The sequence below is a fragment of the Colossoma macropomum genome, unplaced genomic scaffold (assembly GCF_904425465.1).
Source record: "Colossoma macropomum unplaced genomic scaffold, Colossoma_macropomum, whole genome shotgun sequence".
NCBI lineage: Eukaryota > Metazoa > Chordata > Actinopteri > Characiformes > Serrasalmidae > Colossoma > Colossoma macropomum.
This window is the reverse complement of record NW_023494789.1, coordinates 26,595,276-26,667,364: the sequence shown is the minus strand read 5'-3', so window position 1 is coordinate 26,667,364 and position 72,089 is coordinate 26,595,276. Positions and strand designations below refer to the sequence as shown.

At 38.1% G+C, this 72,089-nt stretch overlaps 1 protein-coding gene across 1 annotated transcript; it reads left to right on the top strand.

Moving 5' to 3' along the window:
- Positions 1-26,439: 26,439 nt before the first annotated feature.
- brinp3a.1 (bone morphogenetic protein/retinoic acid inducible neural-specific 3a, tandem duplicate 1) lies at positions 26,440-62,897 on the top strand. The gene is made up of 8 exons (XM_036570686.1): positions 26,440-27,223; positions 27,774-28,054; positions 40,586-40,773; positions 43,611-43,795; positions 54,547-54,652; positions 54,934-55,170; positions 56,978-57,200; positions 61,053-62,897. Exons 2-8 carry the CDS (start codon positions 27,825-27,827, stop codon positions 62,167-62,169), a joined length of 2,286 nt encoding a protein of 761 aa, XP_036426579.1. The 5' UTR covers positions 26,440-27,223; positions 27,774-27,824; the 3' UTR covers positions 62,170-62,897.
- The last annotated feature ends 9,192 nt before the right edge of the window (positions 62,898-72,089 follow it).

The following is a 72,089-nucleotide window of genomic DNA, read 5'->3' as shown; positions in this document are numbered from 1 at the left end:
ACAGAAAAATGTCATGTCTGTTTCCTGTAAAGGATGTGCTAACAACGAAAGGAAATATAATCAAAGGTTCATTGTTGTTTGGGAGGGGTGATTTTTTGAGATTTTCAGCTCTCTGTTGTTTTTAGCACAGGCCTAGTTCTATTAAACATCTTTTATAATATATTGTTTAACAATATATTAATGGACTGTTCTCTGAATACCTTTTAATGTTGTGGCTACAGAAGATAATCTCTCCAATCACAGTCAATTGTAAGGGTTTGGGAGGAAAACACAGGAAAGACATTTGTGTGGCACGGATTGTTTACATATTCCAGAGCCATCGCAGCTCATTAGCTGCATTCTCTCAGTGGACAGTGAATGTTAGCCTGATTGCCTCCTCATGCATATTCATGTAATCTATTTCTCAAGCACGCTACACTACAATATGTCAAAACATGTAAGTATGCCTCAAAATGGAGAGCTATGCAGGCAACATTAAATATTGAAATTCTGAAGGAGGCACTGCATTGCAAGATTAAATAGATCATACCGTGTTATTAGGTCACAAGTAACAAATGTTTTTCAGATTTACTGAGAAATGTCTTGTGTAGTCCCAACACTTATAGTAAGCAAGTGATGCAATTAGCCTTTACCTGGTCACAGTTACTAAGTTACCACGGTAATAGCCCCCAGTGATGGTAAAAACTCATTTACCGCCGGTTTAAAAATTGTTGTTTTATTGATTTATTTCATGCAAAGAGTAGCAAGACACTGAGAAACCCACATACTAACATAACAGAACTTTTAAACATGCTGCATGAATTACCCAACATTAGTATCACAGTTATTTTACCTAGTATAATATGCTACAGAGTACATTTTAGCACATCTTTAAACCACAGCGTCAGATTTCATACATCAGACAAAACAGCTTCAGGTCTTAAACATATAAGTAAAATCGTGTCTCAGCTCTCATTTATCAGGTGAAATAGCTGGTTTCAAATAACCTTCAGAGAAGAAGCCATCAGGATAAGCTAAGCAGCCTCTGACTGTAAAGTCACCATTCACAATGATGTTCTCTCTTACTAGATTAACTGCAGTTTAATTAAAGAGGACAGTATACTACAACCACAGCATTTGCTAAACTGTTCTTTTACTTCACAAAGATTAAGCGTCAACTCAGACAAGATCACTGTGTTCGCTTCAGTGGCAAGAACAGTCTCAACATTTCTGGATACAAAAGTGTTGCTATTATTACTAATGAACGCCCATTTTAACATTTACCAGGGTTTTCCAAACAGTTTCCTGAATAAGAGAACTCTGTTATCAGCACAGGCCTACATGCAATTAAGTTTATTACAAATTATGATAATACTTTATTTAGATGGTCCATGTTCTAGTAAACCTTTTTAACCTTCCTCTAATTCACAACTCTATTCTAGCCCCAAGCAGAATAGTAACAGCAGCACTACTAACAACACTAATAAATCAATTTCTCAAATAAAGTGTATTTAAATGAGACATCAAAGAACATAAAGGTTATCAAATATATATATATATATATATATATATATATATATATATATATATATATATATATATATATAATTTATTGAATAGTAACACAAAAGTGTCAACTGCCCTGGAGCTGCCCTCATAGTACATGAGGCTTAAAAGCTATCAAATGCATTGTGACATTTCTCCTTGCAAAACCACCTCAATGCAGCCCATCTGAAAGGTCATCCACTGCCTAGGTCAGTTTTACCTTATCAATGGGTCAAAGAAACATACTTGTGATCCGAGAGAGAGAGAGAGAGAGAGAGAGAGAGAGAGAGAGAGAGAGAGAGAGAAAGACAGGGAGAGATTGTGATTCAGTCCAAGCTTTTAATAAAGCCCAGATTGCTCCAAACGTCTTCTGGCTGAATTATTATTAGTAATAACAGACACAGAGGTATTCTGGGATGGGGGTAATAAAAGTAATAATAGAGAGGGGGAAGGAATGAAGAAAAAAATCCTAAGCTGGTCATTCTTTTAATGGAGTTTACTCCGGTTACATCTTCCTGCACAATAAGCAATTCTGTGCAGTCGATAAAAGCTCCTGCTAAATTGTTTACTTCCCTTGCAGGTAAATCATCTCAAAATTGGCTAGATATTACAGTTTTCTCCCTGAGCGCATGTACACTGGTCCTCAATGATTATGAAGCAGAATGCTACAAAGCTACGACTCAATGTGGCCACTCGAGTAATTACCCTCACTTTCCCACAGGAGAGTGAATAATGTCCAGGTGTAATGCTGTATGTAAAACGGCCTGATGAAATCAATATATTTTGTATGGCTACACGGCAAGAGACTAGACTCCACTGTATCAAATGAATAAGAGACCACACTGCTTCTCAGAAACGCGGCTTATGATAACGTCTGAAACTAAATTTGTGCGGCTTGTGTCTTGAAAGGGGTGGAATAAGTTCAGGCTGACCCCATGAACATGACTTTGTTTGTTTGTTTTTGTTGTTCCCTGCACAATTGCAATTGTGACATGCTATTGAAGAACAAAGTCAAAATCTAGGCCTTAAAAGTGTACCCAACTGACCGAACATGGATTGATTTCTACTGTTGGAAAAGCAATCTCTGACATTTGTAAGTGCTAAAATAACCAACCAACCAAAAATAAATAAAATTTAAGCAGTTCTATTAAAAAAGTCAAAAGGTTTTAAGGGTAATAGCATTTACTTTAGGAATATACAGACTATACAAAGGTTATCCTTCATCATGGGAGATAATGCCCTACAGCAAAACCAGATACAAGCCAAATATTTGTACGCCATGATACAGCTGGTGGTACAGCTCGAGGAACCACAAAGGCCTCACTTCCCACAAATAGTCTCTTTACTGTGCAGCCAACATTGTCTTATGATTGCAAATTTGCAACTGCACTGTCCAACTGAAAGAGCCAAACGAACATTAACCTTCAGAAGTCTGTAGTTGTTATTGCAGGTTTGCTACTATGTCAATTACATAATTAATTAATAGTTAATTACATAATTAAGTAGTTTTATAATGAATTGCAATTATATTCTGTATAGACAGGTCTCAGTCCACATATCCAACATTGTTTTGATTGTTCTGTTTGTCAAATCAAAAATGTACTATTCTGTCTTTCTGCAAAACAAGACTCTATATGCAATAATAACTTTTTCTTAGATTCAAATCATAACAAATTCAAATCTTCTAGACTTAGAAATGCAATTACACCCTTTGTCCAGCCTATTCTAGCCTATTTATTATGTAAAGTTGACAACAAAAACATTCTGTCACCATCTGGTTTTTGGTTTGGCTCTGAAAACCCCCAGCCTTTGGATTAAATGACTGTAAACCCTTCCCTTATCCAGTCACAGAACTGCAAAGATTTAATGCTGTATCAGTATATGTAATGTAATGAACATTGAATCTGTCCATCTCTCTCTAGCCTCAGCTTGCAGAAGGGAAACAGACACATAAACAAACATGAACAAATCTTGTTTATTTGGTCCAACAGCTACAGCCCAGTAAACAGAAAGTAAGCACCACTGGGGCTGCAACATGGAGGAGCCAGAGGCGCTTGGATGTATGCGCATAGACTGTTTGTTTGGGATTTGTCGATAATCATCATCTTCAAAACCAAAAGCAGTGGTCTGAAAACAGTCAGGGTAAAAGGAGGGTAATCCACAATCAGCTGGAAAACAAGAAGACTAAGGGTAAAATCTGGAATATTCTACAACACATAACAACCTGAAACTTTGAACAGAGCTACAGAAAGAACAAACAAAACTCTAGGGTCTAGAGTATTAGATAGTAACAGACTACATATAATCTGGATTAGATTAAAAAATCTAGTTACAAAAATAAAGTACTTGTGATGAGAATGAACACCTTTAAAAATGTAAATAATCAGGTTATTTTTTGCAGTTATTTTTAGGTTTACATTTTTAATGGATTGCTAAAGCAATAGTCTGTTAAGTCTATTAAATGTCCATTTTGCGAGTGCTTTCACTTGACTTGGGCTGGGGGGTCCCAGACTTCCCAGGAGAATAATGTGCCTCACTCGGTGAGCGCGCTCTGTAACTTTACATGGTCTGCCACTTCATGGCTGAGTTGCTGTGGTTACTAAATGCTTCCAGTTTTCAATAATACCACTCACAGTTGATCACAGAATGTCTAGAAGGGACGAAATTTCACCAACTGACCTGTTGCATTGGTGGCATTATATTACAGATCCACACTTAAATTGAATGAGCTGTTTAGAACAACCCATTCTTTCACAAATTTTTGTAAAGGCAGACTGCAAGGCTAGGTGCTTGATTTTATACACCTGTGGCAATGAGACTGAACGAAACACCTGAATTCAATGATTAAGAGGTCCCAATACTTTTGTCCCTATAGCGTATATTGTGAAAAAAAATGTAATCATCAATATATGAGTCACCTCATAGCCAGACTTTCCACCAGGGACCCCCTAAGACCTCTGCCACAATATGAACCCTGGCTACATGTGGTCTTGAGAGAAAATGAACTGTATCTTTGGATGGTTTGCACAACAAATAGCAAAGATGGAAAAGTTAATATTTGATCATTGGATGTACAGAAACAACTATACCTTGAATGAAGCACAGGGTAAAAGTCAACCAAAACAGATTAGATTACATCTAAAGTCATCTAAAAGATTATGTTCGAGCTCCATATAAACATGGTAAGCACTTAAGTTTGAAGTCCAAATTTACCATGTTTTCCAAGTTGTATAAAATGCATAGAAATTGCAAATTCACCATGTTTTATTAATGAATTCTCTAATTTTAGAATGAAATGTAAACCTAGCACATGCAAAGCATGTAGTGTATTAGCCCCTTAACATTCATGGTTTTGCTGGCAGGTCCAGAACTCCATTCCTCACCCTTATAACTTATTAATGACTCAATTATTTTGCATTGTTTGCCCTTGTAATTACTAAATAATATCTCTTATGATGTGGACGTCCATGATGTTTAAGAGGTTAAGAGCTTGGAAGTTATTATGCAAATATGAAGCAAGATCATGGGGCTCCTTAATCATCTACCTTCAATGTTCCTATTCTGTGAATTATTGTACATGGTGTGATCAGTTTCAGAACTGCATCTGGATGATTTGCCTCTATAATCCGAGAAAACAAACAACCACCCAACACAGACACATTGATAATGTGTGCAAAATGGCATGTTCATGGAAAATTCAAACGCCAGAGGCATACATGTTCTAATGGATATGCCAAGGCTCAGCTGAAATTATGGTGACACCTCATTCATCAGCAAGGAACCATGTGCCAAAATTAATCTTAGACATCTGATAATTATTTAATCAGCAAACCTTGTTTTATCATCCATCTTTAATGTATTTCCCCCTTCCATTTAATACAGTGGTCGACTCGTGAAATGCTCAGAGCTAAATTGGCTCATCAGGGCTGATTGGTCCAAACATGAATGAAAAACACAACTTACCTTGAGGCTAATTACATATCAGCACTGTTTGCTCTCTCTATACAGCAGGCATACTTCTTTCCTTGGGTGCATAAAGAGATGGGAAGGTGCAGGGAAGTGAAAGATGGAAAGTCTGAGTTCAGGGAATGGCCAGTGGCAAGTGTGCACGCAGAGTCATTCACTGTGGCTTAAACTTCGCCCTCCTGCAGACTGTGGAGGAGAACCACCTAGCAGGGTCTTGACCTCGGAATCATTTCAGGAGGCACACTGTTCACTTTAATCAGGGTCTCTTCTCACATCTAGCAAAGCCTTGCACTGATGTCAGGCATTACAGAATTATTATTTGTAGTTACACTGTTCAATTAGCACAGTATTTTAGACAATTGTTTTATTCTATGTTCCTACATCTATGTGTTGTGGGTGTTAAGGTGAGAGCATTGGTCTATACTATTCCAATTTTGAAATTCTTGTGATTATTATCCATAAAATCAGTGGTTAGACAGTAAAAGAATACATGATGATGGCAGGGATTCAGAAGGTTTATCCAAGGCAACATCCAAGGTAACATAAAGTTAAATTATGTATAATGGACAATTCAGGTACAATTTCATATCAATATTAGTCAAAAGTAAATGGATAGGAAGAATGGCATTTTAACAAGGTGCTTTTTCTCCATGATTTTTAGACTCCCCTGTTCAGTATGCAAATCTGTAACATTAACCACTACACTATCTAACTGTTACTAGTCTCAGAGTTGTTTTTTATTATTTTAGAAACTTGGTTTAGAAACTGATTCTCGCCAATTTCTGCTGTTTGTTTGGTTGTTGTTCAAAATGATCACATTACACATTGTAACGCTTCATTGTGACATGCATCCCTGTCAGGTCAGAGTTACTGAGGTGAAATCTCCACAGACAGAGGTACTGCACCAGAAGGAGCACCCCAGAGCAATGAAGTTAATGGAATCTGAGCCGATCCACTAGCTCTATTCCTAGAACGAGGCTGAGCTGAGAACCTCTGATAAGAGAGTACTTGTACAGTCTGAGGGCAGAGCAACAGTGGGTCAAGCACCCTCTGGGGTCTATCTGTACATGTGCTTAGGTAATACTTTACAGTGAGTGTGAATGAAGTGGTAGTAGTTAACACACTGAAGACAGTATATATACATATAGGAACCAATCACACACCAATTGAAAGAGGGGGTCATAGAGTTTCTGACTGTCAATATGGCAGTGAACCACCAACAGCTATGAGCATTCGTCGTTGGTACCAACAGTTCCAAGAAAAAGGTCACCAGCATCACCAGATCTCACGCCGTGTGACTTTTTTTGTGGGGGTACGTTAAGACTTCTGTTTATGTGCCACCACTCCCAACCACACTGGATGGAGATCATCCAGTGTGGTTGGGAGTGGTGGCACATAAACAGTTTCACATTGAAAGAGCTGTGAGTGCAGTGACACCGGACAAGCTTAATCGAGTATGGGATGAATTTGACTATCGCGTTGATGTTGTCTGTACAGCTGGAGGAGGTCATATTGAGCACTTTTGCAAAATTACATAATAAACTTTATGCTCACTTAAACCACTTACAATTTACTGCATTGTTCTGTAATGATTTACAAGTGAAATAAATCATTTTGAAATCGGATGAACCTTTTTGAATCACCCTATATATATATATATATAAATATATATATATATATATATATATATATATATATATATAAATAATATATATACTATATATATTAAAAAAAACAGTATATATACACACACATAACAGATCTTTTATTGTGTGCTTGATCATATACCACACAACAACAAAAACAATAATACTAATTGATTATCATTGTTGTTGTTTTTTGAATTTGGAACAGCGCTGTCAGCTTCACTGAGGCATTGGTCGGTACCTAAGGAATATTGGATGGGGAAACGAAATAAAACAAAAGGGGAAAAAACATTTTAGGCAGAGATACTCTAAAAACTGCTGACAATTTCCCTTTTATAAGGCTCCTCGAGGCAATCCAGGATTTGTCACAAGTTTGAAATTTTATTTCGGTCGCTAAATACATACAGATAATAAAACTGTAAATCATTTCACATTTCAGCAAGAATCGAGGTCATAACACTGTGGTATCAACAATAGTTTATTACATCTCCACGGTGAAAAACAAGCTATCATTGGAAATTCAGCCCAATATAATACTGCCAGGCCTCAGCACAATAACAGTTCTGTTCAATATTGCTGTTCCGCTGCCACAGCACCCTAAAAGAAACACAGGCTCGTTGAAACTAACTGAGAGACTGGCTTGCTGAAACAGAAGACTAGAGTCTAGTGGCCTATCCATTTTCGGTACACAGTGTATGATCATTGAATTAGCAGAGGATCAGATAGCAGGTGTTTGGGAGATTTACTTGTGAATGCCAAGAGATAAACAAGCACCTTTGTGGATGGTGAAGAGGAAAGTCATTCCAACATTATCGGAGGCATTTAAAGAGCTCACTTTGCAGTTGAAATGCAAATACAGTTTAAAAGCCTCCTTTACATAAAATACCATTGTGACGTTATATTCAGATCATCTCAAACGCAGGATTATGATAATTTGTGGTCTTGAGTGGAGCTATAATTATTAGTGATATGGAGCATGCTCACAGCTCATTCTGCTCTTCAACATATCATTAGAGTAAAGAACATACCGCTGCTCTATATATATGTATAACAGGTTGTGTGGATGCGCATGTCCCTAATGAGATGACGAGATACCATGTGTTTGTATTTATATGCATCCAGACATGGTTAAACTGATGTGGCTTAACAATGCTACAGTGCTCTCCACAGATGACATTGAAAAAATCTGAAAAAAAAAAATATTCTTTATTGCTTATCCTTTTGATCTTTCATTCAAAATATTAACCAAAATCTAACCTTTGTTTGAAGCACAATGCTTAAAAGAAAAAAAACTAAATCTTATTATTCATATATCATATGTTTTATAGCTCAGTTGAGTGATTAGGAACACTTAAATTGTCAGCCATCCTATTTTACTAGGGTATAAACATGAGGTGGCACACAGGCCAAATTCCTTTATTCATCCATAACTATGAGAAAGACCAGAGAATACAGCAATGATGTGTGACAGAAGATTGTTGCACAAATCAGTAAATGGTATGGTGATGGATCAGTGATGTTGTAGAGCTGTTTTTCCTCCAAAGGCCCTGGACGACTTGGTATCAGGGACTACATCAAGTCTCAGCAGATATTAAATAAAATTCTGATTGTCTAAGCCAGCAAGCTTAAACTGGGCCTTGTGGTTGGACCTTCTATGGACACTGATCCATAGCAAAAAACTGTACATTTCCAAGAGCTAGCGAGAGGGAATTACAATGACCATAGTATAGAGTCACTTAGCAAGCCCGAAAAGAATCCTTAGCTGCAGGGGAAAGTCTTACTCCATACAGGCCACCCAGGCAGCCAGCCCGAGAGGCCTCCTAGCTGTGGCATAACGCTGCTCACGCAGCCAAACACTACCAGCTCAGGCAGCCCCACAGCTGCAGTGCAGCATCATCCAAGCAGCCTGTCCAGCAGCCACATATCTGCCATGTAGTGTCGATCAGGTCCCCAGTCCAGGCAGCCTCGTAGCTGCAATACAGCATCACTCAAGCAGTCCAGGCCGCATCACAGCCATGATGTATCGTTACCCAAATGGCCAGCCCAAGAAGCCTCTGAGCCACAGGTAGAAAATCACTCTCGGCTGCTATCTCAGTAGAGTGATGACAAATTCCTCAGCCAGCAGGGAAACATCAAAGCCTACACACAAACAATACAAAACAAAAATGAAAAACTGATGTAAAGCGCAGCCATATTGCGCCAGCGTACTTACAACGGAACGAACATACACACAAAACGTACAAAAAAAAAAAGGAAATGATGAAGGTTTTGCCATGGCCGTCTCAGTCCCCTGACCTAAACCCCGTTTTGTTTATAGTATTTGTGGACTGCACTGTACATGATAAATGCAGTAGTAGACCATATGAGCATCATGGGAGACATACTGTGGCCTTTGTCCTAACCCAATAGGGATACAGTTGTTTATTACAGCTATAAAACACTATATAAGCTTTCGAAACTAAACTGAATGGAAACAAACATGCAGAACAAATTTTATTTGCTGAAAAAAAGTCAAATTTAGCCTCCCATGCGCCTTTGACGTTCATTCACAATTGCCTGGCACTGAGTGGAATGTTAAGACCTGATAAGGAAATGCCAAGCATGGCGAACGATAGGAAAATCACTGTCCAACATAGTTAATAATGAAGAGAACGCATGCTTAACTTCCTCTAGTGCACTTCCACCAGAAACCTCTATCAAGGATGCATCCTGCTCCAGACAGATAACTGTAGCCAAGAGCTTCGGCCTCCTCCTCGAGTTTTTAAAGAAACCTACAGAGAAAAGGAAGGGAGAGAGAGAGAGAGAGAGAGAGAGAGAGAGCAAGCTAGAGCAAGAGAGAGAGAGAGAGAGTTCTTTTCCAGCATGATTAGTTTGGGCAGCGGCTCTGAAAGCCTGTGCATAATGTTCTCATCATTTTCACACCACATGTCTCAGTAAATAACAGCAGCAGCGGCAGCCCTGGTGGCTGCTCACCCAGCGCGCTCTCTCTCTCCCTGCTCTCTACACACTAATGCACAATACCAGGATGTGATCAAAAGTTCATAGCATCAGCATAAAATGTGGTCCGTGTGTGTATATGTGCGGAAATGCAAGTGCAGAAAAGCAGAAGATCCTATAAACATTTCAATTACCATTTAAAGACAAATGCCAAGCGCCAATGTTGGCTCCCATTCAGCCCCTGCTGTCGGTCACATGCACAACATCTTTTAAATTCACTACAGCAAAGTGCTAAGTGTCCTTAAAAGGTGCCACGCCGCAACATAAAATTGCTTTTCAGAAAATACATTTCAGCATATGGGAAGAACAGCATTCATATAATGTGCTTTGTATATTGCCCATGCTATGATGGAGAAGAAAGTTGTCCACTACTCCCAGTGACAGTGAATAAATGGATTTCTGTCACTCTGGTGCAATGTATTAAAGTAGCTGTCTCTTTGCTTTAAACAGAAGTCTTCAAAGGCAAGCAGATTCTAAAGAGGAAACTCAATGAATCTCTTCCATCTAAACAACATTAGCCTTGGGCAGAGCATCTCGTCAGTCATTTAATACCACCAAGCAGAAATGACAATAACATCTCTCTTATCACTCAGAACTCGCCTAGAGAGAAAGTAAATGGTACTGAAAGGCATATTGTGACTACACCTTAAAAATGTTGATAAATGCATTAAAGATTCTATACTCGACCAAGTTTACAGTACATTCATGTCATGTTGACGCTCGATTAACAAGCAATGAACTGAAAATGCTACAAATTCAGTACACAGTGATTTCTTACAAATGGATGTTACACTGGCAAGTTTCTGTCCATCCTTCCACTGGGAGAAAACTCTACACTGTCAAAGATGTTCGTCAGTTCATCCTAAAAAAATTACTCCATGTGGTAAAAAGCAATTTAATTAGATTTCATCTAAAACAGCTTTGAATGAACAAATTCTTTAGATCGAAGTCATTTTTGTAGCTGAATTAAACTAGTTCAATTGCTTGTTACCACATGAAGTACTTTTTTAGGTTGAACTGACAAACTTTTACAGTGTACGCTGAGCTCATCTCCATTGTGAAGTATGGTGGTGGATCAGTGTTGCTGTGGACCTGTTTTTCATCCAAAGGCCCTGAACGACTTGGTATCACAGACTTCATCAAATACCTGCAGATATCAAAATCTGATTGTCTTAGCCAGGAGGCTTACACTGGGCCATGGTTGGATCTTCCAGAAGGACAATGATCCCCATCACACCTCAAAATCAACACAAAAGTGGTTCACCGACCACAGAATGAAGGTTTTACGATGGCCGTCCCAGTCCCCTGACCTAAACCCCACAGAACACCTGTGGGCTGAGCTAAAGAGGAGTGTCCACAAGCATGGACTCTAAAGGATATGGAGAGACTCTGTATGGAGGAATGGTCTCAGATCCGTTGTTATGTGTTCTCAAGTCTAATTAAGCAGTATAGCTCAATTGTTTGTTACCACAAGAAGTCATTTTCAGACTGAACAGACAAAGCTCATGAAGTGTAGCTGTCAAGTAGCTATGAGTGAAGAAAGGAAATAGAAATGGATATTCCCAGAACAATGAACTGGCCACCCCAGAGTTCAGACCTCAACATCTTTGATTATGTTTGGGATTGCTTAGAAGCAGAAAATTCAGCCAACTTCCACAACTGAACTTCTTTGGAGATGCGGAAAATTATTCCTGCAGATTAACATGAAGGTCTAGTCTCCCGAAAAGAATGGAAGCTGTAATAAAGGCAGAATGTCAACATACTTAATACTAATTTATAAAAAATAATGGTAATAAAATGAAATGTAGTTGTTGTGGCTATTAAATATATGTTTCCTGTTTTTTCCTGAGGCTGAAAAATTTTCGGATCTTTGCACCGTCCTGTAAGTACTGTTAATTATCATTAAGTGTTATGACAGAGGTCATAATGCTTAAAGTCATGATTCTTAACTAGAGTACGATTAGCAAAAAATACGACAAGCTGTCATGACACTGAACATTATGGCATCTGTCATAACAACTACCAGTAATTGTTATATTGCTGAACCAAGTCTGTTATGACAATTTCTGGCAGCATATAGCATCTGTCATGACATGTTTATGACATTATGACATATGTCAGTGTTATGTAGCAGAGTTCAAGTAAAACCACACTGACACAGTGCACTTTTGAGCAGTAACTGACCATAAATTAGATGACAAAATAGTATTTATTCAGTTACTTTAATTGTGTAAATTCAGGGTTTCATAAACCTGACCATATAACTCAATAATGTAACTCCATAAAGTTAATTTTTCATCACTGGCGCCCAGTGAGAGCAACAGTGTCTGCATGTTCTAACCAATGAGTGTGTGTACCATGTATGGATCATTCTTACTAAACTGGTTCAAAGCCAGAGATGAAAACACATTGCAGACGTTTAACTGACTTGGACTTTAGACTAAAATCCTTCTCCTTTCAGTGACCTTTTAACTGAATTGTATTTTATAAATGATTGAACATTACGTTTTGTCATCACCAATACAATTATAACTCTTCCAAAACGTTGTCACATTTCAGTATTGATAATGTTAGCTAATTTTGAACACATAACGCTGTGTGTAACTAGCAGACACAGCTTTAAACACTTGTGCATACAAAAAATCATAATTTTTCATTAAAACACAAGAAAGTTTACTTTTCAGTAGTGACAATTCTGAAGGTTACACACTGATTTTCAAAACAATGGGATCTAACTGGTCACCATGTGGCCATGAGGGACAGGGATGCAGTCTCACTTAGAAGAAAAAGAGATGCTGTGCAAAATGTGAATAAAAACAGAATGCACTAATGTGAAAACCATTAAAACCCTATATATATATATATATATATATATATATATATATATATATATATATATATATATATATATATTAGGGGTGCGGGAAAAACTCGATTCTTAGATGCATCGCGATGCGGACGTGAACGATTCTGAATCGATTCATTCAATGTCAAAAATCGATTTTCTAAATATTTAATTTATAACGTAATGTTGACGGAACGCAAAAGGCTGAACTGGAAGTGCGGAAGTGCAGCGCCCGGACAGTCTGTGGCGGCACATAACAAAAACACTACTGGAGGAGCGAGAAATTCAACCGGCTCCCTCTGCATTAAAAGCCAGGTTAGGTCAGGAGTCACAACTCAAATGATAAGAAGAGCCATTTTGTCCTTTCAACGAAGTCAAACCACCTTGGGAGCCACAACATTTAATGCCCAGTATGTCTCAGTGTGTGTTAATGTCCTAGTATGGGCTTAAAATATAAACAAGAGCGCAGATTTACTTCGCTCTGCTTTAAGCTTTAGCTTTCCTTCCATCTCCGCCAGAAAACTTTTCTTCAAAACTAGAAGAGTTTCTTGTAAAATGTCTCAGCATCCGGCTGTTTTACGAGGCTGAAGTCGCTTCTCATTCGCCAGCTTCTCGTTCTAATTTTCCCGTTCCACCTTAAATTCTGCCTTAGGCGCCGAATGTAACTGCTGCACCATTTAAGGTGGAACGGGAAAATTCGAAAGAGAAGCGAGTTCATTTTCGCAACTTTTTAGAGAAAGACAGTCTCTCAGCAGATTTAACCAACCGCGCTGCTTATAAATGTGAATAAGTCCTCCAAATGTTCGTCTTAATCTGTTTTTTCGTTCGCTACTGGCGAGGCCAGACTTCGGGGCTGTGTGACCTGCTGTCTGCTGTCTGTTCGCAGTCGTTGAGAACCAGGGCTTTCGCGTTATGCTGCACACTATGGAGCCGAGATTCAGCGTCCAGTCTCGAAAATACCCCTCTCTCTACAACGAGACCAAAAGGGTGGCTGTAACGTACTGCGTGGACACCCATTGCCTCTGGATCTTATTTCAGGGCAACAGCGCATTTTATCGCAGATGAGTGGCAGCAGCGTCTCTGAATGAGAGCCTTCTAGTTCACTTGCCACATCACTTCCATTTGATTTATTAATAAAAGATATTTTTGATAATTAAAGCCAAGTATTTGTAATGATCCGTAATGCATTTACAAGTCCTCGGACAGTAGGAAGATAGAAATCATGTTTAGAGAAAAAAGATGCATTGAGATGCATCGATAATCGTTTTATAATCGCATCGCAGCCCTCTGAATCGTAATCGAATCGAATCGTGAGGTGCCTAAAGATTCCCACCCCTAATATATATATATATATATATATATATATATATATATATATATATATATATACCGAGGTGAAGTGGAAAAATGTCCAGTGGTCTGACAAATCAAAATGTGAAATTCATTTTGGAAATTATGGATTCCGCATCCTTCAGTCTGAAGAGAAGAGGGACCATCCAGCACACAGTTCAAAAGCCAGCATCTGTGATGGTATGGGGGTGCATTAGTTCACATGACATGGGTGACTTGCACATCTGTGAAGGCACCATTAATACTTAACAATATATATACAGGTTTTATAGCAACGTATGCTGCCATTCAGATGACGTCTTTTTCAAGGCAGGCCTTGATTCAGCAAGACAATGCCAAACCACACTGCACAATTACAACAGCATGTGTTCGTGTTGCTGGCATCAAATTCAACATCGGACCATATTTTTTTCAAAATACAATAAAAGTTGTCAGTTTGTACTATTTTCAATTAAATGTAGTGTTGAAATTCTGTATTTGTTTACATGTTTTTGCACTGTGTCCCAACCTCTTTGGAAATGGGGTTGTAGATAGATTATAACATAATCTTTGTAAATGTCTAAAGTCTGACTACTTAATTGTTAAAACTGTTTTGTTTTTTTTTTACTGTGGGACTACAGTTTGAACTAATTTGCTAGAATGGTGCATATTTCATTCATACAGTCAAAAATCCCAACTCGCATAATTTGAGCACAGCAGCTTTTTTTTTTTTTGCTTTTTTTTTTGGACAGCAACAATATGGAACACATTTTGAATTATTAGTGACTCGTTAGTTCCTCAGTAATAAGCTCAATTTAAGCAAAAAAACTATGAACCTAGAGAAATCAAATGTTGCCAATTTTACATTAATATGGTGCAAGTTCAAATGATAATTCATGCTCAATCATTTGCATCACAAAGTCTAAACTAAAAATACAATTACTAGTGATTTCCATATAACAGACCTCCAATTATGTAATGTAATTTATAATGAATAAAGCTCAATACACAGCGAATAAACTATTAAAAAGTTTTAATTTAAGCTTTACTGAACAAAGATCAAGACCTTAACAAACCCAGAACATATGTTCCTTAAACTAATGATATCCCATAACAGCATTTTATACTATGCAATTTTGGAGCATTTCTATTTGTCCTTTTGTTCTGAAATGTTCACAAAGTGTAAAATGCAGCTGGCAATCTCTAAATGGTGCCAACAAACAAGCAAAAAAAAGATGAAAAGCAACAATATAATGTTTTATGCAGTACTACATTGCCAATTAGCTCAAGCAGGCAATAAATGTTCGGATGTGAGTTTGCGATGTTGTGGGCCGAGGCCCTCGGGTGGGACGCACAACCCTACACCCCGCCCTGCCTTTTTGCAGTGGCTTCTTTTTCTGGCCAGGCACAGCAGGCTCTGGTTATGTCAGGCAGGGCCTAAGAACCCTCAGTGTATCCAAGTCCCCTAAATATTTCACTCCTCCGTCAGAGCCAAACAGTGGCTGCTCTGTTTGCCGTCTTTGTGCTCTGCCTTTGCACCTGTTCCAGCTCCCGAGTCTGAGTCCCGAACTGGTGCTTCGCTCGCTTTATACGCAGAGCTCCCCCCACCCCCTTTCAGAAAACCCCCTGTCACACTAGCACTATGCTAATTCCTTTCCACAATGCTTTAGGTGAAGAAAAAAAAACATATGGCTTGTTATCCCAACAATGACTTTGCTTCCACTGTAGTGAACTCTGCAGATTCTTCTGTTGGTGTGAGTTTATTGTGGGCTGTTGTGATCTATAAAGCTACACCAACACACACACACACACACACACACACACACACACACACACACGAATGCATACAAAGAAAGGCGAGAAAGGTTATGAGGGCTAGTTCCAACTAGGCAAAGTGTGGCAAGAGGTTTTGATCCAGAAGAGAAACAAAGACAGCAGACACATGAAGTCAAGCATGGAAGGAGATGCTGCTTCTTTTTCTCCTTATTACCTCACTCTCTCTTTTTGATTCTCTCCCCAGGAGAGAGTGTGGAAGAGAAAGAGAGAGAGAGAGAGAGAGAGAGCGCAAGAGAGATGAGGTGCTAGAAAGCCACTGAAGGGTGTCAATATATTCTAAAATTGAATTAAACTGTAATTAGGGAAATCATTACCCGACACTTGAGCAGTGGGATTTGGTTAATTTACTGCACCATCCTGCACTGAATGGAGTATGTCCTATAAGACTCCACTCTTGCCAAAGGTGACGTCCGTATTAGACAAAAGCACAGTTCTAATCAGCTGCCTCAACTTTTGTCCTGCTGTTGTCTAAGGCAGTATTTCAGCTCAAACCATTGTGACTACCTCTGCCACGGTGACATGATGTGCTTCAACTAACTAATTGCTTATCTTATCTGCCCAAAAACACCACTGCAATAAAACCTAAAACAGATCATTAAAGTGACACAATGACACACATATTTCCCATGAGGTAAAGAGTAAACATCTCTGCAATTTACAAAGTACTCAGTCATTTAGGATTCTAAAAGGCTATGAACAGGCATCTTCTTTCAAATACCAACAAGTGTAACAAAACAGCCTCAGGCCAAAGCCGCAGACAACAGCAACCTAACCCATGTTCTACAATGCATCACTGACCTAACTTGTTTACAACACTGATAGTACTGCATATGGGACATTAACTGTATATTGCTGGGTTTTGTGCCAAAATGGGTTTTATCAACTTGGCTGCAGTATTATAAATCTCCAACAGAATGCATATTGCATTGCAGATTTATATCTCCAGGTCAATTTCCCAGCCATTAATGAAGCCTACTAAAACATTTTATGGAGTTTTTAATGGAGAATCATCAACACTGAAATTAGTCAGGCACTAGAGTTAATCTGTGTCTGCTGAATGTTTCCTGGCTACATAATGCAAAGTTATTGAACAGTCAAAAGCCAACTGTTTACATGAGAGTAGAACAATCATAAAATACTGCTTTAATCTTTGCAATGGCTGAGTGTGTCTACTGATAATTACAAATGCCTACAGATTTGGAAACTGCAATAGAATCTTATTCTTAAAGTTGTATCTTTCTATCTTAACGCAGGAAGGTTCATAATTTGACATCCTAGACAACATTGCAAGAAAATAAATGCATTCAGTGTATTATTTTCATCAAACATGAGAAATAGCACTGTGCAAAAGTCAGAGAACGCCCTTCATTTATTTAATTTCCAGTCAAAGTTGCCATTAAATACAAGTTATCCATTTTCATGAGATATTTAGATAGGATAATCCACTTGCATAAAGAAGGGGAAAGTCAAAGGAAAATAAGTGGTAAAAGAGTTTCCAAAAAAATTAAAAGATACAGAGAAAATGGGCCTCCTAACAACCGTGCAAGACCTGATAGACCATCACCACTGTCACCATCAGATAAACAGTGCTTAAAAGCACAATTCCACTGTGAGAAGACAACTCAACGCTATGAATCTGAAAGAATGCATAGCTATCAAAAAACCATTAATGAGAAAAGGAAACAGACAAAAAGAAACAAAATCAAGCTGCTGGTGTTCTCAGACGAATGGACTGTCCACCCCAGAGTCCAGACCTCAACATCACTGAATGCATTTGAGATTACCTGGATCGTGAGAAGCAGGAAAATGAAACCAACTTCTAAGGCTGAACTTTGGAGGTGTGGAAAAACAAATATCCATGCAGATTTCTTTGAAAAACTGGAAGCAAAGAATAAAAGCTATAATCCTACATTTAGGCCTTTTTTAAGAACCTTTATTTTTAACAGTGCTGGATAAAAGATCTAATTTACACCAACCAGGCCCAACTTGTATTTGAATATTTCCCATAACATCAAAGTGAATGGCAGAATCCAACATCTTATACCACAGAATACATAATAGGCAATAGAAGCTGCAAAGGGTACACACAGTAATTCCTGAAAAAATTACATTATATTTTGTTGTTGAGGCTTCTATGCAACATGTTTTTGGCTTTTTGCCTAACACTGTTGTACTTTATAGCTGTTTTGACTGGAAATTAAATAAAGGTAAGGGTAACATCTGACTTTTGCACAGTACTGTAAATATACTGAAGCTTAAGTTGGGTAAAAAGGCTCAAATATATCATCATGAGACTTACATTTACACAATACTTGATATGTATTATGACATTTTGTCTTTTTGAGATTTTATAAGTTGGAACTGACACAGTGACACAATGTTGCTCTCTTCTTAATAAAACATGCAGTTATTCAGTGTTCTTTGGGTAATGATAATATCCACAACATACTCAGAAAAGCATATTGTGAAATAACAGACCATGATGATAGTAAATAACATCATATTGCCCACTGTTACTGAGGCCTTAACATACAGTTTCCCATTTTTAGAATTTATGTTTGGACACAAATATTATCTAGACCGTGATAGCACACATATAGGAAATCTAAGTGAGTATATAACACAAATATCATATAATACATTTGATACACAGATGTTATGCAACACCAAGATACATGTTCAGTTCATGTATTTGAATATAAGACAGAAAACTGCATTTTTACATCTGGAGATGAGGAGGATCTTTCACATTGTGGATAACAGCTGAGACCACATGAGGTGGGTTTTACACTTTTATTCTTTCTTTTATGATGCAACCATTCACAGCGAAGCTGTAGCACATCCAGACGCCACTGCAGACATTTGGCAACATGCAGTGCCCATGTGAGAAAAAGTGCTTGCTATTTTAGCTCAGTAACTGGCTATTCCACCTTTAGCAGTAATAACTGAAAAATATTTTTCTTTAGCCATTGATCGCTCTCACATTCCTTATCACCGTGAAGGAATTTTGGCCCACTCCACTGTACAGATTTTTTTTTTTAGTTCTATGACATTCAGAAGTCCTTAAATTAAGCATGAATTGATCATTTCAAGTCCTGGCAGCGTGGTTTAATGCAGTTTAGGTCTGCACTTCACCTAGGCAAGACTAAAACTATTGTGAACTTTTACGGCCTTGGATTTTGCTGAACTTGCAGGCAGATCTTTTGGTGCAAAATGAATCGAAACTGAGTTCACATTTTCTTCAAGGATAAAGAAAATAAGTCTGTCAGGTCTTGATGTGATAAAGACTTCTCTTTCATAGCATTTCAAAGCTTGACTCTTGGTTCCACTTCTGATTCACTGAACATTGTATCAAACTCCTTGAGGATCATGTATTTGCTTTTTTGGCAGAATTTTCACAAAATCCATGGAGGCCTTCCGAGCTTTGTTTGGAAGTGTTATTTATAAGTGTCGCAAGATGCTGGATTCTGCCATTTTCACTTTGATGTTGTGAGGCAGAAAGATTCAAATACATGTTGGGCCTGGTTGGTGCAAATTGGATGTGATTGTTTATCTAACACTGTTAAAAATAAAGGTTCGTAAAAGGCTTATATGTAGGATTCCAAGAAAAATCTTCAACTGGTATAGAACCTTTACATTACATGGAGGACATTTAAACTTAAAAGGGTTTTTCACACGTTCACATCTCATCAACTATAGATCTTCAAAGGTCAACTTCAAAAATGTTTAAACTTTTTCTGCATAATTCAATTATAGCTATATAGAATAAGAGAGCTTTAGTGTGAAATGGTGCATTGTAGAGGAACTCACCGTCTAGGATTTTCTTTACAGTGGGGGTGACTGTGGGGGTCACAATGTCTCCAACTCAAATATAGCCATTTTATTTACTATTCAAAATGACTAGTTAACCTAAACTTGTGTTTATATGTAAGGGTGAAAATGGTAAAATAGTGGTAAATCTGATAAAAGTTTTCTTTGGGGACTATTTTGCCTTGCAACACCCTGCATATATCACTACACCATGAATGGATTCAAAAATACCTTGTAGGTCATAATCTTACCTCAAAACCTCTGTAAAACAATGTCTCAGGCATCAAGCAGACATGACTTTCTGTGATGGAGCTTTTAGAGGCATTAAATGCTTCAGACATCTGTTCCTATCACCACCGTTATGATCAATTCTGACCTTGTTTACATCCATACTATTTAAGTATGCAGAAATGTTGAATTTTTCAAAGAACCATCCTTTGAACAGTTATTTAGGGAACCAAATGTGGTTGACCTATGATATCATTCCAAGAACCCTTACTGACACCTTTATACTCAAGAGTGATGCTCAAGAAGATCTGATCCTTGTTCTTGTTGCTATTCTTCAGACCTGATGAGTATACATGAGCATACCAAACTAGTCTTTTTTTCAGAAGTTTTTTTTTTTTTACTATTATCACATACCACAAAATGAACTGAACGAATTCAAGGCAAAATCATGCACAAATATCAGATTTAAGGTCATGTTTGCATGGCATAGTACATAGGTAAAAAACAAAAACAAGCACAGTCCAAAGTCAGTGGCATGTTTTTTCTGTAACCTTTAGTATGTAAGAGCTCTCGTCACACCCACCCTGTGGGAAGCCTTTCGACTGTTGTCATCTTCAGATGCGCAGCCACAGACAAGGGCATGCAGGGCCACTAATGACTACAGGTCAGGGTTCTTTCCATTTTCACCAACACCCCTCAATCCACTTACATACCCTCTCACACCACACGCATACACACACACACACACACACACACACACACACACACACACACACACACACATACTCTCATATTGCAAGCTGCTATATGTCTTTTCTATTTTTTCATTTTTCAAATAAAAACATTTAGTGTACAACATAAAGCTTCTGTCTTATAGGAATATCAAAAATGCCATTATAGTGTTATAATTTTCATGTATTTCTGTCATTGTACAGTACCGAGCAAAAGTCAGAGACCACCCTTCATTTATTCCGTTTACAGTCAAGACTGCCAGTAAGCACAAGTTTTTGTTTTTCATTAGAAAAAAAGATCCTAAAATCCACTTGCATAAGGAAGGGGAAAGTCAACGCAAAATAAGTGAAAAAATAGGATTTTTTCTAAAACTGGAGTTCAAAAAGTTATTAATATATAGACCTGGTAGACCACCAAAAGTACTTACAGCATTCATCTTTGAGAGACAGGAGAAAATCAAGCTCCACTCTTGCTTCAAATCTGAAAAATACACAGGTTTTTGTCCATGCTTCTACTGTGAGAAGACAACTCAGCACTATGGGCCTGAAAAGATGTGTAGCTGTTAAGAAGCTGTTATTGAGAAAATGAAATACACAAAAAAGAAGAAAATATGAAAATCAAACAAAGAAGCTGCTGATGTTCTCAGAACAATGGACTGATCACCACAGAGTCCAGACCTTAGCATTGCTGAATGTGTTTGGGATTACTTGGATCCTGAGCAGAACAACTTCTAAGACTGAACTTTGGATGAGGTGTGGAAAATATTCCTTGGGATTTCTTTGAAAAGAATGGGATCTGTGATGAAGACAAAAGGTTGATACAATACTGAAAAAACTGAAACGATATCATTTGTTCATGTTTCTTTGTCCTTTTTTTAAAAATAAATGTTTTCTGCATTTTTTCTGACATTGAAAAATGAAAAACTTGCACAAAATGGCTGTTTTGACTGGAAATTAAACAATGAAGGGTGGTCTTTTGCACTGTACTGTAGGTGAAAAGTAAATTGCACACTTACAAAATAAACATGTTTTTACTGATATCAGTGGGCTTTGATACAGAGATCTTTACTGACAACCATGACTGAATATGTTATTAACCAGCAGGGGTGGAAGAGTGGAGAATAAACAGTTGATGCAGATAAAATGAGTGAAGTTATAAATGCAGAAAAAGGAGTGATGTTATGAATGTAGATCCTCTCTCTCTTTGGCTATCAGATCTATCATCAGCCAAAGCTGCCATGCAGGCATTCTAATGAAGTGTCATGCATAGCTTCACAGTAACAATGCATCTGCACAACGATTAAGCATCTATAGTTACTGAGGCAATTTAAGGGGCAATTTCATGATCAAAAACTAATTAAATGGATGTGATGAGCAATGTCTTTCCACTCCTGTCAGTGATTACAAATTAAGGCAGATATATGATGCTAGATTTGTAATGAACCCTTATAGGCACAGTGAAACAGTGACAAAGACATACTGAAATGTGAATATATCGCTGCTGTTGCAACAAAACCTCATATCTCCATTTTTGTAATTTTTCAGTTTTTGACATAGTTTAAAAAAATGTCTGTTGACTTTGATATTGTGTGTAAATTTTATGATGAATGGACCAAAAGAAATGTCCAAAAATTACTTGGAAAAAATTCTGGTTCCATTGCCTTACATTAAAAGTAAAGTATGTTTTTTGCTTCTCCTGTAAAAGTTACCATTTTGGATATATGAGGTTTTGTTCAGAGAGCAGCGATATTTTGACATTGTTAAAAGTAAACTCTTAATTGCAAGTTGGACATGTTGCACATTTTTGGTTCTTGGGTCACCGAAGAGTAACTTCTAAAGTGATCTAGATCATTACAGAAGAAGAACAAGACTGTCCTATTTAACATTTTATACCTATTACTGGAGCTGTATAGTGCGACAGTACTGAGAAATTAATCCAATGCAAATCTACTATTAAAAAAAGGACACAACTTTTTAACTTAAAAAAGTTACCTAGTCAACTTTAAGTGCAAATAAAAAAAATACCAAATGTGAAATAATTTTCTGTTAACTTAATATTAATATTAAAACTCAAATTTTTAAGGGAATTTGCTTTTTTAAGTTTTGAAGTTACATCATTCTTTTTACGTACTAAAAAAAGAGATCTCAGTAACATGTGTGATAGAACTTTGTGTGTATGTGTGTATACATGTCCATTCGAATGTTCTGTAAAGACCAGGCCCTCACAGAAGTGACATACTGAATAACACTGGGCCTCAATCACCAATATTTTTTAAAGTTTTTTCTTAAATGTGTTCTTGAGAATAGAAAACATCTATGTTAGATTAATGACATAGAACCGCAGAACTGTTCTCACCTTTGTTCTCTTGAGTGTGTGTAGATTCTGTTCTTACCTAAGAACAAATCCCAAATAAGAAAACACTATTGAATGTCAGAATCTTTGTGAAAACTGTGTAAGTAGATTTTAAGAAGTATTTTTTTCTTAAGAATGTTTGGTGAATGAGGCCCATTGATCTGTACCTTTAGGTAATAAACTATTTCACTTCCCATTTTAAAAATGTAGGACTTCAACCACGCATGCACTCCTGCTGGTGTGGCTTTCCTCACACTCAAAGATGCAGAAAAGAATGCTTCCTGAGCACTAATAGTGGCCCTTGTGTGGAATCAGAATTCTCAAGGAGAAAATGCGTACATTCCAGAAATTGAACATTAAAATACAAATCTGTTGGTGGCTATTTGTCCCACTTCAGATTTATACTTATTTTTTGCTCTAGAGCCACTGTACATGGTGATGGTGAAACAGAGTTACGCTAACTACTGCATTCCTGTCAGCTTTATATTTATTTATACTTATTTTCAGACAGCTAATTTTACTAGTTCCCACAAAATGATGTCATGACAGTCGCCTCAAAATGTTCTTCCGTTTGCTCTTCTACAAAGTACAGAACAGTCCTTGAAATCTTGGACAAAAATCCCAATCTCTGACCACGCTGCCATGTGTCCAAGTAGCTTTGTAGATTTTTCTGTACTGCAAAGCGCTGAGAAGCAGGATTAATGTTGCTTTATAGACATCATCATTAAACTTCTCCAGCTGTAATGTGGTACTTGCTACAGCGGAACAAAGCACATATGTCAGAGAAATTAGAAGTGGAGAGCACGGCTTGGCCTCATCTTTATTCAGGTGATTCATACAGAGGCTGAGAGAGGCTGACACGGTGTTATACGCACAGTAGCAAGCACTAAAGCCCTGCCAGCCATCAATAGCAATTAATAATCCAGAAGACTTGGCTTATGTTAAGTGGAATGCTGCGCTGATGAGAAACAATAACACTCTTTTTACGCTGTTGACTTTTAGAGAGTCGAAGACACAGTATATTATTCACACTCTTAATTGAGAAAAGTAGTGAAAGAGTGGCCGGTGGACAGTTTTTCTTATTACTGTAAATGCTCGCATAATCTCCAAAGAACATGTTTTCACGTTTTCACAGCCTGGTCTATTTTCGGGAAGCACATTGTTAACCAGAGAAGAAAAGAAGAAAAAAGAAAGAGGGAGGGAAGGAGAGAGAGAGAGAGAGGAGAGCACAAGCCAAGCTTAATGTAGGCAACCTGATATGGTCTGACTGCATAGAGATGAGAGAAGAAGAGAAAGAACACACACAAACACGTCGACAAAGCTGTCAAGGTTCTGGCTAATTAAAATATTATCTTTGCTCTCTCCCCAGATTGCTCTTCACAAAGACATCGCTTGCGTGGCATCGTGGAGCCGTCTGCATTTTAAGTGAATATTTACCTCTCATAATGACATACTGTCTGTGCATGGATAAGTGCTTCTGACTGATGATCTCACACCCGGCTTCAAACCTGATCTCCATTCTCTTTTTATCTCCCCACCATCCACGTGTGCATAGCTGCCTTTTTTACAACCCTGAAAAAATCTCCTCTGGGCTTCTGTACTTTATTTACAAGAAACTAGAACATTTTCCCAGCATTACAGGCTCTGATGTGACTTCACCTCCATGAGCGACTGAAGAAAGATGTTGATATTTGCACACAGAAACCCCCACCTTCCCAAACGTGCTCCATTTACCTCTTCCTTTTACACAGTTTATCCTAAAATTCAACTGAAAATCAGTAATTCTTTTCCCCCAAGACAGTTATCAGCACTGCCTTTCCTATGTCCTCTATCTGATGGGTAGTCACTCTTTATTTCCATTTCGAACTGGATTTTAGGCCTTCAGACACGTCTTAGATACTGTAGTTCTGAAGAGAAGCACTCCATCTTAAATCTAGGCATCAGCAAAAATAATATCTTGTTGAAAGATATATCAAAGGAAGATGGAACAGAGTAGACGTTTACTGAGTGCCTTCTATTAGACAATGTGTATGCTCTTTTATCATTAAATAGAATATCGTTTTGCTAGCCTTTGTTGTGGATGTCACAAAACCTTATATATTTCCAGCCTTTGATCATGCTTTACATGCTACCATTACATTCTACATGATGATAGCGCTCCGAGAATCTCTGTGATTCGTAAAGCTCTTATGGCTCAGGCTACATCACATTCATCTCATATTCTTCAAGACTATTTAAAAAGAACTTTGCTCTCTCTTTAGGAAACATTAATGAAACAAACCTCACAAGGCCTCCATCCAGTATTCAGAACTGTCTCTAAATTTCAACAGCCAACACAGTTTCCTTCATCCATGATAGATGTAGTGGTTAATTATATATAAGTGTATATATAAGAATATAAGTGGGTGATTAAATTAGCTTAATTAAAGGGCAATTCCACTGATTTCAAGAACTCATTCAGACTGGTCTAATGTGAAATGGTGCTTGTAGTGAAGCTTACTGATTGGTGACAGGAACCAGGTGTCGCAATGTTTATAATGCAAATATGCAAAATGTAATGTCAATAGAATAGTGGTAAAATAGTAGTAAATCAGGAAAAATAGTTTTCCACTGGGCATTATTTTGGCCGTAGTCTGTACCTCCCCACCAAAAATGCATATTAAATATATATTTAATGGCAAAAGCCTATCTGAAAAAAAATTGTAAAACAATGTCTAAGGCATCAGGCAGTGTATTCATAGCCATTTCAACATAATAACTTTCTGTGAGGAAGCTTTTAGAGGTATTAAACATTTGGATGTCCAGTTCCTATCACCACCACTGTAAACAATTCTGATCTGGTAGGTTTTTCTGAAAGTGCATTTTACTTCAAAGGCACTCTGAATGATTTTGTTCATTTCTTAACCAATTAACTATGCAGAATTGTTTTTAAAAATCAGTGGAATCACCCTTTAAGCATTAAGGTAGGCCTAGACATTTCTGTAAGCATTTAACAAGTATTTTATACACTGTAACGAAAAAATGAAAACACTGGTTTGGATGAACCATCCAAAGTATTCATTTAGACTGAATAAAACCAGTTCATTTACTTATTACAACATTAAGTCATTTTTTATTAAACGGAGGAGCCATTAGATTTACAGTGTAGCCCAGGTTGAACATTCTCCTCACTTTACAAGCCTCACAGGGATGTAGGCTACATTATCTTTATTATTTTTTCCCCACCCTTATTCCGACAAACTCTGCCTCCTGAGCTGTGATTGGCTACTAGCAGCAGCTCTTTTGTGCTACGATTGGCTAGCACCACCTCGCCTCCTGCGCTAGGATTGGCTAGTAGTTCATACTCACAAGCAATTCATCTTCATGACGAACGGCATGTGAGTGTGAACTACTAGCCAATCGTAGCGCTTGGGGGCGGGGCTTGTCGGAATACGGGTGGTCGAGAGGCCAATGAGAAGCGGAGTAGGCTCGCCTTAGAAATAAATTGGTCGTTTTGACGTCGCGGAGGAGCATCGTTTTGAGCATCCGACACACACACACTCTCGCACAGCGCCACACGGAGTGTATCACAGGAGACTTACGTCCCAAAGGCGGCTCGGACAGCGTGTGAAATGACTTCACATTACATCGACAACAACTACAAACAATACAGCACTTACTCTTCTGACCGTTTGACGGGCTCTTCATAACTTCGACTTCGTCCTCATAAGAAACCTTTCTACCTGGAGAGAGTGAGTGAGAGCGGGGGAAAGATAACGGACGTGAAAGAAACGGCAGTTTGTTTGACTAAAAAAGGGACATTTTTTCTCTCTCGTGTCCTTTTTGACCCGTGTTTGTGTCCGCTGGACTGTACTACAGATGACAGTACGACTTGTGGACGGGGTGCTCGCCGCCTTGCCTGGTGACAAGCTGTGCTCCTGATTTTCTTCGCGCCTTTTTCACTTCTCAAAACGTTCAGGTGAGCTGAGAGGAAGACTAACTCCACGGATAACGCATAAAGCGTTTAGTTTTTGTGTTTTCATACAGAAAAGTGGTTTTTTTTGTTTTTTTTTTTTAATGAGAGAAACTGAAGTAAAATTTACCTGAGGTAGACTAGTAGTTCACTGTGGAAATGAATCAGTTACATTGATATTGACCTTACAGAAGGAGCCTTGAGTTGACGTTTGTACTGTCTGTTTTATGCTAAGCTAAATGGGCTTAGCTTTCTGCATAAACCACCAGATTTTGTAACTACAACGAAAAAGGCTATAAATTAAATATTTAAATAAATATAGAAACTGTAGCCTACACTTACGACGGGTGTCATTACAACTTATATATCATTTTAGAGGTGACAAATTTTAAATTTAAGTGGTTGGAGTCTTAAAACTGTTGTTACAAATGAACCACGTTATAAACTATTAGTTAACCACATCTGTTAAGACCATATAACTACATGAGTTTGCAGTATTCCATTTTTCTACAGGCCCCAGCTGCTCTCTGACTCCTAGCCTTTGTGTCTCTTACAGTTCCAGGAGGTGAGGAAAGTCCTGAGAGAATGTCGAGTCGTGGGGTGAAGAATGAGCTGCCGGTGTATTGCTTTTAGACTGGCCTATCTGATGTGTCCATGGGAGTATATTGTGCTAAGCCTTCACTGCTGGGTTCTAGCCTCCGCTGCTGGCTCCCGTGATGCCGCTGGTACATTTGGGTGGCTCCTTTCAGACAAAGGGCCTTTTCATCACTCTCAGGAATTTGCGGAGTTCGTGGAGCGCTACCAACAGGGCTTTACCACCAAGTACAAAATTTACAGGTGAGTAGCTGGACCATTGTTTCTTGCTTGAGTTAGTGTAATCTCTTGTGCGCTGTTTTCTCTTTCTTGCAATGTTAATGCAATCTCTTGTTCAGTTTGATTTATTTTTCATAGCACAAAAAAATGGTGGGATTGGTACAGATGGAGGTGGTGCCATCATTGTTATCATTGCAGTAATTTCTATCATTGACACAGTGACACCATCTGAGCAAACATGTGCCCGGAAAACAGCATGTTCAGATCCAAAAATGCATTCGCCCACAGAATCAGTAAGCAGGAGTTTAGTGGTGTGGAATGAAACTGTATCAGATGATTACACATGACTCATGACAGGTGAGGTGTTGACAGAAGTTGAGCTGAGTTTGAGCACCGAGGATTAGATGAAGTAACAGCAGCGCGAAAAGAGAGGCTGGAAGCCAGCTGAAATGAGGCTGACTGACACGCATGTTTGGCAGGACTGGGGGCCCATGCTGCCAGGCACAGATGGAGATGGCAACACTGGGGTTAGTCAGACGCACTCTCCTCTGCATCTCGGCACATTTATGAATGCTCCACTGGCCCTTTTTCTGTCAGTGGCACAAACTCGGAGTCAAGAGGAGTGCAATTGTAGATGCCGGATCTCCCCCTGCTGGTGGGCTAGGAGGCTGGAGTGCTGGAACAGTGTGTATGTGTGCGTGCCTACGTACCAGGCAGGAGCTCTCAAAAAGACTGTATACAGTGGTAGGGCTTACATCATCTAGTGATCTGGGCTGAGGAAGAATCAGGGCTGCTTCCCAGTCTCTTCTACTGTAAAGCAGAGACAGTATCTCTTGGTATTCTGGTACATTTTAAAAAAGCAAAGCAAATTCTTTTGAGATATGACTTTTATTTTGGTTACGAGTTTGAGGAGACAGGAAGTGAGCATTTGAATTTAGTGTATGACTGTGGAGCAGCTACTTTCACGGCAGAAATTAGTGAATGCGTCTAAAAAAAATTACAATTTTCAGGGTTGCCTGAAAAAGGCTGAATTTCTACAGCATGCCAGACCTTTTTGAATGACTGCGATCCTCTTGTGGGTTATCTGAAGACAATGCCTGTGTGGAACAGATCGCTATGCTGCCCCTGAATCTCTGAACCTCTCGCAGGCAGGAGATCTAACAAATGATCACTGTCATATCAAAACCTTGCGATTCTTTTCATTTTTCTTTTTGCCTTTTTTTTGTTAGACTGTTTTTTTAAACACCCTGCCCTTTATACGGTGTGAATATTTCATGACAAATGGAGCGACATGGTCCAGAATGACTCTGAATAAAAGGTGGCGTTAAGAACATTTTCCAAGAAGACTTTGCTACGACTGTGACAAAATGAGGTCCTTTGTAGACCTATATGCTTTGCAGATGTCAAAGCTACAGCATTTATTTACCGAGCATTGATTTAAAGCCATTCTTTATTTTGTCCTTGTCACCCTTGTGGTATATGAGAAGACAGTGTTTAGAAGTTTCCTGAATTCAGTCAGTCATTATGATGTTTTTTTTAATTACTGTTTACAAACAGAGATATAAACAAAAACAGTTTGAACCTGGCACATCTGCACTGCTTTTAGCGGGTGCACCCCTGAGAATTGAGCTCTTTATTTTTTAATGAATAAATTAACGTACATTCCTGCTTCATTCCATGCAAGCAAACTCACCCTTATTATAGAGCCTGTTGACTTGTAGAGTGCATATGCTGTCTTGCACTCTCAGATAGTGTGCAAAGCATTAGCAAGACAATGTTTGCATGGGAGAATTACTGCTGATTTTCATTGTATCTAGAACAGCTCTGGCTAAGCCGACAAGTGCTGTCACCTTGCGCTTAGAGAGCTTTGCTATTAGCATGTGAGGAACAGAGCGGATTTCAAGTGAGCAGGGCTTTGCTTTAGCAAACTTCCTCACATCAGCCCAACCGCCTGTATATAACCCTCCCCCTACAGACCTGTCAGGGAGGCTGGGGATATATGTGTGAAAAAACTCTATTTCAGTCCCTTTCACGTTACATGACCTATGTACTGGAAAAGGCTTTCACGCGACACCATTTTTCTAGAACATCTATACAAAAGGCACAAGGCCGTTCTCTCTGATATTCTGCCCATCTCCTGAAGTAACATGAACATCCTTAGAAGCCCGAGAGCTCAAACCAACAATAGAATATTGGCAAAAATGATGGGGTGTGAAAGAAGTACACAGACTTCCAGGCTATGGTTCTACTCTTAAAAAAAAACTTTAGCCTGTAGGCCCTCAACTCTCTTCTTCAAAGATGCTTAAGTGAATGAACAGTTGCCTTTATAGAGGCACTAAATATTCTAAGTCAGGCTTTCTTTCTGTGAAAAAGGATGAGTTCAGGAGGAATGATGATTAGCTCATCACCCCCACCACAGAAACTGGCTTTTTAGGTTATTTATTTATATATTTAGGAGCAAGGTTTCTTGAAGGTTACATTTTGGCGTAATTACCTACATACACTTATTGAAGTAGAGGTCCGAGTACATACCTGTTTTCAAATAACTAAATTTGGCTCTTTAGGCTCATATCAAACAAAAAACAAATTAAGACCAAGTTAAGGCATTACAATAGGCCTTTTAAATTCAAAAATGTATGTATTTATGCAAAATGTGTTATTTGCACAATGTTTTGCAATCAGACCTACTTTTATTTCCCTTAACGCTCCTACTCTGTCATCTAACCTTGACAACTACTGTTTTACCAGCTTTCCAAATCATGGGGGTTTTGCCTGTGGTAGACATACTGTATCTGCTGTAGGTCATGTACCTTAAATTCTTCCTGCTAGATGCTAAACCCTTTTCAGATAAGAAAAAATGTTGAAGTTTTGAAGTTAAAGACCTTAGTAAAGATTTCTCAATTCAATCAATTTTCCTCTCTCCTTCTTTTTGTCCTGTAAATATTACAGAATGTTTTATTCACATATTATACTGAACAGTACACACACTAGTATGTGCAACAGTAGGCATGCTTTAAATAAAAAAAAACACGAACGTCTTAGCTTTGTACTGAGCCCCTAAAGTGCCACTGCAGAAAAAAATTGCAACAACATTGCATTCCCTTGCAAAATGTTTTTGTTCCCTTGCAATAGTTGTGCATTACCTCGCAAAAGTTTTGTGTAAAACGCTAATGCAAAATCATTGTGAGGAAATACAAATTATGTGTGACATAATTTTTGACAAGGAATGTAAAATTATTGACAAGGAATGCAAAATTATTGCGAGGGAACGCAATGTGATTACTTTTTTAACCACTGCCTCTTAGGGGGTGCATAGCTTTGATACTGAGTAAGGATGAAGATTGTTGTGAAACCCATATTTTTCAAATTATTTTTTTTTAACCCAGTGCTAGTCTTTGTCAGTTCCCACCCTATCTGGAAGGGGGTGTGGGAGGAGGGGCCCACACTGTACACATTTTTGGAACTGAGGCGCACCCTTCCAATTGTTTTCAATCGGAGAGAAACATTTTGCATGCTGTTTTCACCCCAGTGGGCATTTCATGCACGCTGCATCGCTGTTTCTGTGTTTTGTGTAGTGAGCTCCAGGCCCCCCAAGTTGGAAGAAGCGGTCAAGTACTCTATGTCATAAGCATTTTTTCTGCGGTGTCCAATCAGATCAAAGATAAGGCAGGGCTTCACTGATGGATATAATGGAGGAGGGATTTTTTAACAGTAGTAGTTGGGCTTTCTGCCTATACATATCAAAATGATAGCAGTGTCATGATGCTTAGCAACAAGGGGATGTGCAGTCAAAACTAATGTTCAAAGAAACCAAGTGTGAACCCTGCCGCAAAAAAAGACCATGCAGTGCACCTCGCTTTTTTCTGCCTTCAGAAAAACAGTGTATCCCCTTAACTCTCCTCTATCAAACAGTAGCTACCATAGATCCTTTCTCTGTGACACATGTATCCAGTCACAACATCTTATTGAGCTGCCACTCACACAACACTGGCAAGAGTACTAACGATACCATTAGGTATATGTGATCAAATAGATGTCCTGGATTGGCTAACATTGCTCTGTATCCATAGGGAGAAAGCAACTAAGTCATCCGCCCCACACGATGAGTGCAGCAGGGGTAATTGTGCTCTTGTGGATTTTTAGCCACAGAGATAAACGTGGCATCCTCCTTATCCAATACTGTTACTCAGGAGGCCTTAAATGGCATATTTAACATTTTCACATTTTATTTTTCTGTTTGTAAAATCAAGGGATACTCTCACATAAACTATGCATCCAAGCATCTGTAGACACTTCTAGTAGATATAGTAGATAGATGTAACAGGGAGTCTGTTCTCCCCTTTGCTGCAGTAACAGCCTCTACTCTTCTGGGAAGGCTTTACACTAGATATTGGAACATCACAGTGAGGATTTGACTGCATTTAGCTACAAGAGCAATAGTGAGTTCAGGTACTGATGTTGAATGTTTAATTCTGGATTACAAACGCCACTCAACCCATAGTTACTGGATGGAGATCCATCACTGCACGCAGTTCCACTGCTCCACTGTCCAGTGCTGGGGGCTTTATACCTCTTTAGCTGATGCTTAACCTTGAGCATGGTGACCTCATGTGTGGCTGCTCCAGAGTGTCCCATTCTATTGGCAGTGCTTTTCTAAAGAGATTACACAAGCTATGTGTGTGCAAACATCTTTTTTGACATCTATCCATTTCTGACAAAATTTGTACTCATTTTGTGTTCAACTGTAATGTTTTAGTTATTCAAAATACGCCCTCCCCAAATGAAATGTAGCAACAGAGCAGTGGTCTTGATTTGAATTGTGCACTACTGGGCTGCAGATTGGTATATATGGAGCATCCTTTGCTCTGCCTATAGTACTCCAAGCGCTATTCACCTGTGATGTGACAGTAGTCCCATGATGGTTAAAACTGCCCTTTGCTGTACTCTGTATAGAAATAACACAAAATGAAAAATATTTACAGGGCCAGAGAGAAAAGGAGTACAGGGAGACTCAGAAATGAGGGTAGTGGAGTTAGGCCCTGGTTAATTGTCTCATTATTTATATTTCAAGACATGTGTATCCCTAGAGTGTTCTTGTACTTGCATTCGTGGCACACTCAAGGACAAAACACCTACTGGTTCTTCAGCCATTGCTTTTAGATCGTTCTACTGGTTCAGTTCACAGATCACAGAGGTTGAATGATTACATTATGTGTATCTTGTGTACTGTATCAAAATTACATGGGGGATGGACCAAAACAGATGACCAGAATTACTTGGAATAAATAATTTCTCCATTAACTTCCATTTGAGGTTTCGTTTTGAGAGTGATTACATGTTTACAGCAGTGTTCTACTGATAGAATCAAGGTCTTTTAATCTCTGTGTAAAGTTGGCGTAATGTAAAGTCTGTGATCAGTTTTTAAATGGACTTTCATGGGTCAGTGAATGAATCTGAGAAAGGGTAACTGCATGACAGAGGATGAATACTAACATCATCCATGTGCTTAACTGGCAATGCAGGAATGACAGCTTTGCTGACAGGTCAGACACGGTCATCTCACCATTTTTCAGGCCTCATTGGTCAACAGAATCATATATTAGGAGGTTTACATTTACAGCATGTTTCACTAATCAATCCACATTAAAACACTGGCTGAACATTTTCTCTGCAAGAAGTCAGATTGTTCCCTGAGATGTTAAAAGGCCTTTGAGTTAACTTTTTTCAACAAACCAGACAGAACATTAAGCATAATGAATATTACTTAATGGCAGGAGGAATTAAATGCACTTTGTAACAAAAATGAAAGCTGATGGTGGACTTTCAGTGTGGAAAACGGCAGTAGGATTTTTTTTAATCATGAATAGCAGATCTCTGTTCAATTCCTGTTCATTACACAAATTAAATTTGAATTTATTAGAGGGCCTTTAACTGCAGCTATTTGTCTCATCACTGATGGTTTAGAGAGACTATTATCTCTGCTGCATGCAAACAAATTGATGTCCAGAACCCTCTTTTTTGCACCTTAAGTCAACACAGTCACTGGCATGTGGCACAAACACAATAAAATAAATCAAGATAGTTGACATTGCCATTTATAGCATGACTAGTCTCAGTTCCCAGGTGACACTAGCACTGAAATAAAATCAGCCCTCAGATTTCAAGACAGGGAGCACAATTCATCACATTTTATTTCTAGCAAATCATCTCCAGAATTGTGTCCCCAGAAGGATTTTCTGCCTTTTCCCTTTGCACATGATGCTTCTAACTGGTCTGGCTCATTTCACTTACTTTCACAAGGAAACTGTACAGAAACCAGACATTATTGCAGAACTCAGGATCATTTGAGTATCATTGAGCTGTAATGAAATTTGACCTGCACATGTGCTGAGCAGAATTTTTTCTTACCCCATCTGTGATGAACAGCAACTTGTGTGTGACGCTTCAATTTAGGTAATATAATTCGAGCTTGTGATCTGTGTTCTCACTAATCAATATTTGATGATGCAGCTTTCAGGCAAAGCCCTACATTTATCACTCGACTTATTCTACTATTGTAATTCTTTCTCCATGAAATGTGGTTCGGCACAAAATGAGAGTTATCTCTCAACCTTTCTCTCAGTGTCATTGTTTTTGTTATAGATTGCTGGAATGTATTTTAATCAAGCCTTTAGGGGGTAGCTGAATGCTTGATTTTCCAACATTTACATTTTTGGACTTTATTTAACTACTAACAGCATCTTGCATATTAACAGATTTTTCTTATTTTTTCTGGTCTTTCAACTAGAGGGAGCATTAAAGGTGTGTTGGCATTCATCAGATTTAAAATTAAGTTCAATTTAGTTCACATTCGTTAATTCAGAGACATTTATGAGTAGCATGACTTTAGACAACCTCAATAAGTGGAACTGGCAAAGTGATGTGTGTCATGTATCATGGTGGTGTTATCATATTCACAAGGAACTTGAGATGCACTGATCATGTTTTTTTGAGTTGCAACATAAATAACATTAATTGCTTTGAAATGGGCCAAACTGGCATTCTTACAAAATCGGTTGCTTATTTAAATAATATTTATATCAAATCAAGTACTATTTCAAAAGTAAACAAAATGGGTTGTGCATAATTATACTATAGGTGTCACAGCAGTGTTCAAATACAGTGCAAATACAGTTCACAATATTTACATCATAAAGTTGCACCACAGATCAGACAAAATCTAAATATTAAACTGGCCAAAGTTGCATGTTAGCAGTAAAAAATGGCCAATTCCAATCGTGTATTGTACTTTCTTTTAGTTGTACATCTAGATTTTCATTTTGCATTTTTCTACTTGAATGTTCTGCACAACAAATTCCTCCTTTAAATTTCTACTCACTTTATTGTAGGTCTATCTGAGACTGCCTGCATGCCACTAATGTTTCTTTTCTTCAGTGATTTATGGAGTGAAATGTAGGATATTGTATAATACTGACATGTCTTTTCTTGTCCAGTTCACTGACTACTGACAGAATTTGCAAAATAAAACTGATTCTGGCTCATAAAATCATTTGGAAGCAGCTCACTATGTTTGGAAACAAATTTAGAGTCAGTACCCTGGTATTTATTGCTTTCAGAACTGTGTCAATAAAGCTTAAATGCTGGAATTCTTCCTAGTTGTGCTACAAGTAAAATATATAAAAATTGTTATATTTGGAGAGAGCATTGCTTTTTCCACTGTGTTAGTATTCTTTCATCTTGGCTCTAGAGGCTTGTAAGGAACTAGAGCAAACTACCGGGCACTGGGCCGCACCTCTTCGAAAACAGTTTGCCAATAGGTGCCGAATGGCAGGCCTCCAGTGACTGCCTCCAGGGTTTCCCCTACCACTGTCTTGGAAGCATGGACCACTTCTGCAAAACCACCCCTGTTGTTACAAAACAAACACATCAGCTTTAAAGTACGTTCTCAAGGTTGGAAGTAGAATGCAAGCAAACTACAAGTGCTCCACCTAAAATGTCTTTGCTTTTGTGAAGGTTCCACTTACTATCATCTTACAGACTGCATTCCACATTACGTTGCCACGTCTGGGCAACGGACAGAATATTTAATTTTTTTTTCTGGAATGTAATTTGGCAAGATATAAGGCAACACAGTCATTTTAATATGCATCTTATGTGTGCAGCTGAGTTTCCTGAAGACCATGGCAGTTGTAACACTCTTGTGACCCCTCCTTATCTCAGAAGTATGTAAGCCTCATTATGTAAGCTAGTACATTAAAAAAAATCTTTGGGCTTCTCAGTGGCGCTACCATCTAAGCATTGGCCCTATCATCAGGAGATCCTTGGTGATGCTACAGCCATCCGTAGCCGGGAGTCCAAGAGAGCACAATTGGCCTCACTCTCTCTGGGTGGGTAGGATGGCAGTTCGAAAAGAAGTGGTAGCTGGCTTCACAGGTCTCGGAGGAAGCCTGTGTTAGCCTTCGCCCTCCTAGCGTTGATAGTATTGTGTGATTGGGGGAGTCCTAACTAGCGGGTGGAAAAATTATTTTTTCCCTGCCCATTGCTTCTACTATGTCTATAAACTAACCAAATCCTTGAGTCTTTGTGGTCACAGCAAGATGATTTGTTCACATTGGGGTAATTACTAACAGCTTTGGGTTATAATATTTTGCTTTGAGGGAAATATAACTTTAATTACCAGGATTCCATTGATTTATTTCATAGACAAACTATATGACTAATGATGCGGTGAAATCCTACATTCCTGTTGCCAACTGAACGTAAACTCATGGAAGCAGAATTTTGGTTGTGTGCCCAGCTGATATAAGTAGTTTAGTTTTCCATACTGAAATAAATGACATTCCAAACATTATTAATAATCGTTAGTGATAATAAATAGCAGTATTAATTGTTTACAGACCTATGCCGTGCCCGAAATGGTCCCCTAATCACTGTACCCTGGATCACTATATAGAACACTATTATGGGGAACAGCATTGGTGATGGTAGTAACCGATTTCAGACACTACGTCATACAAGTTTGCTTATTACTGTGCGACAGCAGATTCCGTCACAAACACTATAAATGTCATACCACCAGTCCAGTATAACCGCTGAGTCTGACTGCACACATTAGAAGAGCGTACTTACATCTGTAAGAGGTCTGAAGAGAGGCGTGTGGAGACGCTGGGCTCAGTAATCCTACTCAGAGAAGTTGTGTGTGAATCTTCACACCAAGCAACACAGTGCATTATGCGTATCACCTATCTGCTTGGGTACATCAGTTGTACACCGTTTATTGCGGCGCATTGTGGGATTGTTTGAGTGTACTGGATGTTTTCGGACACCACTACAATGGTGGAACCCTAAAATAGCGCACTGCACAGTGAACAGGGCACAGTTTCGGACATAGCTCTAGGCTTAATGCTAGCTAACTAATTTTCTGTGCTCCTATGAAGGTTGTAAAAAAATTGCTTTAACCTACTTTCTATTCTATTTTAGTCAATATGCTTTTTTTGTAGTAACAGTTTTAATGAAAATCTTTAACAAAAGTAACAGAAGTTACATATTAAATAATATGATACTGAGTAACCCAGCATCATTTGTTCATGTCAGCTGCATGCTAGTAGCATGTGTTGTGTCAGCTGTGCCCTGAGTCCAGAAGTGAAGAACTTCAATGTACGGTCGCATTCCCCCAGAGAAATTATTCATTAAATACACCCAATATGCATTATTCATTAATGTATTCACAATATTTATTTACATTATTCACAACAATAACTTTTTTGGCTCCTGGTGTCAGAGACTGGACTGTTTTACTTTGGGAGTCGTTAGGCTGTGTTATCCAATCAAACTGAATCAGGCCTACGCAGATTACCGTTACGGTCATTGAGAGCCATCATTTGTACCTTAAGCGCAATTTGTAATGTAACACAGGTATCTGATTATTACAGTATTTTTTTAAAATAGACTTTTCCCATTAACCCTTTAGTTTCACTTACACCATCCTAAAAGAACAACAATCCCTATCGTGTTTCCAGTCCAGCACCACCATCACTTGGCATGCTAGCTGTTAACTGCATGCTGAGAGATGGATTTCCAGTCTTTTGCATGATTTTTCATCTTCTGACATAGCATTTATGCCACTGGGGAAGCTCCCTTCTTTCTTTCAGACACCTGGCACATCATTTTTTAATCTCCATATGGCTGTGGTGCAAATGCAGATGGTTACCGTCATGTATGTATAAAGTTTGTATACAGTAGTAAAACATTACAGCTGTGGTATCTGGTGCTATTGATATTCACCTCACCCTGAAACTGTGCATTTCTGTGGGAAAACAAACAATTGTCAGGCTAAATGTGAACTCATGACCAGCAGAACACAGTTGCCAGCTCTGAAACTGGACTCATTGGAGATTCAGTTTGCAAGACTCTCCCAATTCCCAAGTGACGGTTTCGATTTTTTGACTCCAGGGGCACTCCGGTTAGCTAGAAATTCAGACTGCAGCAATAAAGCTGAGAGTTTAGTAAAGAGTTTGGCGAATGCTCCAGTATAATTCAGTTTTGAGTGTCTTAAAAACCTTGATCACTCCCCATTCATTGATAAGAGTGAATCAAAAGGTTGTTTTTGTTTTTATGATGGTTAAAAAGACACTTAAAAAGACATTTCCTCTGCTCTCCTTGACTGCTCACTGATATCCAAACAGAGCCCGTAACCTGTTCAGGGTTGCCAGATTTGGCCAGATCCCCAGATTAGCATTTTAATTCACCTTGCTAATGAAAATGAAAAGGAAAAACAATAATCATACTTATTATTTATAAAACAACAAATCAAGCCATTATGCAATAATAAATGAAAAATAATAAATGCAGCCCTAATTTTTGTAGCTTTATTTATACAATCTATGAGGACTTGTTTCTTCCATATATAGGAAGAGTTTATGAAAGTCATATGCTCCATTTTGACCCTTTACCTCTGTAGCAAGTTAGTGATAGACTTGATTAAATGCTGCCAACTGACTAATTAATGAAATGGTAAAGACTGCGAGTGGTTAAGTGACATTTGGAAGTATATTTTGTTTTCCAGAAGTAACTGTCTTTTTGGGGTTTGGGTCCTCTACCTCATATTCCCCTCAGTAAGACAGAGGTAAACAAAAATGTGCCTCGTTTTCACAGATAGCTAATTTTCTCAAATCTCCTGCAAGTTCTCAGAGTATAATGCCGGCAGTCTCAGTGGCTGCCCCTGAGTGACTGTGTTAGTTTTCCTCTGGCCTCAGACTGTTTCAGTGGAGCTTGTTCTCACTGTTGATGCCGTGTAGCCGTAGGTCTCAGTGGGAAAGCATGGCAGGTAGTGCTTCAGTAAGTCTGTTCCTGCTGTGCTGCTGCACCAGGAGCCCAGTGGTGGATTAGCCTCCGGCTCCATCCATAACTGTCCATCAGATCCCGATGCTCTGACATAACGTCGATCATGACTTAGCTCTCTCTCTCTCTCTCTGTCCTTGTCTATCTGTCTGTCTGCATCTGCAACAGCAGTAATCAATGGTTGTCATTATGCCTATACGTCAGAATGAAACAAGGCATAATGAGCTGATTGCTTGATTCAATTAATGTTTTCATTGGTGCTTCAAAAGTTCACTTTTTTATGGAGGTTCTCCTTAGAACTACACTCGAGTTTACATTTTTCCACCTTTGCTTGTTTCCTACTTTAATGAACAAATTAGTCTACATATAACGGCTGTTTAATTTAATACTTCATTTAAATTAAATTTACTCATTATCACAATATATGAACACACTTTTGTATCTACTGACTTTGTCATTTGTTTAATTAGTATGTGTTGGAATCTTTTGAGCACAATTTTTGGTTCATCAAATCAAGTTAGATTGTCAAGGGCTGTGTCAACAACATCCAGCCTGCTGCACCGAACAGCTGTTACTGTAAGGGCAAAGCAAATACAGGAAATTGGCAACTCGCTTTTGTCAAGGAGAGTTCTAGCCACTCTCATCTAGTGTGCTTTTTGCCCTTCATTCACGGGAGAGGCTCACCACAGTCCCTGATTGCTCACAGTCAACCATACTTCAGAACCAAAAGTCACACAAAATAACCCCAGATTGCGCCATTATGTAAAACCAGTAGGGGAGGACAACTGGTTTTGCAGTGAGTTGGAGCAATTCCCAAAGACAGAGTTGAACATCATGGTATTCCTCTTGTATAAAAAAGACGCACAAAAAAGATTCATGTAGCAGGGACCGGGGTCATGCAGTCATCACATTTTCTCCCCAGCAGGTCTTATCTGAATGTGTGTCTCCCCCTTGAACACAAGCTGTGTGAGGATTTTTGTGGCCGTCATTTTGTGATTTTTCCCTTTGCTGCAGGAAGAGCACCAATTTCCGAATGACACTAGGCTCTTCAAAGCATCTGGAACTAGGCACTGAAGAGAAGTCTTACCCAGTAGTCAGAAATGAGTTTCAGAGTTTCATTCTCACTCCCTTTTTCATGGGACTGAAGGTCATATCCTAACGGGTTGTGTGTGTGTGTGTGTGCTGGGGTGTGTGTTTGTGTGTGTGATATTTCAGAGAGTTCGGACGCTGGAAGGTGAACAGCTTGGCTCTAGAAAGAGAGGACAATGGCATTCCTTTCCCTCTCGACCCAGAGTTCATGCAGACCATCAGGCAGCTGGGCCGTCGTCCCACCCTCAGTAGCATCACTGAGAACATCATCCGGAAATATGGAACACACTTCCTGCTCTCAGCTACATTGGGAGGTACCAGAATACAAAGGCTTGCATACCGTCGCTGTTCAAAGAAAAACATATCTCCATTTATTGCGATTTTTAATGAAGAATGGACCATCAGGAATGCTTCAAAATTGCTCTGAAGAAAACATTGAAAATAAAGAATGTTTTTGCCCTCTCTTGTAAAGTAAATATTTAGAAGATTTATATGTTTTTCTTTGGACAGCGATGATATACTTAAACCCCTTAAAATCCCAGGCTTGTTATTCAGTATCTACAGAGACTTCAATGCAAAGTGGTTGAGCTATTCTTAGGTTTTCGAAGAGTGAAATAAAACTTTGGGCCCAGGCCTTAGACGGGGTTAAGATATTTTGTATTGTATGCTATACTTTTCAAGTAACCAAATACTGAAAAAAGGTTGAATTATTTCATAAGAGCCTATGACTGGTCAAAGTACAGCACTAAGTATTAATGCCTCTGGCTGTACTGAACTGTTTGGAGGAACATATTTTTCTATTTATTTTTCATATTTTTCATTTATTGAAGGATAATTTATCAGTTTGCGATGCATGTTGTGTTACAAATGACACTGTTTCCCACAGATTTGAAGTATAGTTTGGTGCTGAGACTGAAATACTGTAAGCTAGACCAGAAAGTTTTTAGGATGTTTTTTTCAATATTTTATGTTTTTTGAGAACAAAGAAGTTATTAAATGCAAAATAATATAAGTGTAATTACCTATTCATAGTCATTTCCTTTGGACATTTTCTACCCAAAACCGCTTTTCAAATGTGAGGCTTTTTTTTCTGGATATTAAGTTTATTCATTCTTGAAGGTACACAACTTTCTCAATCTTTTTAAAGACATCTACAGCACTCTGCTTTTATGCGCTCTGACAGGAGAAAAACAATGAATCAAAGTGTTTTATATCTGACAGGAGAAACCACAATCAGTGGTAAAAGGGGTTAAACACTTGCTGAAAACACAGATGCAAGCTAGACTCAAATAATGTCTTTTACCCCAATAACTTCTGCTTAAATTACCAGAATACAAAAATATCTTAATACATGATTAATTTCTCCTGACTGTACTTCAGTAAGGTTTAAGCTAGCCTAATGACTGTGAAGTGCATGAAAATGAGAGCAAAAATGAAGCTTTTCTCTGACACCGTGAATTTAAACACACCAGGGTACCTGAAATGTGAGCCTCTCATCCTCCTCGTAGAGCCTCCTCTTCTCCTCTTTCTCAATAATCATCTGTGAAGTAAATATTTGATTTGATCAGTACTGTAACTACAACTTCTTTCTGACTAGGACTAAGCAAATTCTTGCTAGTTACCAAACTATTAGCGTAAATAAAGTCCAATAATCAGCAATAATTCCTTCTTCTTCTCCCCTTCATTTATTTTTAACTGCTTTCTCTCTTCCATCCCTGAGTCAAACTGTATCAACCAAATTGGAGTCTTGAAAACATTGTAAGTAGTGCTCGGTTTGATTCTATAACAAAAAAAACACAGCGCAAGTCTGCATGGTTTAAAAAAAAAGATGTATGTGCACTTTGGATCAACAGTTTTAGGCTTCATATTTGAGGTGTTAGAAAGTGCAACCAAAGAAAGCTGAACCAAAAATTCTACCAGCTGTGTCTTGTATTAAATAAAACATATATTACCAGTGTTGGGCCCTTAAGCAAGGACTTCAGCACCCCTAACTGCTCTTGATGTGTCATACAAATGGCTGGCCCTGATGTCTTCTCTACTATGGGTGTATGTGTCTTTGGGGAAGATAGTTAGGGTATATAAAGAGACAAATTCTATTGGGACAATAAAAGCGCTAAAGTAATTCTGTTCTACAACACAATATTGCAATCATAGATGATGGTGTCAGTTTTCATCATATAATGTTATCCATGCCTTATTCTAAGACAGCCCAAGGCTCAGTGCTACTGAACATTTTATTTCTTCTTGGAAATAGAAGATGATGTTTAAACAGAATATATTTGAGTATTTTTTTCCTTGTTTTGTGAATGTCAATGTACATATTGAATAAGCTACCGGGCCCTATATATGTGGAAGATAAGCTAGCAATTAACTGGTCATTTTAGGACCTAGATGTTTGAAATAGTTCAGTGAATTCCACCTAGCTTGTAAGCTGGGCTAAATGTTAGTTTTGAGGTCCTGTCTGTAAAGCACACTTGAAGAGATGTAACAGAATGGCAAGATGGTGCCAGCAATGTTAAAGAAGTACAAAATCTCTTAAAGGGTTTCTGGAAAAACATAAAACTCAAGAGCTGCCAAATCTCATCATTGTATTACAACTTAAAGAGTTTGTTTCGCAGCCAGGACTTTAATACTGACGTGTAGCCTGGGGTACTGTCTATCACTTTTCTGTCCCAAACCACCAACATGCTGATTCACTGTGAACTCTTTCCAGCTATAGAGAATGTTGGCAAAATTCCTTCAAACTGTAAAGAGTCCCATTTTTTCTTTTTTATATAATATTCCTTTAACTGTTCATTCAGATACCACTGTAGAACAGATGTAAACGCTTGACTGCTTGTAGGAATTGCAAATGAATTAGAAATAAAATTATTGTAAAGCTTAGACACCAGTAATTTGATCAGTGTATGTTGTGATTTAATATTCATAATTGTTTAACAGCATCTCTCAGCATTTGAAAATGAACTACATAAGCCTCTTGCTATTTTATTTAAATCCTCAGAACAAGAAATTAACAGGTTAACTCAGTGAATTAATTTTCAGTTCTTTGACATGCCAAATCTCTTTCTGATCCTATCCTGCCTACATCCCCTATTTTACCTTTGTTCCCTCTCCTCCTCACCGTGCTCTGTTGTGCTCTGGACTGTTGCAGGTGAGGAGGCTTTAACTATATTTGTAGACAAGAGGAGGCTGAGCCGGACAGCAGACCTGACCGACGCGAACAGCACGGCTGTGACTCTGGAGGCGCTCCACCAGCTGGCTGCCTCCTACTTCATAGACCGAGAGAGCACACTGCGCAAGCTGCACCACCTCCAGATCGCCTCCACTGCCATCAAGGTAACCCTCTGGCCTAGATGCGCACAGACCCAGGGACCTGACCCCAGATTTCAGTGGTTATATTTAGGATTGAGCCAGAGTTAAGCTAGGCTGTCTCTATTGTTTGGGGGGATGCAGCTGGCTGCATCTTTTGGAGGGCAAGTGGAGGATGGGAGGAGTTGAAGCATGACAGGTTTTTATTTATTATTTATTTGTTTGTTTATGTATTAAATTTTGTCAGTGTTTGAGGCTAGCTTTTATAAACTTGTATTAATGTGTATAATACATTCAATGACCTGTATAATCTTTCTAAAAACTTCAAAATTCTAATTCATGCATAACAGAAACCAAATACTGATAGAAGCATGTAAATATTACAGTTGGCCTAATATGAGAATTTTGTGGCTGATACTAAAACCTATTTTAACTGATGTCTGATCGTAACAGCCAATATAATGTTACATTTAGATTTGAATTTTATACTTCAGTAGTTTGTTTAAAACTACACTTTGTAAGAACTGAGGACCTTGGAGACCTTTCTGGTGGAAATGTGTAATTGCGCACAATATGTTGAAGAACATGTTGTAACGTCGGTTGTGTTTTGGATCCCTTCTCTGATTGGATGAATCTGATGATCATGAGCACGTTGAAAGAGTATTCAAAGATAACATGTCTTCTCAGGACACAAGTGAATTTACTACTGTCATCATATCCTTATCTGTATAATGTTGACTTTGCATTTGAGACCTAAACATTGACCTGGGCCGCAGTTTTAAACCTGTGCATGTGACACAATATGAAAGATGATGCAGTCCAAAAAACCTCAGCGAAATCTAAAACTGACATCTCTGACTTTTAAAATATTATTTCAGGCTTTACAAGCTGACTCGCAGCATATTTTAGAGGGTTTTTTTTCTCATGACTCAGTAGTGCTACTTTCAATTTTAACTCAGTCTTTTTGGAATTTGCAGAGATTTTACAAGTGACTTATCAGTTTGAACTAAAACACTTTGTCATGCGCAGTTATATTAATTTTGCTGCTGTCTATTTTAGTATGGTCTTCAGTGTATAACCTTGACAGACAGTCTGTATTTGGGGAAGGCCTTTACACAAAAACATTTATCAAAATAACCTGCATGAAATGTGTAAGGTGCTTTTTTGCGTATAATGTCCTTACACATTGTTGCTGTATTTAATTAAAATGGTGTTCTGGCTAACACCATTTATTACTTTTTAAGAAACAGGTACAGGGATTTTTTCCTCACATCTCAATGCTCTAAATTTGCAGGAGTAGGAAACAGTACACACTGTCTTTTTGACAGCACTGTTTTGGCTAAAGTGCCTTAGGCTATGTTCACATAGCATGTAAAAGTGGCCCAAATCTGATATTTTAAAGTTGAATCTGTGTCACATATGAAGAAAAAGATGAACGTGGCTGAATAATGTGCCCTTTTTATGGCGAGTTTGAATGTGGAAGTTCTTTTTAGCTCCTGTGATGCTGGTGAAGATGAAACTGAAAGCTCCAGGAGTGGCTGTTACTGTTAACTCCATTTTGATTGTTCAACTCTGGTTGAGCGTGCCACGTGAAGCATTGTTCTTTTGCACATGCGGATCAGTTTAGGAGTATGATCTGTTCAGAATAATTAAATACAGGTCACATTTAAAAGATATTGTGAACAGCCCAAAAGAAAAATAGGATTTGGTAAGAAAATCAGATTTGGACCACTTTTACCTGCTGAATATAAAGGAGTCATTTTGGCTGCCTTTATTTCTCTACCACTTCAAGAGACGGATGGGAAATATTCCCAGCATCAGCAACCTTAATTCAGCATGGATTTTCACCTTAGTCAAATGAAGATGTATGTGAATACAAAGCCGCTCTTGAAAGAATGGTGATTTTCCCTGTTAAAAATCATAAGACAACATGAAGGGCGGTCTGCCCATGTAGAACAGATGTTGCTTTTTGAAGAGGAAAATAAGAGGACATATATCAAAAAAATAAATGTGAAATTGTTGGTAGAATTATGCATCAGTGTGAGAAATGATCACTTCCATTTCAGTATTTCTCATAGAGCCCTGCCCATTTGTCAGCCATTTTGAATATAACCATGGTGTCAGTCTCTAATGAGCAAGAGACTGATGAAGAGTATTTTCTGCACCACTGGTAATAAATGGATTTTTAACTTCAACTGTGAGCCAAGACAGTGAACAGGAAATTCACAAAGTGCCAGCTGACATCAATCGTGTCCTTTAATTTTAATTTACATTTGGGAGGAGTGTGTTCTCACACATTACTTTGAGTAGCGAGTGTTAAAATGACTGAGTGGTCAGTGGCAAAGTGCATTTTAATGTGTGATGTGTCATCTTGCGTGATTTCTTCAAGTATTATATGAGCATGCTATTGTGATAAGTGCTAGGAAAAACACAATCTAAAGCATTCCTAATGCAATTCTGTTATTTAAACACCCAAATTAATATATGTTAGGAAGCTATAGCTAGAAACTTTTGGAAGTTGTCAGTATGTCAACATTACAATATTGTGATGATTTGCCAAACTGCAAATAATCTTTTGAGACAGAAAAGGTTTTCTTCTTTAAAAGGTGATGCCCAAAATCCTACAGGCTCATCACAGAACCTTCAGGATTGCTCCTGGCCTCATATTTTCTGCTTTGACTCTGCTGAATGTGCAGTTGGGCAGATATCTGTTAAAAATGTAAAAAGTAAATATTATTTTTAAAAAAAAAATCTTTCTTTAATACTGATTATCGGCTGATTCTGATGTGAACTTGGAATTTTCAAAGTACAACTGGTAATACAAATATAAAATAGCTGGGTGTACTAGGCTCCCAATGAACACTACAGTAAAAATATCCTTTTTTTCATATGTGTATAGTGGTACACACAAACCACAAATGAACTATTTTTTTTCTTGTGAAATAACCATTTTATAGTATCATGAATATGCTGCGATTTCATAATTAATTGTTCTACCATGCGCACAGTAGCCTGCTCTTTCTGCTAATACTCATGTTAAACCAAAACCACTGTGTGGCCAGTAAAGCAGAATATTTATACAATACTTTCATTTTTAACCAGTCCCAACTCGCAAGTGAAAATAGTGGTAGGAGGGTATTTTGTACCTGCTTCTCATGGTGGTAATGGGCAAAAAGTAGACCTGATGTGTAATAGCCACTCAAATATTCAAATATGCCTGGATTGTCTCTAGACATCTCTACTGTACACACATCCACAACCAGACGTGAACAGGCTTTCGGCAGTTGTAGCTCATCTACCAACTTAAGCTGTTCATGTGAGTCCCTAGTGATAGACTTCAATACAACTCTAATTCAAATAAAACATTCAAAGTTTTGGGAACAGTCAAAATCAGAATGTGTATAGCATTGTTCAGCATAGTACACAAGTATTTGCATAAAAAATTGGAGCTCTGAGAGCTATTTTGTTGTCTGTTGCTTCATAAAAGGAACGCAGTGCTGCCTCACCCTGCTACCCTGAGCGCTGGATGCAGTGCGACAGTTTCAGAATAAGCATGAGAGGCTAGAATTGGATTACTAGTCACGTAATTTTGTGACTTGGATATGGAAGGTAATCCTGCTTTTATGAAGTTAAAGGAACCATAAAATCAGAGTTATAAAAATAAACAAGAAGCCTAGGAAATCCATATTTCTTAAGTCAAGTGCTTTAATGGTATTTATTGACTGTACAAGTCAGGTGTAAATTTCTTGTGTGTCAGTTGTCTTGTGCTGCAACTTTCAGATTTCATGATTTACCCAATTCTTATCTCTACACTTATTTTACAAACATGCCTAGGAAATGGCAAAATTACGTCAGGCTGTTTTCTTATAGAATAGAACAAATGAAAATATGCAATGGCATTATTACATTAAGAATATATGGAATTGTGCTTTCTTTCAGGCATTAGAGGCAACACTGATAGATCACTTTAGCAGGACTGTGGTCACTGGTCAAACATCTCACATTAAAACTGGAGGAAATCAGCCAGCAGCTGATATGCTACCCTTCTTTCCTCTCTTTGACTGCATTGAACCCAACTCTGAATCCAGCCCAGATATAGAAGAAAAAAAAAATCAAAAGGAATTTTCCAACTAATGCTAGCAGATGAGGTCCCTTGTAAAGAGCGTATCACTATTTCATTTAAAGGGCTCAGCTGAAGCTGAAAATATTAACCACAACTTCCTGCTCTGTGAGGTTTCCTGCTGCTTTCAGTAAGGTTCCATTTTCTATGGAGCAGAATATAATCCCATTCTCCCTTCCCTTCAACGACAAGCTTATCCATAGCACATGCAGACACAAGGGGGGTAAGCTACCCGGAAAAGGTCCTTTAATAAAAGCAGCTGCTGAGATTCTCAAAGACTGACGCAGTGTGCACAAACACATGCATGATGCAAATGTGGATATGTCTGTTGAAAAGAGTCAATGAATGTGCCTATTGACTGGAGTCAACTGAATGTGTTCTATTCTTTGGGATGTAGCGGATAGAGCAATTATAAAACAAGTAATCATCCTTATTAAGCATTAACGGGACTGCTATCGTCAATAAAAGCTTGATTAGGTCTTTTACAAAGCATTATTTTTTAAATATCTGACAACACATTATTTTTCACTGCTTTTGTGGATTGTAACTAAATTGAACTGACAAAAAAGTGTTTGGTTTTCCTTGATTTGCAGGTGTTGAGCATATAAATGTGGCAGAGATTGGTTCATTTAGGGAACAGCTATACAGTATTAGTGTTTTGGAACAAGAATGTGTCTCAGTGCTGTTGTTGCATTCATTTCCTAAGTTAAGGACTGTTATTTAACAAAGTTGAAAAAAATTATTATCAGGTTTGTATCATAGACTACCTTGAACTCACATGAATGGGAATATAAGTCATGCATCAGTCACATTTTATTGTTAATCTGATTAAAACAGACATTAGTAAGCGCTTACTGATCTGCATTGTGCTCTGAATGAGTTGATGTGCCTGCTTGGAAAAAAACAGTGCACTGAAAAATAAAATAAACCTCATGCATCTTTTATACAGTGATAGAAACCCAGTAGCACTCAGAAAGTGCCCATTCTACACACTGATACATTTCCCTCTGTCCAACGTGAATGTGAACGCAGTGTAACTCCTCTGGTGGCAGATTTAAATGAGTTTAAAGGGCCATAGCCAAACCATTGGGTTGACAGAAGGCCTGGCCTGAACTTTATGGGAGTGCTTCTCTGTTAAATGTTAACAAAGAAGATTCTACGTTATAACCAGTTTTAAAAGCCCATAAAATACCCCCTTTGCCCTTTTTATTTAAGTTGAAATATGTACTAGAATACCAGTTTTGCTTACTGGCTGTGAGATACGTCTCTCTACACACAGAGAACCTGGCATAAAATTGGTTTTCAGAACTCACAGGCAGTGCAGTCTGGGCCCCTGAGATGCTTCTAATCTCAAAATTGAGATGCTTTTCTCATACTGACCATCATTTCCAGCACACAGAGGAGAACACTACAACAGTCTGTGTAAGGGTAGAGATGGACGTGTATCTTCCAAACAGCCTCTGCCTAAGGAAGCATAACCTCAAGCCTTCTCCATAAAGATACAGCCTGTCATAGGCACATCATGAGTGTGCAGTATGAGTACAGTACAAACTGCTCATATATCTGAATGATTTTATTCAATTTTGACTCATTAACTTTGAGTGCTGTAAACCACCACAAACCCTCATGACACAGAGCCACATCTGTGATCTTCATGCAGTAATGCTTAATTAATTCATGATGTGGGATGAACCAAGCTTATGACATGCAAAGATTCACCAGCTATCTGCTACAAAATGCTTTGTTAACCAGCTTCCACCAGAGCAGAGCTTCTGTCTGTCCATGTGTGCAAAGATATGCACAAAGACTTTATTCAGACTTTATCCCAGCCATGGCAGGAATGCGTAAACACTTACTCTTTTTAATATGCTTTCCATATTAATGCATATCATATTCGCCCTAGCAAACTATAAGCCTGATTCATGTTATTATGCATAAATTTAGGCCCATTTAGGAACCGTTTCTTTGAACAAATGCTTTTGTGATCATTTCTGAATTGCATAATTACTTGGTAAACATTCAAAGGAATTATTTTAGTTTTTCCCATCCTAATTTACATCTTAAGATAATTTTGCACCCCCACATTGTTCATTACCCATCCCTTTAAAACTAAACATCATTTATAAGACATAATGACATTTCCCAGTACTGAATGTTAGAAATAATGGTTGTCATCAATACAACACAGATTGTATTTAACTCAAGCTAATTCTAGTGGCATTGTGCCATCTCCTTGCTACTTGCTTTGGTACTTATATCTTATTATGCAGCCCTTTTCATCCCTTATGCTTTTTTTTTCAATATTTTAATGTTTTCTTAATTTGTGATATGTCAATTTGTGCATATTTTGTCTTGATTTGTGAACAGATGTGGTCATGAGAAATATACTTTTCTTACTGAGCTCTCTTACATTAAGAGCTTGCCTACTAAAAAAACTGAAGGAACTTTTAGCACTGCGACTTTCAAAATCACTGAATGCTACATAACACAGTAGTCAATTTATGTTTTTTAGCATATTGTATAAACATGATGTTTCCAAGGAATCAACCTTCAGACTAATTACTGATCTAATAAAAGCCAGCTGTCGGACATTCAAATGTAATCAGCACAGATTAATCACTGCTGATCATGGGGTTATTAAAATATACTAAAATTAACACTAGATTATCTCTTTCACATAATCATTTTTGATGATTGTCGGATCAAAAACAGCATGTAAGGGTGACTGGTAGTGCTTGCAGTGTTGTTTCCACTGACCAGGACATCAGTCCCAACCAAAGCAGGAAGTAGAATTTGTTTTCTGAAAATGACAAAGCTCTCAAATATAACCAAAGATAATGAATAGGTTAGTAACACTTTTATAAATCAAGCTTAGCACATTTTCAGCATATTTTGGCTTTGGATATGTGAAAGTCGGTGAGCAAGCTAACTAGCTAAAAGATGATGTACAGCCCAGTCTAATGAAGAATTTGTAGAGATTATAAGAATGATTTCAAAAGTGATGTCATTGAATTTCATACAATAAGCTATGACTACCACTAAACCAACCTATAATGTTAACTGTTCATAACTTGTCCAGCAAGTCGGATCAAGCAATCAAGAAATCTCAGTTAGTTGTCTTAGTTGGCTTGTCCGCCATATCATGCTATACTGTAGTTTGTATTGGTTTCTCCCCTTGTTGTTAATAATATGAAGGAGAAAGTCAATAGCTAAGTTTTCATCCATATATTCTTATGTGCAGTTTGACATATCAATACAAGACAAGCTTGTTGGAAATCAAATGGCATTAAAATTTGCATGTTTGGTAAACTTGCTTGCCGATAAAAAAGATGCCGAATAAATAACAAAAACGCAGGAGTGCCACTGCTTCCCAACCGAGTAGCAAGTCCATTACAGAGGGTAAACATCCTATGTTATAATAACATTAGTGCCACGCAGGCAGGCTTAGCAGGTTTTTTATGTTTGTTTGAACTGCTGAATTTATGTGCCAGTTTTAAATTTGGTTCAAGCTTATTCCCTTTTGGAAGGGGGACTGTAATTTATTCAAGTGTTGTGAGGTACACATGACTGTTTTTCTAAAGAAGAGGTGTTTGTTTTATCAGTCAGTTTAATATTTGTTTTCTAAGTTATATTGCCTTGCAGTTTATTTTAACATGTTCAAAGGTTATTAGGCAGACATTCTACACTGTGTACAGACTTAGAGATAATAAAACAGCTGCACTGACGCTGAGAGCTTGTGTAGGCATACTTTTGTTTACACACAGAAAACTGATAAGGAATCAATAAGGGAATTGATATAGAATTGAACCGATAAGCAGAATCAATAATGGCATTGGTATCAATAAAATCTTATCAATTCCCATCCCTAGATACAAGGTGGTGTACTCAATGAAGTGGCTGGTCAGTGTATTTTTAAAAAGAAGATGCAAAAATTAACAAAGGGGGTGCAAGTTGGTCTTTCTTTACCAACAAGCATGATGCCTTCCCTCCTCATCTCTCCTCAGATTGACCCATGGTTAATAGTCTGGTTATGCAGAATTCTGCTAAGCAAAGTTAAATGGTTTGATTTCTTTCTGTGTTCCCCAAAGCTGAAGGCCTCTGTAGGTCTGGCTGTGCTCCACTGCACTGGGTCTATGCAGATGTGCTCATTGCTATGCATAGAAAACTCATCTTTATATTTGCATTTGGTCAATTTTCCCTTTAAGTTGGACATCTGTCTCTGTTAAAAATTAATCTGCTGATCCCTGTAGAGGCTCCTTGGAATTTAATTAATTGCGTGGATGCATCAATAAAAGGAATGGAAATACCAGCACCAGGCTTGCTGAACTTGAATTTTTTCTCATGATTCCCTACTTCTCCTCACATGAAGGTTATTTCCACTCATTCAGTGGAAATTAAATAAAGCGTTTCTCAATAATGGGTATCTGCTGTAACACATTAGTAAGGTTTCCTGTTTTGTTTTGTCAGTCGTTCATGTACTTTAAAGGTGCATTTTCTGGACTCTCTTATCCATTAGGTGTTAACTTCTTGACCTTAAAGTGGATGTCAAAAAATGGCAACTTTTGACTAAAGAAAGCTGCCCTTTTTGCCTTTGCAAAAATAGGATTCACATTTAATCTCTGATAGCAACATGGTTACTTTTATTTGCCCGCTGGGAAAAATATTAAAAGATCCCTCTATAGTACAGAGAATAATTTGTAAGTGACAGGAAAGGAGATATATTTGCCTGCAGGCAGCCACTTTGTCTTCTTATGTGTCAGTATAGCCTTGACATACAGTAGCTTTAAATCAAGCTTTTGTCAAGGATGATTGAGCTATGATTGTTCCCTCAGAGTGCTGTTCTGAAATGGTGTACAAAGACCTAGTGTTGATCTGATTTTGTCAGCAAGGCCTCACCATCAGGATAGTGTTTACTTCACTCTGTAACAGTGACAATAACACATAAGGTCTGGCAAACTAATAGTTTTCAGTAGTAGCATATGAAGATGGTTTACTGTCAGACTACTACTGTCAGAATAGCTGTCTACCTTTATGTTCAATCAAGATACACTGTGAAGAGGCTTGTTGGATGTAAGATTTTATTGGAGAAATAAATGGAGATTTTTTTTTTAATAAACTGCATACAACAGCATTAACAGTATTTAGGCACAAACTTTAATAAAATTTATCTGTATTTATATCTATATTTATACACTGATGAGCCAAAACATTACCGCTACCTGCCTAATACATTGTTGGTCCTCCATGGCCTGCCAAAACAGCTCTGACCCACCAAGGCATGGACTCTACAAGACCTTTGAAGGTGCCTTGTGTTATCTGGCACAAAGCCCCAGTCGACCCAGAGTCCTGTAAGGTGCGAGGTGGTGCTGAAGTGGATCTGACTTGTTTCAGCACAGACGCTCAATCAGATTGAGATCTAGGGACCTCAGAGGGCTGGGCAACACCTTGTAATCATTGCTCTAAGGTCCAGTTCAGACACTCGTGTGTCCTATGTAGCTGTTTTCAACAGTGGACAGGGGTTGGCATTGGCACTCTGACTGAACAGCCCTGTGGGATGCACTGTGTGTTGTGGCACTTTCCTTCTGTGACCATCATTAACATTTCTGCGACTTCTGCCACAGTAGCTCTTCTGTCAGTTCGGACCAGATAGGATAGTCTTTGTTGTCCTTGTGCATCGATGAACCTTGGGTGCCCAACACCCTGTCACCAGTTCATGGTTTGCCCTCTTTGGACCACTGTGAGGTACTCACCGCTGGTGACCTGGAGCACCTCATAAGCCAAGCCGTTCTGGGAATGCTCCAACCCAGTTATGTGGCCTTGCCTGCCCATTTGTCCTGAATCCAACACGTTGACTACGAGAATCAACTTTTCGTATTGTTCAACCACTTACCGTCTAATATATCTCAGATCTTAACCTGGGTTGTTGTTATGAGACAGTGTTACTCTTTTCATCTTTGAGTGGTAATAATGTTATCTCAGAAGATGCTTATAGCTCATAGTAAAATATTGCATACTAAACTATTTTGCTTTAGTGATAAATTTGACAATTTTAATCAAAATATGTTTACTGATTGATTTATTGCCATAATGGCATGCTTTTGGAAAATCCGGTCATGAAAAATGTATTTAACGATTTGGAATGGCAATTAATTTGTTCTCCAATGTATTACTTTATTCATTTACTAATTATCTATTACACTGATTTGCAAAGAATGCAAGTAGTTTTAGAAATGGAAAGAAAAGAGTTAATTTATCATTATAATTTACCCACAAAAAACAAGTTTTGCAACTTTTAAAGTTTCTTCGCAGCTGTTCCCCATTAACCTCCAGCATAAGCCTCCTGGTGAGATCAATCATTGTTGAAAAATTCTAAATAAAGCCTTGGTAATCATAATAAGAATCCAGAATGGCAGGTGGCATGCTATAATAGCAAATCACCTGTTAAAAAATACCTTATCTTGTCATTTCTCTCCATGACTTGTTATAAATGTTTGTGGAAAGTGCTTGGTGTATGGATAATAGTGGATAAATCCGTTAATATTATTTTCCATGATGGTCCGTTGCCACTACTGTACTGATTGATGTATGTTTAATCACTACAGCATCATCTGTGTGTTTGTAGAACGCTGCAATGACGCTTCTGTTTTCTTCCCTTTAGGTGACCGAAACAAGGACAGGCCCTCTAGGATGCAGTAACTATGACAACCTCGATTCTGTTAGTTCAGTTCTGGTTCAGAGTCCCGAAAACAAGATTCATTTACAAGGTAGCTCATTCATAATTGAATCATACCCCAGACTTTTTGATGAAACTGTCACTCTTCTTCTTATCTTGCCCATTTTTGATGCATAAAAGAAAGGATGGCATTTTGCGAGCATACTTTAGGATTTTGCTGAGGAAATACTGAAAACATTTCTTTCTGAGACCTGAACATTATAGATTTTAAAGTATTATTTAAGTTGAGTTCATTTTCCTCTTTAGCAGCTGTATGTTGAATGCATGGCTTGATTACTTTCGATAATGAAGGCACTTATGTCCTTCCCTCAGGGCTTCAAGCCATTCTGCCAGGATACCTGAGAAGTCGATTTGTCCAGGCAGCTCTCAGCTACATCGGCTGCCACTCTGAGGGTGAATTTAAGTGCAGGAACAACGACTGCTGGTGTCAGTGCAGTGTGGATTATCCTCAGTGCAACTGCCCAAGTAAGAACCTGGAGGCCATGCAGGACAGCCTGAGGCTTATTAGAGAGTCTTGGACCCAAGCCAACCAAGAGTTTGAGGAATCAGGTATGTTACTCAAGCCATTTATTGCTAATGTGATGAAGAGATCATATTAGGTGTTTGCTAAAAAGTCATTGTTTCTTAGAGTTTACCAGCTGGCTAATAAACTGAACTATACCGCTCTAAGTTATACATATATAGTATATCAATATATTTACTATATGAGGCAGCATGAGTCAGCAAAAGGCTTTTTTTCCCCTGTGTAAAGAGAAGTTTAACCTCTCCTTCAAGCAAACAGCAAATTATAAAAGTATGATTCACTGTTGTGCAAAATAAATGCAATAAAATGCTAATAATTACATACTTGAGCACTACAAGCTCATGTTTGTGCATTGTAAAAAACATTCCCAGAACAGTGTACACATTTATACAAAAATTAATAATATTCACTATTCAATATTCAAAAAAATCTCATTGTAGAGCAGTTTTGTTGTTACAGTAGCCATTACTACTGTACATATTTAATACAAAACACTGGGAGTGAGAATAACGATCACATCTTAAGTATTTTTACAGGCCTTTAGTTTAGGATAGTCATTTTTGAGCTGTGTATGTGTGTGTTTTGTTCCTATATATATTATTTATTATCTACTATCATTAATAACTTATTTAACTGAGTGATAATTGTCAGCTACAATTTCATGCCTACTTGCATGCTGTCAAAATTGCTACAAAAATAAACAACGTTCTGTGACTGTTCTTGTTTAAAATAAACTTTATCCAATAAAACAACAGAGGTAATCCAAAACTAGTTCAGTTTTATACCAGGATGATGCACTAACACCAGGCTAATTTAATGATGGCATGCAGATCTGTGAATATACCTGTCACACAGTGGGTTGACTTGTGATAGGAATGGTCACCTTGTTGCAAGCTGTTGTCTGACAAGAAAATGGTGGGAAGTGCTTCCAGGGTACAACTGTCATTGTCATTGTGGTAAAACAGCATTTTAGACTTGGCATGCATCGTTGTCCCAGAAATGGGCAGGTTGCCAGAGCTAGGCAGGTTTATTCAGAACATATCACAGCCTACACTTGAGCTCCACCCCCTGCAGTGACAGCAGGCTGGGGAAACTTGTGCCTAATGAATGCAAAGCCATTAGGAAAAACAATAATCACTCAGTAAAAAAGATGATTTAGAAGTCTTCTTGTTTTTGTGCTCTGCTGAGGCTTCCTTTTTTTGATGGCTATAATCAAAATCCATCATATTCCTTTATTTTAGCTTTAATATGTTAGAGATTACTGAGTGTCCAGAAAGTGAAAATTATTATCTTTTCAAGTACATGCTGTCAGAAAAGCCAAATAGGTGCCACTGGTATATTATCAGTTTTTTATGAGGATCCGTGGTGTTAATTATAGATATTAAAATAATTTTCCCTCAGTTATTATGTAGCATTAATCCAAGTATTCAGTGAGATACAGCTATTGATTTTTCCTTCCAACAGGAAAATTATTTGCATAGGACATGTGATATCAGTTTACTTATACAGTGCATTGTCCTATTAAAGTGGAGTGATTTTTGTTGCCGTTGGTGACTGCACTGTATGTGCTGTTTTAAAATCAACGTCTTCTTCCAAGAGATGGTGGAGTGTTCAGCAATTCATCAAAAGTACCTGGCCGTCCTTATCTATCAGTGTTCAATCCCACAGGAGTACTTTCAATTTTCATCAAAGGAATGAAAATAAGGTTTCACCTGCTCCCACTCACCGCCAGTTTTAATGTTGACTCATTTTATCAAACAAGATTGATTCTGTTTTCTAACTTGTGGCAGTATCATTCAGTTCACTCATTCTCCACACTTGTCTGGTTTCTAGAGGAGTTCCAGAATTTTGTGAGGAGATTACCAACATTCTACACTCTGAACACATCTGCTGTGCAGTACTTTTGGAAAATGGACCCTGGTGTTCACCAGCGCTTTCAACTGCTGGAAACTAGCACCCGACAGCTCCTCAGCAAAGCACAGCGGATAGTCAGCAAGCTCTTCTCCCTCAGTAAAAGATGCCGAACTCAGCCCAAAATATCTGTGCCCAGAGAGAGGTAAGAAACAAATGCTTGCACTCTCTATGTATGTCTGATGAGCCCTGCTTGGCAAAATGCTGGGATGGGGGTTGGATAATACATGTGTATATTTGGCAGGAATTTTGATGTTGTTTGATTGGTATCTAGTCGTTTCGGGAAGACAATCATGTTAAGGAATTATAAAAAAATAAAATAAAAAAAAAAACAAGTAGTAACAGGAACCCTAACATACAGAGGTTGCTTTGAAGTAGCTGAACTGGTGAATATTTTATTATTTGTTTTGTTTTTCTTAGGTTATGTGTGTGTTTTTAGTCCCAGTTTGTTTTCTCCTGCAAAATTGCTATTCAGAAACATACATTTGTTCTTGTTTTTCCTTAGTTTCAAAGCTCATGATGTGCTACGAGGTTTGAAAGCCCAACCCACTAAACTAATTAACTAGGTGATGTCTTTAAACACACTATTCAGTCCATATCATGTCCATATCCAAGGTCATTGTGGGAAGAATAATCATGTTAAGGCTGGTGTCTTGGCTAAAATCCCAGTCTCACTCAAACCACAGGGGCTATCTAATCATTTCAAGTGTAACTGGATGAGAAGATTTTATCTTCTCATCTAAAGACTGATGTATAGGAAGTGTCTAAGTGTAAGTGGCAAGAAATTGGTTTTCTATGGGTTTGACATCATGATATATTAATGAAATTATTTCAGTTAAGAGTTGGCTACAAGAGTTGGTTCTAAGCATAGATATAAACTAATTATCCAGCAAAAATGGACCCCAAGTATAGATGGTACAGAAGTCAACCACTTGAGTGAGATGAGGTTGACATGCATGAGGAACTAGTTAAGGATGATGTCAGCAGCTTATTGAAATACTTGTTTTCAGTTTTGGAAAGAAGTGTGATATTAGCTTTTTAGAATTTTACCACATGTAGCAACATAATGACAGGTGTTAAGTGAGCACCTACAACGTTATGCTTGTTCAGTACCTCAGTCATGTAACATGTCCCCCAATGACACATTTCTAGTGTCTGTTAAGGAATTACAATAACCTAAAGTATTAACGTTGCACTCATTTTTTAACCTCTTTCACACTTTCGTACAAGCTCATACTCAGGAGTGATTTTAGGCTCCTTTATGGGAGACATCATCACAAGTTTGTTTTCACACCAGGGCTTATAATTCGAACCACGGATCAACTGCGCACGTACATCACCTTTTGTGCACAGTTTTGGCAAAATAGAATCAGAATCTTCATTCAACAAAGACCAGATGTACAAGAAACCTCCCTTGGGGCAACATAAAAATTAAATCAAATAAAATAAAGTACAGAAAAATTATTTACACATAAAATGGTACACAAACAATCTGTAAGTAATATAAGGGTTGTGCAGTGGGAGTTAAGTACAGTTACAATCAAGAAGTGAAGTATTTAAATAGAGTGTGTACAGCTAAAGAAGTAATATATATATATAAATATAATGTTAAAATATATGTATGTTTATTTGAAATAATATAGGTGCATATAGGCACTGACCACAGTAAAAATGAGAGAGATTCTTATTAAGAAAGATTATTTAGTAGGCTACCAACACTCAAACCACTTAGTGGTAGGCTTACTGGATGCCTGCAGGAACACCTGAAAATAAAAGGAGCCAATGTCATATGAGCAGATTTTTACCTACGCAGGCCGGCATAATACGCATCTCGCACAGTGCTGTCAGTGCAAGCACTTGCATCTCCTTCCCTGCCATTACAAAACATGAAACTGGGAGTAATGTTGAACCAATCACATTATATAGCTTTGACACATTATGTGGATCACACTAGGGTCCACTTAAAACTCCAGTCCACCTTTTTCAGGAAGAGCAGGGATCGGTTCACTGACCACATACAGGTTAAACCTTGGAGGTTTTTCTGCAGTAGTTGGACCAGTGAATGGAGCGTCCTACTCGTTTGAGCATGTGATATAAGTTGTTGCAAAGAAGGCTCAGATCTATTCACCGGAAAGAGCAAAGGAATATTTCTTTTGATTGCATCTGCTTCCTTGATTTAGTTTTCTGCTATCTGTCTCTATCATTTCATCATTCACATTGATTCGCATCTACATTTTCACACTTCCTTTGGCTATCGTTAGTCATTTCCTTTGGCTATCGTTAGTCATTTCCTTTTTTCCTCTGCTTGTTCACTCTTTCTTGTTTTTATCTTTTTTTTCCTCCATGCTTAATTCTCAAATCTATTTCTTGTAAGTTGATGCAGAAAAATCTGAAAAAATATCAGTGTCAAAGACATATTATCCTATACCAGGCCTGCCTTCTTGCACTGCACTTTTAAAGTGAACCCTTGCCTCAAAACCATGCTACTCATACACAATAGGAATGTGATGCACAATGTAGCAAATATAAACAATTATGATCCCTGACAAATTTCATTTCATTGCCACTGTTACAGAAAAGCAATATGGCTGATTTAAGCTATTATTTTTTTTTTTTCTTTTATCATAAAGCATTTCCATTTCTGCACAGTCTTGGAATATGGTAATTCCCAAGAAATCAGTTTTACTCCGCACAAGTGGATGGAAGCGTGTTTTGACTCTCGCGCGCATTTCCATCTTGCTCTCAGTGAAATATGCTGACAGGCAGCGGAGATTTCCTCCGTTGCCACCCACCTGCGCACTGACTGTCTCTCAGGCAACCTAGCTCCATGAATATTTACACATTCTGTTGGCATCGCTTATGTTTTAAGCCAAGAGAAACTGTTTTTCCTCTCAGTGAGCAGAAGTTCCAGGGCATAGAATAGATATCTTCAAGGCCTGCATGATAGACAGCACAAGAAAATGTGGAAATAGATTTTTGCTCTAGAAAAGGAAAACTGATTTACATAGCTAGAGCTGTGCGATAGCTGTAATGGGTTATTTATCTATAAGGCATTGCTTCACAGAAATAATGAATAGTTTTGAGCTTATTTACATTACAGCTCCACAAAATATACACATACAAAATGTATTTGTTATTGTTTGTGTTCTTCATGGTGATTCAGTTATAACTACTTGTGCATGGGTTTAAAATGGCATTTAGTTTGGACAGTTAATTGTATTTTTGTATTACCTAAGCCCTGCAATGCATTTACTCCATTTGGTAAAACATACAATACATCCACAGAACACAAGAAGTCAGAACCAGCCAGCACTAAGTGCACTGTGAGCACAATGCCCATTTCTGATTTTCCTGTTCAGTGTTCTGAAGAACTGCAAGCATTCCCCTTTCCTGTTAGGGCACCATAACTACACATCGATATGTACAATCTTTTTTACAAGTGACTGCAGTTCAGTTTTAGAAAAAACAAAAAAATAAAAAATAAATAAGACTAGCTGTTATTAACACTATCACCATATTGTGCTGTTTTACTCCAGTTGGTACGTTTGCCAGCTGAGGAGGATGGTTTGTATGCTGTAAAACATTTCGGCAACATGTTATTTACTGGCTGATATTTTGCAGTGTTTCTTATGTAGTTTGATTTTGAGATAACGATTCACAAAATTCATAATTATACGGCAAAAATGTGCCGTATGTTAACATTCTCATAATTTTATTAGCACATTCAATATTATGAAACTATAGTGTGATGTGTGATGAGTGGACACGCCATTGCAGCCGTGTGCACAACAGATACAGGGATATGACGCGATAATAATATACAATGCAATATGCTGTATTGTTATACCCCTACACTCAAATCCTGTCTATTTCACTGAAATCCAAAGACATTGCTGGTACACAAAGATCCTATTCTTTTACACATGATGTGTGAGATATGCAAGACTTACATACAACAACAATAAAGACTGACTTTTGCATTTTTCTCTCCCCACAGGCCTTACAGCTACTGGCTAAACTACATCCTCTCCATTATGTACTGCAGTGAAAACAACCAGATAGGCACCTATGTGGAGGAGACGCGGGCCTGCTTTTGTCAGTATGAACCACCGTCCTGCCAGGGCGTCATTCCATGCATGGTGGGTGATGGGCCCCTTTGTGCCTCGTGCTCCTATGAGAACCGCTCGCGGTGTGCTAGCTGCAATCCAGGTTACATGCTGAGCCAGGGGACCTGTAAGAACATCATCCCTGACTCAACTGACAACTACATTGGTTTTGAGACAGACCTTCAAGACCTGGAGATGCGTTACCTCCTCCAGAAGCGAGACGGAAGAATTAACATTCACGCCATGTTTATTAGCAACGATGTGAGGCTCAACAACTGGTTCGATCCCTCGTGGAGGAAGAGGATGCTCCTGACACTGAAAAGCAACAAGTTTAAGTCCAGTCATGTCCACATCCTGCTGGGTATCTCCCTCCAAATCTGCCTTACTAAGAACAGCACCCTGGAACCTGTGCTGTCAGTATACATCAACCCGTTTGGAGGTAGTCACTCTGAGAGCTGGATCATGCCCATAGACCAGAACAATTACCCTGACTGGGAGAGGACCAAGTTAGATATCCCCCTTGACTGTTATAACTGGACATTAACTCTGGGAAACAAGTGGAAGACATTTTTCGAGACGGTGCACATATACTTGAGGAGCCGCGTCAAAGCAGCCTCAGCCCAAGGGAATGGCACTGTCTATTTCGAGCCATTGGAGTACTTGGACTCCTCGCGGAATCTGGGTTACATGAAAATCAACAGCATGCAGGTGTTTGGTTACAGTATGCACTTTGATCCAGAGGCCATCCAGGACTTGATCCTGCAACTCGACTACCCTTACACACAGGGCTCACAGGACTCAGCCCTGCTGCAGCTGCTGGAGATCCGAGACCGGGTGAACAGGCTTTCTCCACCAGGCCAGCAGCCTCTGGACCTCTTCTCTTGCTTACTGCGCCACCGCCTCAAACTCTCTGCAACCGACGTGGTCCGAATTCAGTCTGCTTTGCAAGCCTTCAGTGCCAAGCAGCCCAATTCAATGGAGTACGAAACCACCAAATTATGTAGCTAATCAGGCTCTTCACACTGTCATTGTAGCTGTTGCTTCTACTATAGCATAGACCTGATCACACTTTGGAGAAATTGTGAACTGCTACTGGGGTCATTTTTCCCCCCTGGGGCATTAGTTAGAACTTTCAGTAATGTAGTGGACCCTTTCAAAACAAGGGCCCACACCTTGCCTTTTTCATTTTTAAACTTCAGTCTTACAGTACAGGTTTATAGTATTTCAGTAGCAATTGACGTTTAGTTTTCAGAGGAGCAGCACAGATCCTTACAAATAGAGTAGTTCAAATGTAAACATGTAGAAAATGGCTTTCACTTCTTTTTAGCATGTCTTTTTTTAATTGCATCACTCTCCGTGGCTTATGTGCGTAACAGAGGCAGTAAGCGTGCGTTAAGCCAGACATCGTCAGTTTTATCAGGCCCACCTATGGGGAAGAGCCCAGACTGCTCAACTGTACTGCTCTGTCTGTCAGTCCTGTAACACTTACATATACCAGTATCTGAGTCGGCAGCAGAAGTTTTTGTTTGTAGAACTATTTTTCAGATATTTGTATAAATATGAATAGATGATGATGAATTTTGTTGAAAAACATGATGCGTCAGTTCTAATTCTATGTTCTGTTACATGTGCTTTTATTTTTATAAACTTATTATTTGTGACGAGTTACAGAGTTAATATCCATAAAGTGTATAGAACATGAGTTTGTTAATACACTAAATAAAGGATGTTTTTTATTTGCTGTCTGATTACTTATAATCCTGATTTGAATATTCTATATTTACTGTAGATTATAATTCATCATTCACAGTGCTGTGCATAAGTCAGAGATCACCCTTCATTTATTTAATTTCCAATTAAAAAGGCCATCATGTACAAGTTGTTTATTTTTTGGGAGATATTTGTGAGGCGATTATACATAAGGAAGGGAAAAGTCAAAGGGAAATAAGTGAAAACAAGAGTTTCCAAAACTAGAGTTATAAATTATTATGAGATACAAAGAAAATAAGCTTTTACCTTTGAGAGAGGAGGAAATCAAGCTTCACTCTTGCTTCAGATCTGAAAAAATCCACAGGTGTTTCTGTTCATCCTTCCACTGTGAGAAGACAACTCAACACTATGAGTCTGATACAAGAAGCTGTTACTGAGGAAAAATGGACTGTCCAGACCTCAACATCACTGAACGTGTTTGGGATTACTTGGACTGACCGAAGCAGAAAAGGCAACCAACTTCTAAGACTGAATTTTGGAGGTGTGGAAAAATATCCCTACAGTTTTTTTTTTGTTTTTTGTGAACTCACGCTGGAAGAACACACGGTCCTGACAGAAAAAAATGAATAATTTGTATATAATAGTTATTTTGACTGGAAATTTAATTAATGAGGGATGGTCCCTAAACTTATACACACTAGTGTATTTTTATCCTGGGCAGGTTTTTTGTCTGCAGGTTCAGGCAGACCATAAGATTTTCCTGATGGTCTGATTATTTGATTAGATAACCGTTAGAGTATCAGATTCTGTGTAGATCTGAAACAACACTAAGCCCCTTTGGTAAACAGGCCAGAAAAACCTTTCCTTGAGTTAGTCAGTACAATTCATCTATTAGAGAGTCTTGGCCACAGCAAGCTGGAAAACAAAATAATAGATTAAAGCCAAGGCCAACCCTGCAGCTCCACTTGTCCCACTGCATGCCATAAACACTCGCTGACTTGACCTCAGCTAATAGCTTTTCTCCTTGGACCTCCTCAAAAGCGAATGGATCACACTGGTAGGGAACAAACACAATGAAACCAAGGGAAGTTTTTTAATAATAATAAAAATATTGAATACATTTTTTTCAAGATTGAGCTCATCCTCAGTAACACGCATTTAAGCAGGATCTAGAGACATGCTGTTGAAATAAAGCACTCTTGATTAAAGAGCCTCCTAATTAGGCCTATGCCCAGCAAAGGTACTCATTCACCACCTGTTTACAAAAATCATCATTCGTTTATTGATTTATTTCATGTAAACCATAGCATGGTTTATGATCACATGTGAATGTGTGTCATAAGTAGTAGTAACTGTACATCTGCTAATAACTCTGGACACATCATCAGTGATTTCTTCAAGCAGCAGTAGCAGATGTACTTAGAAGGTAGGGCTGCAAAAATATTATTTTAATATTTCATTATTCAATAATCAAATTAATCGACTAATAATCAACTTAATAATCAATTAATGTGGACTGTAAAAGTGAAGAGTTGTAACAAATGTTTGGAAATTTTCTGACAAACTGTGGGACTGTTCACCAAGAGCTGAATTACCATCACAAAAAAAAAAAAAAACAGTGCTTTGTTTAAGCCTGCCCATACTTTTCAGCTACAGTAAGTAATAAGCAATAGCTAAAATAAGTGATAATAACAAATATGAAGATTAATGTTCTCTCTCTTCAGGCGGCAGCATCATTTAAATAGTTTAACATTTTAATGTGCTAGTTCACAAGACGAGTGTGTAAACAGGTTTCCAGGACGAGCAGGTGGCATTTGTTTCACATGAAAACTATACAAAATGAGCTGTGTTTTAAGCTGATCAGCCAGCTGTATGTACGACCCCAAACCAGAAAAAGTTGGGACAGTATGAAAAACACAAATTAAAAAAAGCAGTGATTTCTAAAATTTACTTTGACTTGTATTTCATTGCAGACAGTATGAACACCTGATATTCCATGTTTTTTCTCTTGAACTTACTTTCATTTGTAAATCACATCCATTCCTGCCACTCAGGCCTGCAACACATTTAGGCACTTTAGGGCTGTAATGAGGTAAAATTACATAATGGTGTGATTGTAATCATGATTTGGTACAAAAGCAGCATCCAGGAAAGGCCTAGTTTTCTTTAGGTACAACGATGGACAGAGTTTGCCAACAAATATGTAAAAATGTTTTTGAAGTATTTAAAAATGGTGTTTCATAAACAAACATTAGAAGGGATGCATACAATGCATAACCATTCAAAATATTCAAGGAATCTGGAGGATTTTAGTGTGTAAAGGGCACGGGGCAAGGGTGCAAGCCTGAGCTGAATAACTGTGCTCTCCAATCCCTCAGACAGCACTGCATCAAGAACCATCATTCATCTATAAGCGATATAACCACATGGGCTCAAGTTTACTTTGGCAAACCTTGTCAAGCACTACAATATGTAGTTATGTCCACAAATGCCAGTAAAAAGTACTGTCAACTTTTCTGGACTCGTCGGCATCTGAGATGGACCATCACACGTTGGAAAGGCGTATTGTGGTCAGACGAATCAGTATTTCAGGTCTTGGATGCCGTGTGATCCTGGCCAAAGACAAAAAGAACCACCCAGATTGTTACCACAGTCCAGAAGACAGGGTCTGTCATGGGATAGGGCTGTCAGTACACTTGGCAAAGGTAACTCTGTGATGGCACCATTAATGCAGAGAAGTGCAGAGAGATTTTGGAGCAACGTATGCTGCTCTTTTTCAGGGGACACTCATGAACTTTTCAACAAGACAATGCAAAACCACATTCTGCACACATTACAAAGGCATGGCTGTGGAAGAAGAGGGTGCAGGTGCTGGACTGGCCTGCTTGCAGTCCCAACCCATCCCCAACAGAGAATGTGTGATGCATTTTAAAATGGAAAATGCAACAACAAAGACCTTGTACTGTTGCACACCTTAAAACTTGTTTGCAGCAAGAATGGGACAAAATTACACTTGAAATGCTTCATCGCTTGGTGTCTTCACTCCACAAACGTCTTGTAAGTTTGGTGAAAACGAATGGTAACATTACTAAGAGGTAAATGCTTTACTGTCCCAACTTTATGTGAATTATGTTGCAGAAATCAAAACTGAAATGTATTTTTTTAATTTAACATACCGTAACTACTTTTTCAGATTTGGGGTTATAGTTAGCAAGCTAATGTATGCAACACTGTGGCAGGATAAGCTGCTGAATGTTCAGTAGTTTTTTGAAGTAGCAGCTAAACACTTCTAATTAAATGTAACCAATATGGCTTAGAATATTACAGTGACTAGTGTTAATAATGTAATGATGAGCTTCAGTGTTTTTGTAAGTGTAACATCAGCTCATTCATACACATCACTTATGGTGCAAACTGTACGTCCTCAAGGAGTAGTTTGTCAGAACGCTGTCATGAAGAGAAAGCTACCGTTTACTTACCGTTCAAATCAGCACCAGCATGTATTCTTTTCCACAGGTCGACGGTAATGTGGTTTGGTGGAAAGCTCTGTCGGAGTCACATATGCTGTATTTGACTATCCTTCAGTTTAAGAGAATTCTCCCAGACTTCACTTCCTTTATAACTTTCATCCATAATTGTTCTTTTTCTTTCGTTATCTGCTCACATAGATATGGCATTATATGTGAATTGCTGCCCTCCTCAGGTTAAGTTGTTAACTCACTCCTCACTTTGAAAATGTAAAAAAAAATAAATAAAAGGAAAAATGGAAATTTTTGTCAACTAAATAATTTGTCAAATAAAAGCTAAAGCAGTAATGGTTTAACCATTTACCGCAAATATTTCATACATGGTTAACAAAATAATAGGAAACTGCTACCGGAACAGGCCTACACTAAGTGATAATCACTGGATTTGAGGCTATCTGAATAAATCAAACAGATACAAATGAAACAATAGGAGCTGGACTGATGTTAACGGAAAATGGACAACTGAAGAAGAAGTCGTCCACAGAAGATTTGCAAATTTATACGATTGCTTTGGAGGAATAGACACAGAAAGGTGGCGACTGGTATATGAGTACATATCCATTTCATTTTGTAGCAATATACAGAGAGGCCGTGAGTAAGAGGGAGAGACGGTGCCGCACTTTTGAGATATAATTGACTATATTTTGGCCATTGGTAGCTGAGATGCATTGTTGAACAGCCAGTGCATGAAAGCAGAATTGCTTTGTGCATAGGTCAGCCAGGTCTACAGAAATCCACTTTGCCGTGACAGAGGAGAATAACCTCTCTCCAGCGCACTCTGTCTCACACATTTACATTGATGGATGGCAGCTGAGAGGAGAGAGACGGGCAGAGAATCAAAGCCCATCAGCTCAGATGTTCCTTTTACCACCTGCAAGTTTACTATGACTGGAGGGAGTTTGATGTCTTACAGTTGGGTCCACATCATGTATAAGTTTGTTGTCTGTTTTGGCTGCTTGGAGTTGCTATCACACCATTTCTAGATGACTCCCTTCGCTGTCAAGCATATGTAAGCAAATATCACATTTAAAGACAGGGCATTTTCACTTGGCTAGATATGGATTGACAGAATATGCTGACTAACTGCATGTTAGTCTTCTGAAATCCCCTCAGCGAGTCCTTCACCCATACATTTGACTCTGATTTCAACTTCAAATACACCTATGGGGCACATGCAATATTTTACACATTAAAAGAACGTGACAAGTGGAATCATTTAAAAGGTTGAACAAGGTCAAGATGATTCAAGTATTATGTGCTTTATACAGTATCCAGGACTTATTCTGGTATTGGAATAATGTTTCATTTTTTGTCAGTCTTTTAGTTGGTACATCTAATGCTTCTAATGGGCTCAAATAAGCTCCAAATCCTCACGGTAAGGCTTTCACTGAGCAAACACTGAACTAAGGTATAAAAAAAGTACAGTTATTCAAATTATTTTGTGTTGGAATATTAACCCCTCCATTGCACAATGTTGCCTCAAGGTAACAAACCTATTTTCATAATTTTGCTATCACTATTCACATCACTACAATAACATGATGCATATTTATTGACAGTAAAAAGGCTAATAATGAAAGGAAGAGTTTGAATATGAAGCAACGAAAATGATTTCATTTTCAAATTCATTTGTTTAATGTACAGAATTTCGTTGTGAGAAACGGTATATATATATATATATATACACATAACAGTGTGTGTGTGTGTGTGTATATATATATATATATATATATATATATATATATATATATATATATATATATATATCGCTGTTGTCGGAAGAAAACCTAGTATCTCCAAAATATTAACTTTACAGGAGAAGGAAAAAACTTAGTTTTCTTTTAATGTAAGTCAATGGAACCAGACTTTTTTCCAAGTCATTTTGGGCCTATTAGTCTATTCATCATGAAATTTACACACAATGTAAAGGGCAACAGACATTTTCAAATTATATATATATATATATATATATATATATATATATATATATATATATATATATATATATAGCCTACAAGCAACACTGCGCAACAGGGGAATGGATGAATAATATATATTATTAAATTAATTTAAATGCCACTTCTGTAGCCAGCTGACAGAACACTGCAGTTATTGTTTAGTTTTTCATTTAGAATAATTTTCTAATTTAGATTTACTTTCATGTTTTTAAAATATCTTGCTTTTCATTAGACACCCTATATTATTTCTGTCCACTGCCACACAATGTTGCTTCAAAAAGGCCCACTGCACAAAAATTTGGTCCATTTTGTACAAGAAAATAAATCAAATGTTTTGTGTCTTAAAAAATGCTCTCACAATGCTTCAATAGAGGGTTAAGATGGTAGACCTTTCTATCAGACTGAAGCTTATAGAAAAAGGCTGTTATAGGACTAGTGTGGTTGTCCAGCTAAGCCTAAACATCCTTCATGTATGATGTTAAAAAGTAGAACAGGCCCCTCATATCTTGACTATGACCGGCTTGAAAACAAGTGAAAGAAACGAGTTCAAACAAGTTCAAGTCTGAGTAGTGAGGAGTTCTAGAATGATTTTTCCATGAACAGTTGAATCAAAAGCTCTTCATGCTAAGAAACAGTCCTGCATTTAGCAGACCATACCAGCAGCTAAACACTTGAACAGAACTCAATGATCCAACCCTGAAGAACACATGAATTCCACTCAGTTTCAATGAAAGCTATAATAGAATACAGTTCAGTCCTATATAAATACGACATTCTGACCACACTGAAACTGAAGTGTAGATTGGTCAAGCAGCAACATAATGAGCCAAAACATGCAGAAATGCCCACACTTATGTTTAAAAAACCTCACTGACAGCCCCAAAAAGAGTCAGGTTGTACTTTTAAACTCTCAATGTTCACAGAGTAAAATTATAGGGAAAAGGGCCAAAAATGCTCCCCAGTGGTGTGAGTCCAATAAGTAACTTCAGAAAGCATCTGTTTACTGTCATTGCTGCTGGAGGTGTGCCAGTTATTGTGCAAAAGCAATTGCTTTTCCCCCCACAGGTAATGGATGCTGCAACTTTCACATATCACTGCATATTATCAGGTGCAAAGAGGAAATGATTCTTAAAAATAAACACATATTTGGGTTTGTAGTCATTTTTGTTTTCTGATATCAGTTATTGTACCGTTTAAAGACCTGATCATCTTTTATGGCCGAGATTATAGAATATCAAACAAACCATCACTGTGTATCTACAGTGAGGTCCACAAGTCTGAGACCACTGGTGAAAATGCTATTTTGCATTAGTGTCTAATTTAACACAAAGTTTTTAGTTACAAATGATTTCAGCATAGCAATTAAAGTGTTGAGTACAGTCTTTGAATGTTTACATGAATTTCAGAAAGTCTTAGCATTTGATACCTCCCCTATTTGCTTTAATGACAGCGTGCACTCAAGCACTTGAGCCTCTGATCGGTCGATCAAACCCAACAAGAGTCATCTAAAGTCATGCTTCAATGGAAGAAATAAGACTAAAAAATACCTGACCTTTTAGTGCAAAGGCCTTTACATGGTCAGTTTCACAAATTTGTTTCAATTTAAACATTATCCTAAAAATAGTGCAGAAGTTTGATTATTTCTTCTTCATTTTAATTGTTATAACTTTTCTTTGCGATAAATTTTCCAAGATTTAAAACTTGCTGTTGTGTATTTCCAGGTTTCAATGAAAAAAATACTAGATTTTCAATGTGGTCTCAGATTTTTGGGCTCCGATAAACTTCAGCAGGAGTTGAACAGACTAAAACAGACTGTGACCCCACTCTGAAGATTAAAGCTCTAAAACTGTAAACAGAGGGACAGAAAAAGTGAAGAAATGCTTAATGTAAACTTCTCACTCTCTTCATCATAACTGTCATCCTAAAGCACCATCATACTGACGTTTGCCATTATATTTTCAGTTCTAGAGGAAATGTTCTCAAAAAGAGCAGACTTTTCTACATGTTCTTCATAGTTCACTACACAAGTGCAATCAAAAAACCAAAGTGACACACAAAGTGACACACTCTCCTCATCGCTTCCCCCCCGAGACGTAAAATGTGCACCAGCATAAGTAAAATGACAGCACTAAAAGATAATGTTCATGCATGAAAGTGAAACAGCACGAGCAGTTTTTTTCCTTTGTAAGGGAAGGTGACATTAGTAGGAAAACACAATTCTCCAAGAAAATTGTTTCCTGCATAACTTTATGTGCCATGAGTACAAGGTGCCCTGGTAGTGCTGCCAGACTTCCTCTGTACCAGAATAACTCCCTGCTAAATATGAATGGGCAAAGTGCAGCCATTTTATGCGAGTCAGAGTGGAGTGCACAGAGCAGGTAATTGACATTTGTGTGAGCTGAATATTTGTGGTGCAAATGTTTAGGTGCATGAATTATATTTATGCACATTAAGTTCTGCTGCCCGGAGGGGGTAACTGAAACTAATTTAGTGGCAATAAAAGCAAATTAATAGAGTACAGGCTTCCAAGCACACAAAGAGGTAATTCTGTCAGAAAGTTATATTAACATCCAGTGCATGTAATAGTGAAAAGGGCTCCATAAAAAGTAATGATTTTGCTTGCCAAAATGCAGCGCTCTCTCGCAGGAGTAATCAAAGTTTCAATCAGCGCTCGTCATTTCCATTTGGATCAGGAAAGACATGGATCAGCCAGTGCTGACGCTGTTTCCATATACTATCTTTAATGAAATGAAATGAAGCACGTCCTCCAGACTAGACTTCAAAGAGATGATCAAGAGATCAAGAATTTTGGAACTGATCTAGCCATTCTCCACCCACAAATGCGTTCCTTCTTCGCTACTATTGCTTACATTACATATTTTACATGTTGGCAAAGAACCCCCTCAACTTCATAAGAAACTGTACCACAGAACTGTGTTTTCTGTTGTTTTCTTGAAGTGGATATTATTAATTACAAATTGTATGGTCCTGTATTAGGATAGACTGATGTAGGTCTTTTTTTGACTACTTTTTTTGCTAATGTTTGCAGTTTTGATTAGCTACAACAACATAGACCAGTTCGGTAGCCTAGCACTTTAAACATTAAACTCAAACAGTATACAGCGAATGTACACCCCAACCTAAATTCATTAAGCTGTACTGGATTTTTGCCAATGTTCTGTCCAAACTAGCAACAGTCAGTGGTGCACAGATAAGTCCACCGCAGCATATCAAGTTCATTTACACTTGTTTGCAGACATTATTCAAAATTAGCTTAGCTTTTTATAAATATTAACATACACACATGAGAACCTATCCATTAAATAGTGAAAATCAGCCTAGACAAAACTGCTGATTATTGTGTTGTAGGCTAGTGGCACATATTGAACATTCATGTCAGTATGGTGCCTCATCAACATTCATATGTAAAACATTCCCCTTGGTCTACATTCTCTCTTTCCTTTCTTTTGTACCACACAGCCAGTCATTCTCCATCTGTTTCCAGCCTACTAGCATCATCTCTCCTCTTTCTATTCTATTCTCTATTTAGCAGCATAGCAGAGGATGTTTTTTTTTGTTCAACCTAATTCCAAAAGCATATGGCAGGAAAAGCTAAGTGACTTTGGTGGTCTCAAATGCTCATTTGAAAAATAGCTAACCATTACTCAAGGTTACCAACCTCAATTTTTGGATTTAGGGGTTCAATTTTGCATTACTTCTCCAGAGCCTCAGC

Excerpts from the sequence above, each read along its gene's own strand:
- brinp3a.1 (XM_036570686.1), top strand. The coding sequence starts at position 27,825 with ATGAGCTGCCGGTGTATTGCTTTTAGACTGGCCTATCTGATGTGTCCA. Across the intron at positions 43,796-54,546 it reads TCGCCTCCACTGCCATCAAG|GTGACCGAAACAAGGACAGG; the intron begins GTAACCCTCTGG and ends TCTTCCCTTTAG. Across the intron at positions 54,653-54,933 it reads AAACAAGATTCATTTACAAG|GGCTTCAAGCCATTCTGCCA; the intron begins GTAGCTCATTCA and ends TCCTTCCCTCAG.